Raw genomic sequence first — 72,089 nt, 5'->3', positions numbered from 1 at the left:
TGAACATGCGATCAAGACGGTGAGATATAATGACACTATTTCTGTTAAATATTCAGATTGAATCCATTAGTCAAACGGACCAGGAGCCAAATGGATGCTTAGCTTAGGTCTTTATGAATATGGTTACGTTGTCTGTTGAGTCTTAGTGAACCTATTGTGCTACTCAAGAATGATAATCATGTACCAACCTACTATCTGCCTGTCGTATATAAGATAATACAGATGTGCTAGGAAAGAAGCATGCACGCTTTCAGGGTGGGACAGCTGCCACAAAGGAGGACATGAGCCTGAGAATGAGAAGGAAGCTCAGGAAAAAAGCCAAGAGCAAGAAAAGAAAAAAGGGGGGGGGGCAGAGCAGAAACAAATTATTCCAAATAATTTGAGCTTCTGGATTAAATTGTGTCTAAAGTACTACTCCTGGGCTTTTCAGTTTTACGAGTCAATAAGTCCAGTTTGGCAAAGGTCAGTTTACATTGATTTATTGTCATTTGCACAAGAAAGGAGTCCAGATTGATACCATATGCTTTAAAGCAATTTTGTCTGATGAAATCTCATTCCGGTCACGTTGGACAGCAAGGAACGGCAGCACGGAGCCCAGGCTTTCGGGATGCTGTCCTGCCCCGAGTGGAAGCAGAAAATAGAGAGTCAGATCTTCAGCTGATTGTTAGATTGCGTGGTATACGCACCCAAAGCAAACTCAGTTTTTCTGGGGTTGAATGGATTGAACTGACTTTTTTTTTTTTTTAATTGTGGTAAAAACACATTACACGAAGCCTACCTTCCAACAAAAGTTTAAGTGAACAGTGCAATATTATTTTTACGCACATTGCTGCAGGACACATATCCAGAACTTTTTCATCTTGCACGACTGATACTCCACACCTGGCCAGCAGTCACTCCCCGTTTGCATTCCCCCAGCCCCTGACGTCTCCAGTTATCCTTTCTGCTTCTATGGCAGTGACTGTTCTAGGAGCCTCATGTCGATGAAATTACGCAGTATTTGTCCGTCTCTGGTTTATTTCATTCAGCATAATGTCTTCAAAATTACCTATGTTAGCACATATGAGCAGGATGTATCTCGTTTTTAAGGCTGCCTAATATTCCATTGTGCATATAAATCCCGTTTTTTTTTTTTTTTCATCCACTTATCTATTGATGGACACCCAGGTTGCTTTCAATACTTAGTTATTGCAGATAATGTTGCAGTGAACGTGGGGGTGCAAGTATTTCTTCAAAATCTTGACCTCCGTTCTTTTGGGTAAATATCCAGAAGTTAAATGGCTGGATCACTTCTTAATTTTGTAAGGAAACTCTATCCTGTCTTTCACAGGGGCTGCACAGTTTTCTATTCCCACCAACACTGTTCAGAAGTTCCAGGTTATACCCTCATCCTTACCACACTTCTTATTTTCTAGTTTTTGTTTGTTTGCTTCTTTGATGGTGGCCAGCCTACCAGGTGTGAGGTGATAGCTCATTGTGGTTTGAATTTACGTTTCCCTGATGAGTGACGTTGAGCATCTTTCCATATATCTGTCGGCCACGTGCACGTTTTCTTTGGAGAACTGTCAACTCAAGTTTTTTGCCCATTTGAATCAGATTATTTGCTTGGCCGTGGGTTCTGCTGTGGTCGTTGTTTATTTCTCTGTTGTTACGTGTAGGAATTTCATACGTATTGTACATCTTAACCCCTTATCCGGTATGTAGTTTGCAAATATTTTCTAGGTCACGCGTCTGCCTTTTCACTCTGCTGACGGTTTCCTGCACAATGCACAAGCTTTGTTGTTTGATGTAATTGCCCTTGTCTATTTTTGCTTTTGATGCCTGTGCCTTTCAATCATACAGAAACAATTAAATATTGCAATTATGAAACCAGGGTGTCTTTTCCTTCAGTACTATTTTTATTTGCACTTAACTAAATAATAATTATTCTTGAGAAATTATTGGGAGCCATGCAGTCTCCTAAGAAATTTGCATATGGTAATTTATATAAAAAGGATAACCCCATGAGGTATGTGCATTTTATTCATTTTTTCCAGATAGCAAAACTAAGGCACAGTGAGATTGAATTATATACCAAGGAGTGGATTCAAGCATGGGCGGTTTTGCTGCAGAATCCATACATTTAAACACTAGATCCTGTGGCTTCTGCACTATGTTACGACTTGTGTAATTGAATAACTAAATATTAGTGTGTAAATGAAATAATGGCTAAGTTAATGAACAGAGTATTGACATGATAAGAAATTACTAGAGTTGCCATTTAGAAATATTTTGAGAGTGAGACCTAAGTTTGGAGATTTGAATGAATAAAAATATTCTTTATATGAGAAAGAATTTCTATATTTATTTGCTTATTTTATTTTATTTTATTTTATTTTATTACTTTATCTTATTTTATTTTATTTACTTTGTGTTTATTATTTAGAGAGAGAGAGAGAGAGAGTGCGGGAGGGGCAGAGGATCTGAAGCGGGCTCTCAGCTAATATAGCAGAGAGCCAGGTGCGGGGCTCGAACTCATAAACCACAAGATAATGGTGACCTGAGCCGAAGTCGGATGCTTAACCTAGTGAGCCACCCAGGCGCCCCATATTACTTGTTTATTTTAAGAGCTAAAACGTCATCTCTGTATCTTAGTTGGCTCTTGATAAATACTGTTTTATAGGACCCAATACTGAACAATAAGATACGATAACCTATTGTTTTTTAACTTATTATACCAGCCTAGAGGCAAACTCACAGCAAGTGTGAGCTTTCTCATATAAATCTTTTACAAGGATGCCTCCTGGGACGTGTAAAGACATGGCCACGTGGCCACTTTGACCAGGAGGGGACAAGCTTAAGGCTAATGTCAATATACTAAAGTTGGTGGTATAGAAAGAACCTCTTTGATGGTATCTCTGGGCTGTTGAAATTACCTCCAGAATTTCTAGTAAGTGAGTAATCTATACCGATATTGTTTAAGTCATTTTACTTTTCAGTTAAAATGCACAATGATTTTCTCTAACACACACTAAAATTTTGATTCTGATTCTGCAGCTTTTAAAATCGTGTCTCAATTTGTTTGTACTAAAATTCAATCTGTGTGATGAAACATCGGTTCAAATATACTGGTACTTTTAGAAGCACCCCATGACATTTATAGAAAAAAGGACCGGCTAGCAGAAAAACAAAGTGCCGAGTGCATAGTTTGCAGCTAGAAATTCCGGAAGTCACGCCATTCTTCACCCATAACCCTTTCCCTAAGTCAGTTTCAAGAATTATCAAATAGCAAAACTACCCCTGAATAAAGTCATTGGCACAGGTCGGGGGTGGTAGAGACTTGGTGGGGGAGGAAACAGGTGCCCGGAGAAGCAGAGCAGGTGGAGGGGGAGAAGGATCCCACCAGGAAGGACTAAGACAGGCTGCGGTACTCACAGAGGTACTCACAGACGGGTGCTCGCCAGAAACAGGTGGGGCATCAGCAGGACGCAAGACACTCCCCCTCTCTCTCCCGTCTTTTATATTCCCCCACAAGCCATATGCTTCTTTCTGCGAAGTAACACATCCCTACTTTCTCATTCAAGGTTGCTGGTTTTGTTCATGTAAAGCTATTCAAATTGTAGGCAAACGAGCAGCTAAACTAAGTGTGACCTTTTTTTTGTTTTCTTTTTCTGTCACCGTTGTCTAAAGACAATTCCTTGTATCTGGGGGGAAGGTGAATGGCAAGACTGGGTATGTCATTTTGTAGCCGAGAGAAGAAGCCACCAGGGACCGCATGGATATGATGCTCACACCCCCCAGTTATCCACCTTATTTCCTATGCTCAGCTGTTGATCTATGACATCCAAACTTGGGCCGTACAAACTTTGGGCCAGTGACAATACCAACCCGTGGGAAGAAGTTGGTGTTAGTGGAATGCAAGAAAGAAAAAGGCTGTTGTGTTTCCAAATTGGCTCTTGGCTGTATTTTGTTCAGAAAAGTAAATCTAAGGAAACACACAAATGTACAGATTATTGAAGACTTGAAATAACAGTGAATAATTCTTAACTTAGAAGAGTCTGTGATTCTGGAGTTGGCATTGGACAAATAGAGACGCCTTGAACTTCTCTTCACAAAGCTAATTTTTCCCAAATAACATATGGATAGGGACAAAAAAAAAAAAACCCCATAATCTTGAAAGACTTTTACTGAAAAACAACTCCCTCCTCTTTTCCTTTTTCCCTCTTTCCCTCCCTGGCAACTGAGTTTTCATCCTTTACCTTTTCATTCGGGTGGTAACACCCATATCTGTGAAGTTACATAGTCTATTGTATCTTGAGTTCTCAAAGGGAGACGCAATCTATTTACTTCTTGTTACGGCAGCTAAAGATTTATCTATAATCTTCACCCTGCTTCATCCTTGGGTGAGCTTTGTAGTATATTTACTGAAATAAAAATGAATATCCACTGTGTAGACGATCCAATGATCGTGTAAATGCTGTTCACTCCAAAGTCAAAAGGTGAGCCGTGATTATATTCCTCTCCCTTAGAAATTTTGTTTTTCACTGGAGTTTTTGACTTTTTCTTACTGTAATGTCCTCTTCCTGACAAAATTGTTTTTAAAACGTTTAACCTAGCGAGTGTTCTAGCGGAATTACGTTTTGTTCCCTGGTAATCTCTAACCTAAATGTTCTCTCTGCCAGCTCCCGACTGATGCTTGGTAATCTCTAATCTAAACGCTCCCTCTTCCAGCCCTCACTCATTTGTTCTTCAACGCACTATTTCTTGTCTCTTCAGTGTAGTGGGTATTCGGTATCTGTCGCTCTGTCAGCATCCATAAAATCTTTTGGGGGAATCGCCTTATCCCGCTCTCAGAAAATGTGATTTCGCTGAAAATGACTTTCAGAACAAGAGATGGATTCTGAACAGGTTAAACTGTTTAACTAATTCTTCTTAATGCAGTTTTGCTGGAGTAACCACTTTGGGCCAAGAAGGGTGATGAGGCTTTATATTATTATTATTGTGTTGGCGGGGGCGGGGGGGGAAGCTCTCTTTTCTCCTCTGAACATCAGACTAGGGGATGTGTCTGGATCTGTCACATTCTCTTGCAGTCAAAGGAAGAGACAATTGAGACAACAGGTAGAGGAGTGGCCTAAAAGATGGAGGCAACCACTTCTGGAAAGCATTGTTTGAGACCAACACCACCCTGGACCCTAAATTGTTATGCAAATGAGTAAAGAAGACCCGTTCCATTATTATTATTGTTATCGTTATTGCTGCTGCTGCTGTTGCTATTGTCATTTGCTTGTGGTAGTTTATTATTGGTGTTCAGATATTTAAAATGAAAAGTGACCTTGGGCTGCCTGGGTGACTCAGTTGACTGAGCGTCCAACTCTTGGTTTCAGCTCAGGTTATGATCTCACGGTTTGCGGGTTTGAGCTTTGCACGAGGCTCTGCGCTGACAGCGTGAGCTGCTTGGGATTCTCTCTCTCCCCATCCTGTCCTTGCTCTCTGTCTCTGTCTCTCTCTCTCTCCCTCTCTCTCTGTTTCTTTCAAAATAAATAATATAAATAATAATTAAATAATAATATAATTATTACTAATTATATATTATATATTATTTATATATTAAAAAATAATATAAATAAATAAATAAATAGTACTTTTTTAGAAGGTGAAAAGTGACCTAATTGATACAGCAGATCCAACACTTTTTAGTTTAATACTTTGCTTGGCTGACAAATTAGGCAAAGAGCCCAAATGTCCGTCAACTGATGAATGGAGAAAGAAGATGTGGTTTATGCATACAATGGAATACTACTTGGCAATGAGAAAAAATGAAATCCTGCCATTTGCAACACATGGATGGAACTGGAGTGCATTGTACTGTGTGAAATAAGTCAGTCAGAGAAACACAGATGTCATATGTTTTCACTCACATGCGGAATTGAGAAACTTAACAGAAGACCACGGGGGAAGGGAGGGGGAAAAATAGTTTCAAACAGAGAGGGAGGCCAACCGTAAGAGACTCTCAAATACACAGAACAAACTGAGTGTGGATGGGGGTGGCGGGGAGAGGGGAAGGGTGACGGGCATTGAGGAGGCACCTGTTGCATTAAGCGCTGGGTGTTGCAATGAATCATGGGTATCTATCCCCAAAACCAAGGGCATACTGTATATATAATGTATGTTAGCCAACTTGACAACAAATTACATTAAAAAATGATAATAATAATATTTTGTTTGGCTGAAATGTTTTGTCATATAATTTCCTGAGAAAAGCTTGCAAGGGGAAGAAATTGTTCAGTTCCTCCATGACTGGAAAGTCTCTTCTTTGACTTAAATTTAATTGATAGTTTTGTGAGGTATAACATTTTAGATTGAAAACATTTTTTCTTTCACATTTTGAAAGTATTTCGAGTCCGGTACTGAAAATGAGAAGTAAAAGGGAAAAAATTCTGAGACTCTTTCTTGTGTAATTTAACAGCATTTTTATTTCTGGAAGCATTCAGAATATTCTCATTATTCCTGATTATCTTAAATTTTATGAGATTGCACCTTGGTATATTTAGTTGATTTTATTTTTATTCATCTTGGTAGAAACCTCAGTGTGGACTTCAATGTGGAGCCTTTCTCAAGTATCTGTGCATATTTTGTTTTATATTTTTAAAGAGTAATGTGATTAAAAGATAGTGGGAAATTCGGGTACATTTCTAAGACTTGTCCATTGTCAGATTTGCTTACGAATGATTGGAAGCAAGCTAGATATAATTACGCTGAGCGATAACCAAATTCTAGACTACGGATTACTCTTCTATTAAGGAAACTTAATTTCTCCAGGGATGAAAGCTTGGATCTCCTTGGGGGCTAGGAAGGAAGACAGACGCCAGACATGCAAAAATCTGTGCATGAGTGCAGGGAATGAGTCTCCAATTGTATATAAAGACTTTCGGTTAATTCTCCTCTTTTCAGCCTGGATGAATGTCCACCCTTCTTTGTACTGTGCATCTCCGGCCCTAAGTGAAGTCGAAATGCTAGAATCACATAGCAGACACTGGCCAACGAATGGAAAGGCTGAGGTATACGGGCACGACGGCGTGAGTGTACTGTGTGTGACCCGCAGGGGGGCCCTATCCACAACATAGTCCGAAGGGCCTGCCATTAACTATCAGCTCAGCCCCATCACGAGGAATGAGCTGGTGACAAGGGCGCCAGCACCTGCAAATGTTTATTTGTAGCCCTCCTCCTTACGCCAGGGCACGTGGCAAGAGAGGGCACTGCGGAATTATGCACACTGATAGCCACGGAGATAACGGGACAGGACCCTACAACAAAAGAAGACAAGTGGATAGCGCATCACCATCATCATGATGGAACAAGAACGGGAAAGAAGGCTAATCCACTGAAAGTTATGGAGCTAATTAACAGAACGCAGCAACGCTAAGAACACCTTGGGTGGGAAGTCAGCAGGGTACTGCTGAGTTTGTACTATCAGAGGACATCAAGGAGATATGCCCAGGATGCCGAAAGTCCCCCCAAACGCCCAAATCTGTTGCTCCATTTCTGGACCCGAGCCAGGTTTCTGAACGAACCCACTGACTGAAGGGGGGTCATGTCTCCAGAAGGAAGGACTCAACATGCCACTTGGCAATGCTTCTTCTGTCCTTCAGCCAGGGGCCCTCCAGTCATCCCCATGGGTGAATGAGTTCCCGGTGTATTAGTTTCTAAAGGCTGCTATAACGAGGCAGCTTAAACAAGATAAATGTATTCTCTCACAGCTCTGGAGGCTAGAAGTCTCAGATGAAGGTATAGGCATGGTTGACTCCTTTTTGTTTGTTTGTTTGTTTGTTTGTTTGTTTTGTTTTGTTTTGTTTTAATTATTTGAGAGTGAGAGTGCACATGTGAGCAGAGGAGGGGCAGAGAGAGAGAGAGAGGGAGAGAGAGAGAATCCCAAGCAGGCTCTGAGCTATTAGTGTAAAGCCTGACGGAGGGCTCGAACCCACCCACCACCCACAAGACCATGACCTGAGCCAAAATCAGAGTCTGATGCTTAACCAACTAGCTGCCCAGATGACCCCGGATTGGCTCCTTCTGAGTCATGAGGGAGAATCTGCTCCAGGCCCCTCCCTCAGCTTCTGGGAGCTTGCTGGCAAGTTTTAGTGTTCTTCAGCTTATAGAAACAGCACCCCAAATGCTTCCTTCATGTTCACATGACTCGTTCTGGGTTTTTGTCTGGGTCTAAATCTTGTTTTATACGGACACCAGTCAGATTAAAGCCCACCCTTTCCAGGATAGCCTCATCTTAATGACTGCGTTGGCAATGACCGGTTTCCAATTAAGGTCACATCTGAAATACTGGGAGCTAGTATTTCAACTTATAAATACTGGGAGGACACAGTTCAACCCATAACACTGAGAAAAGAGTACTTCAAACCATTGTGAGGACTGTTGGACACAGGTTCCAGGTTGAGGTTATTATCTGAAGACCCCAGGTATGGTCATGACCCCTGTTAGAATGGGGCACATGAGAGCCAGGTAACAAATGTCACTCATCATGGGAGGGCCAAGAAGAAGCCTGTGATACTGTCCCTTCGCCCTCAGCCAAGGTAGTGACTCAAAACTGTGCCGCACCGGGGGGAGTGGAGGGTGAAAGAAATCAGAGCCACCTTTAAAAAAATAGGGGCACTTGGGTGACTCAGTCAGTTGAGCTTATGACTCTTGAATTCATCTCAGGTCATTATGTCAGAGTCATGAGATCGAGCCCTACTTGGGCCCCATGCTGACTGTGGAGCTTGCTTATGATTCTCCCGCTCTCTCTGTCCCTCTCCCTGCTCACACACACTCTCTCTCTCTTTAAAGTAAAATAAAAAAATAAATTAAAAAAAAAAAAAAGAATATCAATCAGAGGCAAGCAAACTACAGCCTGGGGGCCAAATCCAAACTACAACTTATCATCGTATGGCTTATACGCTAAAAATAATTTTTATGATTTCAGAGGATCCTGGAACCAAACGACAAGAAGAATATGTCACAGAAATCAGAGTTGGCTGAAAAATCCCCAAATAGGTGTGCCTGGGTGGCTCAGTCATTTAAGCATTGGACTCTTGATTTCGGCTGTGGTCATGATCTCACAGTTCATGAGATCAAGCCCCCTGTGGGGCTCTACGCTGACAGCGCTGAGCCTGTTTAAGATTCTCTCTCTCCCTCTCTCTCTGGCCCTCCCCCACTCACACCTGCACTCTCACTCTCTCTCAAAATGAATAAATAGACTTTAAAAAGAAAGCCTAAAATATTTACTATGTGATCCTTTAGAGAAACCCTTTGCCATCCTGAGCTCGATGATTCAGAGCTCCAATATATTGCCGTTTAACTACTACTGACCATCCTGGTCCCTAGAGACAAAGGGCAGGTGCTGGAGAATCACGAAACACTATTACAGCCATGACCCCAATCGCTAGGGCCTCCGTTACATGCCATCTGTCAAATCTATGATTTTCTGTTCCATTGGGAGACAGGACGCCATCAGCAGATAATATCCAGATGTCAGCTCCTTCAGGATTTGTCTCAGTACCTCACTAGCTGCTTCACCCGGGTGTACTGCAACGAATTAAACCTTCGGGCCAACTCTGGCCGGCGGGTTATGCTCCACAACGTCCTATGGGCTTGGCTGAGGTTTTATGGGATCTACACAGTACTGTGCCTTTCCCCTCTAAGCCGCCTTGCTTACCATTTCCTCTCTGGTACCCACAGTTATCAACCCCTAATAAATAGCCCTCGTTCCACAGGGCATCTCGCCTCTGCTTCCAGAAAAGGCGACTTACGACAGTCACCAGTTGGACTTTACGTGGGCGATAGTTACCCTTTTGCTCTGGTTTGGGCTATAGCAGCTGGTATCACCTGAATAGAGAAGCTTATAATGTATTAATCCAACTGAAAAAATAATGGAAATAAATCCAACAGGAAGCAAATAAACATCTTGCCCGGTTAAGGCAAAGCAGTGAACATTCCTTCAGCCTGTGGGTGTCTACGTGTCTTGCCCTCCCTTTGACCCAGGTCAAGCCATGAGCTTCGTTGAGCCGCGTTCTCTTGTCCTGTAAAATGCCTGGATTCACCAGATTGCCTGTGGTTCAGATCAAGCACTCACTTGAAGTCTCCAGATCGAAAATATATGCCTCTATTCTTCTCGCTATAGTTTGCACAACATCAAAAGAAGCATTTTACCCCCCAAATCAGGATTTTATGAGCACGAAACGTTTCCTAATGCAAATTTATAAATATTAATCTATGACTACAAACGTGGAATGCCCCAGCTGACTTCAGGACATTCTATTCCCATATGTTTTGTCACGAATGTGATTTGCATGGAAAGAAGCATGCTTTCAACCGGGGATGATCTTCTGACATGACTGTTGTCCACATCCTTGAAAATAATTACCAGGACCTTAAAGAGAAATGCAGATGACAGACCTTGATCACAGAGTTTTCCCAAAGGCACATTTTATTGTCTTTCTTTTTAAAGACTGGGGTAGAATCTCGTTGCTGTGTTACTGAACGCTAGTAGAAATTATTTTGTCTTTTTGACCTGAAGAAAAGAAAATTGATAAATCACATGATTTACATGCTGGCTTTTTGTTTTCCAAGTCTGTGCCATGAAAACGCCTGGTAACACGGGTTTGCACCGGGCACAGACACAAAACCGCCTCGTGGCTTGAGCCACAGCCACTCTGTGTCGGCTTTAGGTGGCCGCATGCCGGAGTCCTGGAAATGCGTTCTTGACAAACTACCCAAGAAGGTGAGGCTTTTTCCCTTTGTTGTGTCAGCCAGAGGAGAACTTAATTTGGAATGAAGCACATTTTATTCTACTGATATCCATTACTTTTTAAATGTTCTCTTTATTTTGACCAAACCCCAACTTCTTTGATTACAAAAAGGTACACAAGCAAATCCGCTCCATATTATATAGTTCTAATTAAACGCAGTTAATTGAAAAACCTAACTAAGTTTTTATTTGGCAAATTTTATGACTCGAGCATTTTAATTAAGTAGAATTTCCAAGGAATATTGATAACAGAATTCGGTTTTAAATTGAGAACAAAGTCTCCTCACCTCAGGAAAATGAAAGGGGTAACTGGAGACCATATTTCTTTTTTCATTAATGAAAAATCATACTGAACCGGTTCATAGGACATCACAGTGCCACAGATGACCAGTGTATTTAAGCCATCAGACGCTGAAGCAGGGAGATGACTTCAGGCAGGCACGGGTAGCAGGTGGTTTAGGAAGAGTTGGCTGATTCGGTTACTCGTCAAAGTCGTAACCGCTGCCAATGCGTCCATCTTGTTCTGAAACTGCACGTGCAACCTGGAAATCAAAAAGTCCAAGAACAATAATTCTCAGCCACTGGTGTTTGGGGAAAGGTGCTTCTTGGCTTGCTAATTTCTATACGTGTCTCTCTAAGGCAGGCATTCATTAAAATAAACAGATGGCTGCCAAGGTTCTAGAATCATACTTTTGTAAAGCTCACACTTCTCTGTGCACGTGCAGCTTTGCTCACTGCCCGAGCTCCTGTCTTGCTCACTTGCCCATTGGGCTGGGAGAGGTCAATCCTTCTCTGTCACCTTTGCCCTCTCAGTGCTCAAAGAAAGGGCTGAAGACATAAGTGACGTGAGCATGATGAACAGAATTAGGTGATGGAGGGAGAGTGGATGGTTCATCTCGACCCAGAGACTTGTGAGGTAGAAATGGGAGGAGAGAGGACCTCCATTCCAGAAGCTTCTGTCAAATGTTTACTGTTTCGAAGTCACAATGGGTCTCCATTGGTGTAGGAAATTGCAACTTCATTCTAATTTTCAAGCACTGATTTGGATAAACAAATGGGTGACTTTGAGTGCCATGAGTGAAAATGAAATTGCATAATTGTAGTAATAGAACAAAATCAAGTAAGCTAAGAGTTATTTTATGTCTCTCCCCTTCCTTTCACTTGTTTTGATGAGAACCCCGAACATATTAAGCATTATTCATTTTCAGTGCCAAAAATTCCTGCTTATAATTTCACGTGTGATATAGTGTGGCCTGACAGTAAAATAAAACCTGTATTTATATGATAGCTTGTTCAGTGAATGTTGCATTCTATGAGCGTATTGTAAAGTTATCCTTTAGCACTTTACAGAGAAAAAAGGGGTTTTGAGCTTCTTGCTGTAACTATGGAAACAGTATAGTCTTAAAAACAGTAACAAACATTATCAGAATATAAAGCAAATCTATTCTATATTCTTTGTGTCTAAACACAATAGACACTTTACAACTCTGAGCATTTGTCAAAAATGCTACTATCTACATACTAACAATTACATTCAATAGCCTCCTTAAGTTTATGACACTATATCGTCTAGCAGGTGGGACTGTGAGATGCATTCATGAAAGTCACAATGTGAATTTTGACAGGAACCATCATCATTGAAATTAATGTAGTTATTTTTAATATTTTTAAGTGTATCAAGTATATGTAATAGCTGCTTCCCTGAAGAGACGTTCAGTTCTAAATATGTTTATTCTATCTATTAATAAGACTTTTAGTAGCCTACAGGGCAGGATTCTAATTAAATTACTTATTCGACATAAGGTTGAGCATTGAGAAAGAGCAAGTGTGTCAGTGAAAACATTCAGAATTCAGTCAAAGATACGTGTTCACAGATGAAAGGCTCTTTACTCCAGGGGAGGAGGCTTGCAATAGAGAATTACGGATATTTTAAAGTCCTGGTCAGGATAAAATTCAGCGTCATTAAATTGTTAATGTTAAGTGAGGTCAGATATCTTTCTACCCATACTTTCTCCTTTCTACGCCATTTTTATTTTAGACTCAAGTACACAAATGTAGATGTTATGATTTTTATGTTCGAGTGCACAGTATGCCCTTGTACCTAACAATTACAATCCAATCTACTCAATATATTCTGCATAAGTAATCCAACATAAATAGCATTTTGTCTTATGCATTCTTTTCCTATGGACCAAACAGTATGTTAGTAAAATTAAGAAGCAGTCCAACAAATAATTACTTCTGAGATTCAGAATAAATTGCCGTCTCAATTAAAACAATTATAAATGCTAATGGATTGCTCTTCACTACTATGCACTTACTAAGAGTTCCCTGGTCATGAGAAAGGCATTTAAAAATATATTATTATTGGGGCACCTGGGTGGCGCAGTCGGTTAAGCGTCCGACTTCAGCCAGGTCACGATCTCGCGGTCCGTGAGTTCGAGCCCCGCGTCAGGCTCTGGGCTGATGGCTCGGAGCCTGGAGCCTGTTTCCGATTCTGTGTCTCCCTCTCTCTCTGCTCCTCCCCCGTTCATGCTCTGTCTCTCTCTGTCCCCAAAAAAATAAATAAACGTTGAAAAAAAATATTATTATTTTAAATTAATATGCCCAATAAACCTAGAGAATCAGCTTCTTGATAAGCCTGGTTTCCATTAAACAATAAAGGCAGGGATTCTATTCTTTGTATTTCCTCTGCTTTGGAGTCTGTCTGACAGATTTCAAGTTGAACTGAACATCTTTCTCCCCCATCCCAAACCCAGTTCTCTGTTTTGTTAGAGATCTCACTATTCTCTGCTTTTTCATGGCAGCTTGAATGTTCATAATAACGGCCTAGTTCTATTGTATGAATACACAATAATTTGTTTACTCATTGACATGTTGATGTACATTTGGGTTGTTTCCAGTTCAGGGTCGTCATTAATTAATTTGTTATTAACATTCTTACACAAGTTTTTGTTTTTGTTTTTGTGTTTTTAACAAAATGCCCTAGTTCCTCAAACTCTCAGTCCATATCTGATTACTACCTAGTCCTGATCTGGAGTAAATATCTGGCAATTATCCTTCAGATTCGGGAAATATTGTCTGGAAAAGCAGACGTGTCCCTTGTGTTTTGGCTGTAAAGTCACTGAACTTTCAAATCTGTGTCTATTTCCTGCCAGACAGTGCGTTGAATAGAAGATGGCCATTATGAATTCAAAATCTGCTGAGTGGATTTATCTCTTTAGCATCTGGTGAATAGAGTGCATTATCTGTGACAAATGTTGCTAATTTTTTATTTGTCTGGTGGGTGGATGTAGCCCATAAACCATTCTGTGGTAGCAACGTGTGATCTAAGGGAACAATCTTCGCGATAACTTCATGTAGCCGCGAAGCATCCAAATCAATGATCCTGACGCTCGTATTTGAAGTATGGGGTTGTCTATTTTCTTAGAGAATAACATTTTTTCACTTATTGGCCTTTAATGGATCACTGTCGTAAGGATCCAAAAACGTATTCTAAAAGGCATTAAATAGAAAATGCAATCCTCTAAACAAATGAAAGCATGAACATGACTCATCATTATTAATAAACTCATCTTCATTACCGCCACCACGATGGCACAGTTTACCAGGATGAGAAAATAAAACCTAATTTTTACCACTATTTTTCAAGGAAATATTATAAGCAGATTTTAATTGTAATTAATATTCGGTCTCCTACAAATTATAAAAAAGGGCAGGTTATTAACACAATAACTGCAGTTTCCATTATAGAGGATAGAAATATGTGGTTGAGGGGTTATAATTTTAAAATACAAAATTTACATGGCACCTGGGTGGCTCAGTCTGTTGAGAGTCCGACTTCGGCTCAGGTCACGATCTCACGGTCCGGTCCGTGAGTTCGAGCCCCGTGTCCGGCTCTATGCTGACAGCTCGGAGCCTGGAGCCTGCTTCGGATTCTGTGTCTTCCTCTCTCTCTGCCCCTCCCCTACTTGTGTTCTGTCTCTGTCTCTCAAAAATAAACATTAAGATTTTTTTAAATAAATAAAATAAAAAAATTTACTCGGGAATAATTTTAGATTTACAGAAAAGCTGCAAAAGTAATACAGAGAGTCGTTATCAGCCCCTAGTCCAGTGTCTCCTGATGTTGACAGTAGCAGTTACACTCGTCACAACAGGAAACCAACAAGTCTCACTATTGCCAACTCTAGGCCATGCTGAATTTGCATTTCAGGACCTCCCCCCCATTAGCGCCTTTTATTTTTCCTTCCAGGACTCAGTCCAGGATGCCACGTTGCATTTAGACCATTTTGATTCTTGATAAATCCCTATAATCAAGCTTAAAATGTGTGTGCATTCACAAAATGGACTACAAACATGATGATGTTATATAGATATTTAAATAAAACAAAACAGAATGGGAAATATTAAACTGTCTACATTTAAAATAGTAAGGAGTAATTCTTCAAGTTATTTTGAAAACTGTTTAGAATCTCTTCAATAGGTTTATTTTTATCATTTCCCTTATTATGTCTTTCACATTTCCCTTTTGTCATATAATTTTTGGCCAGATTGGTTTCCGTACAATACCCAGTGCTCATCCCAACAAGTGCCCTCCTCAATCCCCGTCACCCACTTTCCCCTCTCCCCCCACCCCTCATCAACCCTCAGTTTGTTCTCAGGATTTAAGAGTCTCTTATGGTTTGCCTCCCTCCCTCTCTGTAACGTTTTTTTCCCCCTTCCCCTCCCGCATGGTCTTCTGCTAAGTTTCTCAAGATCCATTTCCTTTTTAATACGTTTTCTTCTTACTATAAATATTTTGCTATAAAATCTAAGAAATGGTTTGGGAAGGTCTGTGAAATACAGAAGAAAATTCAGTTGTTTAGCCTACAAAATAACAACTAATTTTTAAAAACTAGAACACTTTTCCCACATAGCACTTCCGACTGCAGAAAAGGAAGTCACAGCTGTAATGGTCAGAGAGGGAACAGTCATCCGAAAATGACGTATTCATGTTGCACGCTATAAAACTCGCGTGTATTGGAAGCAAAATCATTTTACTTTTGAAAAACCTAGATGGAAGCTTTGTCTCTACTTGGAAAAACCTGGGGCGGAAGCTGTATTTCGATGAATCGGTCTTTCGCATGTGATACAAGAGGAGAAATTATGTTTTCATCATTCAATCTGACGCTGGAATCCCATCTAAATTTAGAACAGATTTCCTAAGATCGTGTCAATGGGAAAGAATGTCTCATCAGAGTGTATCCACTTTGGATGATGAAAGAGGTAAATTCTAAGTACTGAGACAGAAGCATAACATCTATTTGTCCGGGCAAAGTCACTGTGACCTTTCTCAGGACCAGTGACCCAGCATTCAGGCACTTACGGGCCCTGCGCACATCTTCTGTGTTTCAGGTCTATACCTACAAGCTAAGTGAGCAAGCACCAAATACAAATTAATCTCTTAGACCGGAATGAATGCCGTCTCAAAGTGTGACAATTTCAAACTGCAGTAAAATAAGAAAGGCAGTTGTATCTACGGATTCTTTTCCCATATTTTTAGTGACATCCTCGCTCTGTATACAGCAGTATATTTAAGGGTGACTTATCTTGATATTCAAGGTGTTGTTCTCATTCTCTTCAAAGAATGTTCGGGACCTTTCAACCAGTCAGTCGCTGCTACTTTGCTGTTCCTTTACAACATGGGAAGTGGACAGAAGTAGCATCGTTTCCATTGTTCTGAACTCCCACCTCATGTATCCGGCCCCACCAGATTTTCCTGAGAGGGCATTATAGGAAATGTGGCCTACCTAAGTCGTCTTCGTACTTCCAAAGGTATTCTGAAACCTGGACGTCAGGAGACTTTCTATTTTCGTCGTTCGCTGGTCCTGGAGAGCTCCGTCACTCCCTTTCTTAGGTATTTCTTCTAAAGTGAGTGTCAGCGCTCCGCAGCATGGGCCTCCCTGCATTAACGCCACCACGTGAGGATTCGAGGAGGCTAACGGGTGTTTAAAGTGTGCATCCCTACCTTCACTGAGTCCTGGGATATATTCCGTGATGAGCCTGGGTTCACAGCGAAGTTCTCCGACCACTGCTCCCCCTGTGCAGTCACAAGCTTTTCGAGCCACTAAAGAAAGCTGGGACAACCCTCAGTGATTCACCTGACTCCAGCGTGATGAGCCATGAAGGGAAGGGAACAGTACGAATTTGTCCACTGCCTTGTATCAAATTACAAAGCAAGGCACACACAAGGCAGAAGACCAACCTACTCCGGTCAGCAGGAAGTTCGTAAGGTCGTATTTCGTGTGCAGTTATTGCCTCTTAAATGCCGTATTCTCCAAGGGCCTCAGTATGATCCAGAATTGGAAGATTCCATTATAGTTTTTAAAAATATTTATTTTGTTTATTTTGAGAGAGAGAGAGAGAGAGAGAGAGAGAGAGCATGAGCAGGATCAGGGGAGGGGCAGAGAGAGAAGAAAAGAGAGAATCCCAAGCAGGCTCTGCGCTGTCAGTGACAACATCGAGGGGGCAATCTAGCATGTGACAATACTACGAAGACAAGGATGCCCAGTATATGTCACAGTTCATGGGCTCTGAGCACTATTTTTAGAATTGTTTTCGTAGATAATTAAAGCATCACTGCTTAATTTGATATCTGATGGAAAAATTAAAATTTAACATAATTGTTCTCTTTTATTTCTAACCTCTCATGCACGGAATGATGCCCACACATTTTAGGCTCTTCAAATGCTTCCCCCTTCATATTCTTCCTGTGTTTTTTGTTTTTTGGGTTTTGTTTTTTGCCACAGTTTTTGGAAAGAGAGAATGCTGACTATGGGCAAAGATTCTTGTTGTCTCTGCCACTCGCCCACGTCGAACTCTGAATAATGCTGGCAACGTTGAAACATTTTAAGAAAATCAAACTCAACACAGACACACACACGCGCACGCACGCACGCGCACTTGGATCCCCATTTTTTAAATGAATTACATAATTCGGTAACTTCGACGAAGCAAATACTATTATTAGTGCTACTTGCAATCTATTTAATACTGATTCTGGCAGGGAAACAGAAAACCAATATGAAAACGAGGCAGCAGCATAATAAGCCAACAATTTTGAAATTTGCTGTTTCATTCAGAACAATTTAAAAGAACGAGGGGTTATCAGATGGCCATTTGTTCATAATCCACTGCTTGTAGTTATAGTTATTTATTTTGTAGATTTAGAACTACTACTAATTATAAGAATGAAAACAGCTAATATTATTTTGGGAATAAAGCACGACAAATTATTCTGAGAAATGAAATAACTATGATCCAGAATGTGGCCACCTGGGTAGCTCAGTTGGTTAAGCATTTGACTCTTGACTTTGGCTCAGGTCATGATCTCATGGTTCGTGGGTTCAAGCCCCACATCAGGCTCTTCGCTGGTAGCTGAGGCTGCTTGGGATGCTCTCTCTCCTTCACTGCTGCCCTTCCCCTGCTCCTGTGCTCTCTCTCTCTCTCTCTCTCTCTGTCTCAAAATAAATAAATAAATGTAAAAAAAAGAACTTGACTGTACATCTGACTCTTAGAAGCTTAATGGATTTTTTTCAGTTTAGTTCACTGATACAAAATTTAATGTATGTTGTATCTTTGCTTTTCTAGAATATTCAGTTTATCTCTTACAGTAGCTAGTTTCATAAATCAGTTTTTATTTGCTTATGCTTTATTTATTATATCATAAGTAGATATTTATATATATACTTGTGTATACACTTGTGTGAATTTTCAAATGCAGACTATTTTATGGAATTTCCAGGGAAAACCAATGATATATATATCATAGACTGTTTAATGAATATTTAAAATTAACTTTAGACCTTTATTTTTTCACTAATTTTATCTTTTTTTCTTTACTTCTCTCTTCCTTCCTCCCTCCCTCCCTCCCTTCTTTCTTTCTTTCTTTCTTTCTTTCTTTCTTTCTTTCTTTCTTTTTTCATTCTTTTTTTCTTTCATTCTTTCTCTCTTTCCCAAAGTCCATATTTTTAAATTTAAATCCAAGTGGGTTAACATATAGTTAATGGTTTCAGGAATAGAATTTAGTGATTCATCAATTATGTATAACACCCAGCGCTCATCCCAACTAGAGCCCTCCTTAATGCCCATCCCCCACTTAGCCCATCCCCCCACCCGACACCCCACCAGCAGCCCTCAGTTTGTTCTCTGTATTTAAGAATCTCTTATGGTTTGTCTCTGTCTTTGTTTTTATCTTGTTTTTTCTTCCCTTCCTGTATATTCATGTTTTGTTTCTTAAATTCCACATATGAATGAAATAATATATTTGTCTTTCTCTGACTGACTTATTTTGCTTAGCATATTACACTCTAGTTCCATCCACATTGTTACAAATGGCAAGATTTCATTCTTTTTGAACACCGAGTAATATTCCATTGTGTGTGTGTGTGTGTGTGTGTGTGTGTGTGTGTGTGTATTTATACACCACATCTTCTTTATCCATTTGTCAGTTGATGGACATTGGGCTCTTTCCATACTTTGACTATTGCTGATAGTGCTATAAAATACACTTTAGACCTTTAGCTTCCTAGATGACATTAGCAAAATGGAGCATATAATTAATCAATTTTGGCACTTTCATGTGTGACATTTGCGAAGTAGCATAATTTCGTATTTTAAAGTCCCTGCAAGTTTCCTATTCCTCAAAAATGTGGGAGATGGGGGAAAAACACTTAAAAATTTTTTTAATGTTTATTTATTTTTGAGGGAGAGAGACAGAGTGTGAGTGGGAGAGGGGAGAGAGAGAGGGAGACACAACGTCCAAAGCAGGCTCCAGGCTCTGAGCTGTCAGCACAGAGCCAGACGTGGGCCTCGAACCCACAAACTGTGAGATCGTGACCTGAGCCGAAGTCGGATGCTTAACCAACTGAGCCACTCAGGTGCCCCAGGAAAAAGCACTTTTTAAAGAAGATTTAATAAGTTATTTGTAATGCTTTTCACGTAATTTAAGGAAAATTAACTTCTAGGCTGTTACAGCCAGTGCCTTCGATTACTTCTGTAATACGAACCCGTTCCTAATCTTTCATTTTCTTCATCACTTTCCTAGAAAGAATATCCTCAAAAGAGTATCATTTTTCCTCAAATTTGGCAATTAGAGTGAAACATACGCTCCAGACCAGTTCTTGCTAATGTCCCCAGCCAGCAGCGTCAACACCCGCTAAGAAGTTGGCATGTAGAGTCTCAGACTTCTTCACCCAGGTCTATGCAAGCGTCTGATGTGCTCCGATTCCCAGGTGATTCATGTGCACATCCAGGTTCGAGAAGCACCAGCCATGAGCTAACAGAGGTTGTTTACCAGCCTTGAGGTAGCTATATTTTTTCTGATACTTAGCGTACAACTGACTTACCTCTATCGGCAGCTCGTATTATGCTTGCGATTAACTATTAATCCAGCCTTTGTTTAATGAATTGATTTTAATTTCATTCTCGCCCATACAATGATAATGGTGACGGTGATAATAGCCACCAATATCTCTGCAGTGATTACTTCGTGTTATGCTCTACGCTAAGCACTTTATGCATATCATCTTGTTTAATCTTCACATTTCCATTTAGGAAACAGGAAACTGCGTCTTAGGAAATAAATAATTGACCAAACTCATGAGAGAAATAGTGATTATTTCACTGATGTGATCCCAGTTCTATTTAACTTCAGAATCCACTGTCCTCAATCCTGCAATGCTTCTTCCTTAAACACACACGTACGCACACACTTATACACAAGATTGGACTTTTTTCCCCTCTTCCATTTTGTATTTCTTGTTTCGGTCTTTCATCACAGTTTTTCAAAGTCCATTGTAAATACTTCTGTAGCCATTCTTCATGACAGCCTCCTCGCTTTGCACTATTGATATATTTCTTTAACCGGCGTTTTATATCCTAGCAAGTAAATGATAAAATATTATAATAAACAGTCAAGGGCAGAACCCATCTGGCTGTCACCCACACATATCAAGCAGCAATCTATGGAATGCTTGTTGGTCTAGTAAACTCTACTATCTGCTATTACTCAATCTATACAGTTATTATATTTCAAGTTGAAGACCTAGAGACCTTAAAACTTAGAAATCTGTAGGGGAGTCTGGGTGGCTCAGTCAGTTAAGTGTCCGACTTCGGCTCAGGTCATGATCTCACAGTCTGTGAGTTCGAGCCTTGCTTCAGGCTCTGTGCTGACAGCTCAGAGCCTGGAACCTGCTTCGGATTCTGTGTCTCCTTCTCTCTCTCTCTACCCCTCCCCTGCTTATGCTCTGTCTCTCTCTGTCTCAAAAATAAATAAAAACATTTAAAAATATATAAAAAAAAGTTTAGAAACCTACTGCAGAGAAGAAGCAGGGAAACGGACTAAATTTGGATTTGACAAGAGGCTGTAGGAAAGCTGGGAAGAGACTATCAGAGTAGGGCAATGAATATGATCAGGAGAAATTTCCAAAGACTGTAGCAAAGTCCATTCAGTTCAGAAATTGATGGTGCCTGGTTTTTGAAAAGAACAACAGAATGTCCCATTTAATAAGCAAAGTGGTGGAATGAGTAGGAGTCTATTCTCAAATAAAAATCCTACTCAGTCTGAGAAAGGATGTGTCCAGCCTGCCTAAATCTGTACCACAATTTCTGTGCTGCCATCCAAGGGACAGGTCCCTGGGTCATCAGGCTCTGATAGTCAGTGGGGCTTGTGTTCATGGGTCCCCTCAGTTTTATTTGGATACCAGGAAGACAGAAGTTTCAGGATATAAGATTTATTTTATAATAAACATTATTTTGAGCTAGAAAAAATATTTTACCTAATTTATAGTGAATACATGTGCTAAATAGCATATAGGCACGCCCGGGTGGCTCAGTCATTTGAGCGTCTGACTCTTGATTTTGGCTCAGGTCATGATCCCAGGGTTGTGGGATTGAGTCCCATGTCAGGATCTGAACTGAGTGTGGAACCTACTTGAGATTCTCTCTCTCTCTCTCTCTCTCTCTCTCTCTCTCTCTCTCTCTTTCTCTCCCCTGCTCTCCCCAGCACACACACTCTCTCCCTCTCACTAAAATAAAAAAATAGCACAGAAAATATATCAATTAAATGTTAACCCAAATCTGTATCACCAATATCTAAACAAATGGATCATAAAATTTTATAGAATACATAGAACACATTAGTAAAATTACATACATATTATAATTATTACCACACTCAAACTCAAGTATTGGAAAACTTAAGCAAAAATGAGTTTAACCTATTGTGATTGGCTTAATCCTGTGACAACTAATTTCAAACACAAGAGCATTTGCGACTGAATCAACTATCAAACTAAAGATATGACCTACATAATATCCTTTATTTCATCAAGTTTTATGTTAGTGCTTAGCTTTTAGATGCTAAATGTGTGTTGATTAATAAGTCTTAGAAAATAAAAATGGAATGGAATAAACTTAAATAGTTATGCCAATAATAAATAATCAAATAATACAATTTTACTCACCTTTTCCCTAAAGAGTGCATGTGCCTAGACATAATCTTGAGAGTGTTTGTTATTAAATTATACCATGACAGTCACCTGTAATAATGTGAAGGACTGTGAGATTCAAGTGGACATTTTTCTTTTGGTTGCAGGTTAAAAACACTCCATTCTTTAACCCTTAGTAGAGACAGTCATTCTTTATTCTGTGAATTATCTCAAAATAGGAGTTATACTCACCTTCTTCTAACGTTTCCCTGTCCGCTTCACCTGTTACCATACCCTACCAGTGGGCTCTTTTATTCTTGAAAGTTGCCAACATCACAAGTTCTTTTCAGTGGATGCTAGTGTAGAAATAAACAAGATGTCACTTATTTCCAGAAATATTTTTATAGCTGATCAAAGTTTAATTTTTTTAATGATAGAAATTATGCTTTAAGATAGTGTTCTTAAGTAAGAAGCATCGTTCTGTCTAAAGCTATTGAAATATGATTTTCTAGCATTTCATTTTCTATAACTTAAAATAATTGTATTTCTCTCCAATATTCTTTTTGTTGCATTTCAACAGAAAGACACCCAGTACCTATTCCAACTATGCAAATTCACTCTTGGTTACAAAACAATTATTATTGCTGGAATTAATAATCATCTAATGTCTTGTCACCTGTATGAATGACTATAAGCAATGTCACTGTAGTACACAATATATTTTACTCATTTTTAATAATCAGAAAATGCTGATTTGACACGGAAAGGTATATGGGTATCTTCAAGTACTTTGCAGTTTTGGTCTCATATTGAGAAAATATGAAGTATTATAAAAGCGTGTTGGATACACTCCTGAGAAGTTAAAGGACCCAATAATATTAAGGGTAAAGGACCCTCCTGAAGTATGGGTGTAAGATGCTGACATTTTCCAATGGAAAATATTGTTAAATTTACAAATATGGAAAACCTTTCAATATCAAACTAAAGCCAACTGGTATTATGTACAAAGTTATAGTCTTAAGAAGAAATTACCCAGCACTCTACCGCAAAGAGTTCACTTACAGAAAAGGACAGAAACCTATGGGAATCACATTCAATTTAGAAGTGTACAGTGAAATTTCAATAAAGAGGCAAATGAATGTTTTTTATATCAAGAGGAATGGCCATGATATAAATATCACCAAGAAATTTATCTGAGAGTTTAGTAAAATGATAAGGTCATAAAATAGCCACTCATGACACCCCCTAGGTACCCAACATATTCACAGAATCAATAAAGTATTCTACAGAGGGTTATACAAATCTTGATCTGGATTTTAGAGTCCAAGAACTATATAGATAAGAAAGAAGCAATCATTTGTTTATCTTCTTGAAAACAGGAGATGCAAATCAAACTTTGAATGGCACCAGCTGTAGTCAATACTCACCCTAAGTAGGTCATTTTTCCACTGCTTTATCAATCCAGAATCTGTTTAGATTCAGAGACAAGAATTCCCGGTTCTGAGAAAAGCTGCATATCTAAGTAATCATGCTTCCAATGAAGCATTTAGATGCATGTGAAAGTCATGTCCCTTAGAGTTTTTCTTTTGTACTAATGACTAAATTCTCAAGGCACAATTAATTCACGGTGTTAACAATTTAACTCATCAGTCGATGAGTAGCATTAGCCGTGCATCCTATCAATAACAACTGGTAATAAATAATTGGGGAATAAAAAAGTAAAAATGTGCATAGCATAATATAGGTAGTAATGTGTAGTTTTCTTGTCAACAATATTTTAATTGTGTTCTATATTGACGAAAAAAAAGACAAAGCAGAGAAATTTAGAAGGTAGGGGATTCTGTAGGATAAGCAATGTGAACTTCATAAAGATGTTATTCTCACAAAAGCCAAAAAAAAAAAAAAATCAGAGACTTCTAGAGAGTGGGTAAAATAAAGAGACATGAAAACAAAATGTCATGTGTGGATCATGAGGAACAGAGTATTGTAGGGGGTATTTTTGAGACAATTGACAATATTTAGATATGGACATCTGAGATGGAAAAGATTAAGCAGCAATTCTGTGCTTTATTGTCTGCCATTACCAATGGGAAGCCCCCAAGAAAGAAAAAAGGTGAGTGAACTATTTGCTTGTCAACATCCTATTATTAGATATTCCAGCAAGAAGATAACAAGTGTTTGCTATTATGACCGCTTATCTTTGAAGCACTGTAAGCAGGATATACCTGGTTGTCTAGAATTACTTGCGATAAACCCTCTACATTCTGAGGGTCGAGGGAGCATAGTTCCTTGGGAAATACCGCATGAGTTTACAGCAGTTGTGTAACTGAGTAGAAAATGTTTTCATAACAAAATAACTCTCACCCATATAAGTAATAGAAAATGCACAACTTGCTTAGGGACCTTTCGTGTTCTTCAAGACCAAAGGATGTCAAGGTGGTGAGAAAGGACCTTGGAGAGCTCAGTTGATGGTTTCAGATCTTTCCTTCGTGTCTTGTGAATTCAGGCTTTGAAACCATTAGTTAATGTTGCCCTCAGCAAAATGTCAGATTCCTGTGAGTCTAATTTGATAAACTGATTCTGGTCACGTAGCAGCTGGTCATCAGGACCTGACGGTACACGGGCCCAAGCAGCTCGAGGCTATGCTGCCTTATCGTTCCCAGGTCAAACCCAAGTGTAGGAGAGGAAAGACTCATCACACTTACTCACTATCTTACCTTCTGCTTGTGGTCAAGGGGTCCAGACATATTCCCGTGGAAACAAGTGTTTCACTACATTCAGCGAATCCCTGGGACTACCTGTCATCAATTTGGTTCTCTAATGACTATCTTTTTCCTCCTATCAGGCACAAAGTGGGTAAAGTCCTGGGTAGGGACTGGAAGGGAATCGTGAACCCTACAACTTGCCTCTCTCTCCCCCATTCTATCAGAATGCAGAAAGAGCGACAATCCATCTTACATTATACAGAGATGGATGGATGAATGTCTTCCCAGGGGATGGCTGAGCAATTCTATGGAATAAACCTGGGTCTCTTAATGACTTCATGGAGGGGAGCTGCACAAAGACCCTGAGATGGGTGGGCATTGCCAAAATAGAGAAATAAACATCGATCTTTTTAACTCCACTGCATTTTGTGGTTTTCTTGGTTGGTTGTTTTCTTAATTATCTCTTAATAACTAATATGGAATATGAGAATGCCTCTTTCCTCACATTTCGCCAATAGTTACCAAACTTTTTGATCTCTTTTAACTGCTAGAAAAAATATTATCTTATTGTGCTTTTCAGCTTCTTTTTCCTTACGATCAATGAGATTAATAATATTTTGTGTTGGTTAAAAGTCATTCCTGTTTGAAGACACCTCTGACAGTTCCTTTCCTCATTTTCCTATTGGTTTATTTATCTTTAATTATTATTATTGATATTTAGGAATACAAAGTTTATGGTGCCATGATAGACACAAGTGATTTTCATCATTATCATCTTTACTTTCTTTTATATTTGTGATAGCGTTTTGCCATGCGGAATATCACAATATTTTAGGTAACCACCTCTATGTGTCTTGTGTGTGTGTGTGTGTGTGTGTGTGTGTGTGTGTGTGATTCTTGATTTCTGTTTCATGCTTACAAAGATCTTCCATATGCCAAATTTTGCATAATCTATATTTTCTTTTAGTGCTTTATGATTTATTTTGTTTTTCTTCCACATAATTAATCCCTTTGGAATTTATTTTGGTACAAGTTGTAAACTTCTGATCCATCGCTATTCTTCTCTAACTGGCTTCCTTATTATCACAATATTTATTGAATAACCCATCTTTTCCCCACAGATTTAAATGACCATATTATGGTATGAATACTGAAACTTAATATTCAAATAAATATGACCTTGAAGACCAAATATGGGAATCAAATATCATTTGCAATAATGTTGTAGGATGCCAGTTTAGGTTTATTCCCTTAGGAGATACTTCTCATTGTTAGCTCAAACGTTATTGGGAGTTGATATTAAGATGCTGTTGAAGGAGGGGCTCCTGGGGGCCTCAGTCAGTTAAGCGTCCAACTTCAACTCCAGTCATGATCTCACAGTCTGTGAGTTCAAGCCCCATGTCAGGCTCTGTGCTGACAGCTCAGAGCCTGGAGCCTGTTTCTGATTCTATGTCTCCCTCTCTCTGCCGCTACCCCACTCGTACTCCGTCTCTCTCTCAAAAATAAACATTAAAAAAATTTTTTTTAAAAAGATGGTGTTGAAGGAGAGAGATAGAGAACTAAGTCAACATTAAATATCTAAACCAAATACAATTTTATTTTAGAAGATATTTTGTGTTCTCACTTTTCTCCTCCCTTTGAGAAAATATTTCTACAATATCTAAGTTTTCTTTGAATTTCCATTTTACTGACAAAGGTCTAGATGGTTATTTCTTGAGTACTAATTCTACAATGTGAGTTGTCCACGTGTGCATATAACCGTAGTTTTTGCTTAATATATATTTCGCTACTTTCATACAAATTTAACAAATTCAAACGGAAATAAATTATGATTGATGGGTGTTTACGTGTTGGTTTCTATTGATTTTGCCCAGAGGCTCCGTGGACGACTGGCTCATACATGCCAATCTGCCCAAAATACCTTCACAAGTTTTTAGATATTGTGTGACTTTTTCTTGTACGCATCTACTTTATTCAGCAGGGGTTTTCTTGCTACTTCCTTATGAATGAAAGGATGGAATAACACGTTCAAAATATTCCTTTTCAGTTGAATGAAGATCCTCAAACCAGAAGACACTGAGGATAAACAGTATTGGTAATTAAGCTTGTGGCATTCAAGGCATCTGCCAATCTAAACACTGTTTAAATTCAATTGAAGGAATTGTCAATGAAAAGGATGCATAAAAGCTCCATCATAAAATACCATCCGTGCACAGGAGTGTGTGTCCTAGGGCTCTCGCAGGCTAGAGGTCACACTGTGGAAACCCAGATTGTACCTTCTAAGGGAGGGCATGATTTAGAGTAATACCCTGTTCACACTGTAATCAAACCCAAGATTTTGTCCATGAGAAGTGATGCGAAAGGTCTCCCTAATTAAGACCTTTTAGATCATAACACATAATGTATAATCTTGCCTATAAATCTACTGGCTCAGGCAATGGGTGGGATATTCCAGCTCGGGAGGCCCCTCCTCCTGACCCCTGACCTGATGACCTCACCTGTCCTCCCAATTCCACCACAGAATTGTTGGTGACACCGGAATCTGTGGGCAATGGCCCAGAGTTATCGCCCCCACGCCTTTGATTCCCCATTCCGATCGTCCTGCACATACGGCCTATTGACAGTATTCTTGAAAAAATACAGCAGAAACTGGGAAGAAGATCAGTGACAAATTCTACAGAACTACTTGAAAAAGAAATGAGAGCTAGTCTCCCTTCGGTCGTTTGTTGACGTAAAATCAGAAAGCTCGTGTCTTTATTTCCTCCCAGATTTTGTTCCTTTAAAATCGTTTCAACTTTTCTCAGGCTGCAGAACCATAAATATAATCCTTGATAGTTTCTTCTTTCCTGAGCTGCTTGAGAGCAGTGATAGGCTGTGGTTGCTTTTTTAAAGAAATACCACATGAATACGTTTCTGAAGGAGGCCCAAGATTTCTGTTCACTCTGGGGTGGCTGGGGGGGGGGGCAGATCCCCGCCCCCCACCCCCCACCTCCTGCAGGAGCTTCTAGTTGCAGGGCAGTTTTCTGTCGCTCTCTGGGTTCCTCCTTGTTTGCTCTTGGCATTCCTGACTGTCCTGTCACAGAGGTTGCAAAAGCAAATTGATGCCTTACTCTACTCTCTGCACTTCCTCTCAATCATTTTTCCCTTGCAAGCTCTGTGGATTGCTGACTGTCTTTTGTTTTTCTTATTCCAAATCGAAATTTACCGTAGCAAGCTAAACAATCTTCTTCTCCTGTATTTTCAAGTGTCGTCGCGTACTTTCATTCGCTATGTTTTAAATGTCGAACATGAAAAGAAAAGAATGACATGGAAACAGAGGCCTAAGTCTTAAGTTGCGGTTTTGTAGTGCTTCCGATAGAAAGGAAAATGGGGCCCTGGGTGTCTCAGTCACTGAAGCGTCTGACTTGGGCTCGGGTCACAATCTCATGGTTCGTGGATTCCGGTCCCGCATCGGACCCTGTGCTGACAGCTCAGAGCCTGGAGCCTGCTTCGGAATATGTGTCTCTTCTCTCTGTCTCTCCCCTGCTCACTCGCTCTCTGTCTCTCTCTCAAAAGTAAATAAACGTTAGGGCGCCTGGGTGGCGCAGTCGGTTGAGCGTCCGACTTCAGCCAGGTCACGATCTCGCGGTCCGTGAGTTCGAGCCCCGCATCAGGCTCTGGGCTGATGGCTCAGAGCCTGGAGCCTGTTTCCGATTCTGTGTCTCCCTCTCTCTCTGCCCCTCCCCCGTTCATGCTCTGTCTCTCTCTGTCCCAAAAATAAATAAAAACGTTGAAAAAAAAATATTAAAAAAAAAAGTAAATAAACGTTAAAAACATTTTTTAAAAACAGAAAGGAAAATGGCCTGCAGTGTTAAATTCTAGCTAAGAAGGGATACTTAACTCTTCATCGCATAGGGACGATAGTCTTCTGATAATGTAGTTATTGGAATCGTTGCTGTTCAAAATAGAACTTAAGGGGCAAGGACATTTAGCTTCTGATGAAAAACTATATTGAAAATGTGTGTTGATGATCATATAGTGATGAAAATAGCAAAGAGAATAATTCATTCACCCAACAAATATTTGTTTATTGAGCAGCCACTATATTGAGGCATGTTTCTAAGTGTGGAGGATACAGCAGTGAACAAACACGCAGAATCCTTTCTTTGTAGAACTCGCGTATCTGGCAATGCATATTTCAAAGGTCAGATATCGATCGATCGATGCTATAAGGAAAAATAAAGGAGGGAAAGGGAGGGTGAGAGCAGGCAGGTCAAATATTAGCTAGAGTCATAAGGAAGCTTCTCTGATGGGTTCTCTGCGTGCATTCCTGAAGGACACCAGGTTGATTTGGGAAGCTCTCCCTTCAGGACAGAAGAGACATCCCATCTCCTCAACGTCTTGTCTCTGAAAACATCATGTGTTTGTTCCAAAAAGGGGACATTTTCTCTTAAAATTAACAGTCACTAACAGAGAATAGCTGTTAGACTCCCACACTGACTCACCACTCCAAAATAGTCACTAATGTAACTGATTCAGTGTTCTTTACGACGAGCACATGGGATGAGCAGTGAATGTTAAATGCTCACAACACGTTGAAGCTCCATTCATCTCCATGTGGTTTTCAGGGGACGCACCTGACAGGTTGGGAAAACTCGCCAGGCTCGATTTTGGGAAACTTACCACTCCTTTAGCATGGGTGGGTGGGTTGCTGGCGATCTGTGAAAAACAGCCAGCAGGAGCAACTCTCTTTCTCACGATGCGTATGTCAGCCCAAATCTGGCTCTGCTAACAGTGTCTGCTGTCCTAAGGCTCCAAATATTTTCCATTTTCCCCCCTCCCATCGTGTGGCACTTCGGTTTCTGGGACTGAGAAGCAAACGGTACCTTCTAAGAGGTGTTTTGCCCCTTCTTCTCTGTAAGAATGCCATCTTAGTCAATATCCTGTGCAATGTATGGGTATCAAACTGAGACTGAGAGGAGAAAAGTAAATGAGCAGATGCCCTGTGTACAGTGAGTGCCGGGGCTGGGATTCAAACCAGGCTTTGATCTCTCAGACGAGCCAGGGCATTACTCCAGCCCAGCAGTTCCCAAAATTCAGTGTGTATCTGATTCGCGTGGAGAGCTGGCGAAAACACCCACTTCTGGGCCCCACCCCAGGGAATTTTTTTTTAACTTTCTTTATTTATTTTGAGAGAGACAGAGATAGCAGGAGCGGGGAAGGGGCAGAGAGGAAGAGAGAGAGAATCCCAAGCAGGCTCCACACTGGCTGCGCAGAGCCCCACGTGGGGCTCGAACTCACAAAACCTCAAGATCAGATCGTGACCTCAGCTGAAACCAAGAGTCCCACACTTAATCGACCGAGCCACCCAGGCGCCCCTCCAGAGACTTTAACTCAGTCATTCTGGGCCCTAGAATTTGTGTTGCGAACATGGTCCAGGTGACCCGGATGCTGCTGTCTGCTTCTCAGAGCATCCTTTGTCCATCCCACGCCAGGCGGAGGCTCACTTTTGCTTTCAGAAAGTTTGAAATCTGAACTTTCAAGTTTTTACCTTTCTTTTTTTGGTCTAGTTTTGTTTCCACCTAAGGTACACGTGGGAAAACATAAAAAGACAGTGGCTTGGAGAAGCGTTTCCATTCTCTGGGGATTAGTCCCTCTCTCCGCCACGAGGCGGGGTGAACGGAACAAACACAGACAAAGTTTTGCACGGTTGGAAAGCAACAATAACTTCTAGAATTATGGCATAAAGCAAATTGACAGATGTGTCACCCTGACAGGGGCTTGTAGAGTGTACTTAACTCTCCGGAGCCCCCAATTTGACATAATTAGCATTCCCAAGTCACCCTGGGTTAGCGCCTCCTACATAACTCGTTTTCATCTGAATCGGGAACACTGCCGTGGCAGCTGGCCAGACCACAGACATTCTGAAGCTCCTAACAATCTCAGAAGATACGTTTCCAGACACTTTTCCTAAGTGACTTCCACTGCTGAACTTAAGTGAAAAGGAAAGGGAGAACAGGTCTAGCCTGGGTCTTTTCTTCTGAAAACATATTTGCTAAAATGTCCCATGAGCTCGCGTGAACCATTCCTAAGAACCTGAATGTGTCCTGCAAAGATACAGGCATCCAAAACATTTCGTAATTTAACCATTTTTGAATTAATTTCTCATACCTGTAACTTCACAAGCAATTCGTTCTTCCTAACACCTGCTGGTTGGTGATTTGTGACCTTCCCTTGGATGGGGCCACATGGGAGGGCATCTCGTTTTTCTTCAGTGTGAAGGAAAGAGGCAGGAAGAACACAATTTCCACATTTTGGAGAGAAAGCACATCTTTTTGTGTGTGTGTGTGTGTGTGTGTGTGTGTGTGTGTGTATGTGTGTTTACTAAGTTCTTGAGTATCACCTCTCTCTTTTTTTTCTTTAAATGTTTATTTTTGAGAGACAGAGAGAGACAGAGCATAAGCAGGGGAGGGGCAGAGAGAGAGGGAGTCACAGATTCCAAAGCAGCTCCAGGCTCTGAGCTGTCAGCACAGATCCCGACATGGGGCTTGAACCCATGAACCACAAGGTCATGACCTGAGCCGAAGTCGGGTGCTGGACTGACTGAGCCACCCAGGTGTCCCTCACCTCTCATTTTAAATCGGCATCTTAGGTTTTCATCACGAGTTTAAATAGTTATAAAGGATGTATTTTGTAATATTGTAAAAGATGCCATTAAGAACCACAGCTACTTTGTCTCACCTAAATATATGCTATAGATTATAAACACCAATGTCATTCAATGCCCACCAGAGTCCACTTAAAAAAAAAAAAGAATAAAATACCCTCATTAACAGCTATGAATTTTACTTTGTTGCATTCTCCTCTCTGAACTTCTGAATGTATTTCACCTCCCCCACAGTATCCCATCCTAATATAGTATGCTTTGATTTCTAAAAATACTTCACTCAACATCCATAGTATCTTTCCACTTATGTGTGTATATATACATATACATATGTATATATACACACAATTTAAAATCTTCTTGTGACCCTAAATTATTAATTTTTTCTTCTGAACTGTTGTATCATAATTATTTTTGGTATACAGATAATAAAAACAACATAAATATATGAAACGTTTGAAACTAGCATAAAAAGCAAGATTTTATTGGAAATGTGCCTTCTCATGACAAAGGAAGGATATATATGTGTCTTTTTTAAAACCCTTTTATGTTTTTTATTATTTATTTTTGGGAGACAGAGCACAAGCGGGGGAGGGCCAGAGAGAGAGAGAGAGAGAGAGAGACAAATCCGAAGCAGGCTCCAGGCTCCGAGCTGTCAGCGCAGAGCCCCACGCGGGGCTCGGCCCCACAAAGCATGAGATCGTCACCTGCGCCGAAGTCGGACGCTTAACCGACTGAGCCACCCAGGTACCCCAACAGGTGTCATGATTAAAGGTTTTTTGACACTCCAGAAAGGTTTCTGCTTTAAGACAATGGCCATAGTAAGACTCAGTAAGACTCCTGGCTCCACCAAATATTAGCTGTGTGATTTGTGGAGGTTAATTAACATCTCTGGGCTTTAGCTTCCTTATCCACAATATGGATGCAGTAATAGTACCTTCCTTCATAAAGTTTCGTGAGCACTAGGTAAGATAACTTAAGAAAAGTACTTAAAAAACACCCAGTATATATTGTAGGTGGTACGTAAGTTTTAGCTATTATCATTATGACTAATGCTATTATAAAACTTGTACCAGAGCCTCAGTTGGTTCCCGTCCCACTGTTACCCTCTTCCCTCGGCTAATTATTACTCTTCACTAATAATCTGTCTTAAAGTTAACCTTCTTTAGGGAACATTCTTTTATTTATGTCTTCCGAAGCCTGGAATTTCTATTCTATTCTATGATTGAAAATTGTCCTCTTTTATAGGAGCTGTCTTGATCACACGTGTCTCCCCTCTACCTACAGGTAGGAGGCCCTCTGTATAAATATCTGCCATGTATTTAAATGACATGCGCTCCATTCATTGCACTTGATCTTGGTCTTGGTTGATACGTTCTTAGCATTTTCATCAATATGCTCCTTCTTTCGGTGTCGTGATGAGTTGAACAGAGTCATCATTATAACATAACTTGATAATTTTATGGCATTCTTATAAAAAATGACAGATCCATGGCTTTGAATATACAGACCTGTACAAGGTGATGTTGTTCCTGGAAAAGAAGAAGAAGAAGAAGAAGAAGAAGAAGAAGAAGAAGAAGAAGAAGAAGAAAAGAAAGCATATGTTAGCTTTTTGCTCTGTTTTTATTCAGTAGGGCTGCAAAATGAATTGTGGCCAGTAGCAGGTGATCTGGACTGAAAGAGTTCTCATGTTCCAACTGCGTAAGAGATGATAAAAACTCAAAAGACCATTTCCAATGACAGCCACCATTTTGTCATCATTCTGTAGCTACATGAGCTTTACCATCAACAAAGAAGCCAGAGAAACTCATTAAACGAATGACGAAGAGACCTGCAGACTGATTCTAAGTTGGGTTCTGTGCTATATATAGCATCTGAATCATTCCAAATATAACTCTTTAATGACTGATTAAAATCTACATCTCACTTCTTTTCCGCTCTTCTTCAATTTCAGTTTCAAATACCACAACTTGGAAAATAATCCTGTTATCTTTTTGTAAGTAGGACCATGTGTCACATCCTTGTTATAATTGACCATGAGTCATTTCGCATGGTTGTCCGCCATATGGCTATATATTTCCTATTAAAGTGTAGCAGTTTTAATTTGCTCAGAGTTGCCCCCAAAATAATTTCAGCCCCCCCAAAAAACATTAATAAATAAGTATAAATGTAAAATTGACTGCAAAAAAACACTGCAATTAGATATTTATAAGCCAATGAGCATCACATTAATGGTCTCTGTTCTTTCAAAGACTAAACAAATAATATTGAGTTCTTCTCTTAAGTCTATAGGAAACAACAAAAAATATGCTTGTATGTAGTGGAAAATAAAAAGTATCAAAGCAATAACAGATTCTCACTAATTTTATGATTAAAGAAAGGTGTACAAATAATTTCTGTGGGCTTTTTTTTTTATCATGAGTTCTTACAGCCTAGGGTCCCCAGATATACTGGAGGTGCCCACACAGAACTTTGAGAAGCCGTGCTTGTATATGTTAACTCGTCTCAAATTAATTTCAGTGTGTATAGAAAATATACGACATCTCTCTTTTTTCCCTTTGTATGAATCACACCACACTCAACACTCACATGCAGACTACTTTTTACAGAGAATGTGAACTCTTTAAACAAAGGAATGAGGCATTAGTCTATAGGAATATCCAAGAAAAAGAAAGAAGGTAAAATATTATTGCTTAATAAGGTCGCTAAAATCATACAAGATGTGTTACCACCTATTCTATGTAATAAATAAGCAAAGAAAGAATTGCCGCCCTTATTTTGGCAGTGTGGAAATGCATTTCTACCATGTTCTGCAAAAACTTCTGGAAAGTTCAGTTTATGTCACTGAACAATAATCAAAGCATATCTTTGGGAGGAGAGCCTTTTATTTGATTGGGCCAAGTCAAGTGCTGATTCATGTTTCTCTCTCATGTTTGTTTCTTTCAATGCCTAGCAAAAGAAATTGATAATATATCAATATATCAACGGAGAACAGCATTTTATTCATAAGCAAAGTAACAGACAATGAAGTGACACCACCACTCACTGAAATCACTGAATATCTATTAAAAATTGGTTATGAGCATTCTGGGCATGAAAAATCTGTTAACATCTTAAAATTAACAGCATTTTTATCATTATTTTCTTTATGAATCACTATTTTCAGTGGGTAGAATATTTAATACTTGAAATTATAATTTGAAAAGTATGTTTCAAACCTATAGGCCTCTAAAAAGCCATAGTTTATGTGCCAACTACAAAACTAGCTATCCAGATTCAGAAGCACGAGACTGCATAAGTCCCGTGACGGAAGAGAGGAGGTCAAGGTCTGAAGTCAGGCAAGTCCGGATGGGCCACAGGGGCGAGGTCTTGACAGCCCAAGACCCCTGCCTGGAGCACAGTGTGGCACTAAAATCTGTGCAATGAGGAACAAGAGACACCAGGAGGGCGTGTCCATATTCTCTTACTATCGTCTTCGGTAAACGTTACTGATTTACAATTTGCATAACAGTTCATAACTTTCTGACTGAAATCTTTCTAGCATGAAAATAAATCATCCTTGGGGCACCTGGGTGGCTCAGTCGGTTAAGCGTCTGACTTCGGCTCAGGTCATGATCTCGCGGTTCGTGAGCTCAAGCCCCGCGTCGGGCTCTGTGCTGATGGCTCAGAGCCTGGAGCCTGTTTCAGATTCTGTGTCTCCCTCTCTCTCTGACCCTCCCCCGTTCATGCTCTGTCTCTCTCTGTCTCAAAAATAAATAAAGGTTAAAAAAAAATTAAAAAAAAAGAAAATAAATCATTCTTGACAAGGTTTAATGAACATAGCCACCCCACTAAGTAACTTTTAAAAATCTCTCAAAACCTCCCTATAATTGAAAATGTAGACACAATACAGAAATTGCTTTTAATTTTATTATCTTTAATATTAGTTATTTTTATATACTAGAAACAATAGTGGCAGAGAGTCTACATCCTACAGAAAGCATTGCTATGTTATTAAAATGACGGCATAATGAAAATTTCTGCGCAGAGTCACAACTATAGAATGGAAGGAGAAATGATATGAACTTCATCGATTTTAATTTTTTTCAAATTGTTTCATTAGTTGACAGTCACTGAAACGGATGAATGATTCTTTTCCTGTAGTATTAGATTAGATGTAGTCAAAAGGTTAAACTGTAGTTTAGTACAATTACACAAAATTCCATTTTAGGGGCGCCTGGGTGGCTCAGTCGGTTGGGCGGCCGACTTCCACTCAGGTCACGATCTCGCAGTCCCTGAGTTCGAGCCCCGCGTCAGGCTCTGGGCTGACAGCTCAGAGCCTGGAGCCTGCTTCCGATTCTGTGTCTCCCTCTCTCTCTGCCCCTCCCCCGTTCATGCGCTGTCTCTCTCTGTCTCAAAAACAAATTAAAAAAAAAGTTAAAAAAAATTTTAAAGTTGATGAGTCACTTGCTCTGATACCTTTAATTTCAGGTGGCTATATTACTAGATGCAAACACATTTAGACTTCTTACCTGGTTCTGATGTATTGATCCTTTCATATTTTGAACTGTCTCGATCTCAATAATATCTCTCTTCTTAAAGAATACTGAATTTGTAGACACCTGGGTGGTTCAGTCTGTAAAAGCATCTGACTTCAGCTCAGCTCATGATCTCCTGGTTGGTGGGTTTGAGCTCCGTGTCAGGCTCTGTGTTGACAGCTCAGAGCCTGGAGCCTGCTTCAGATTCTGTGTCTCCCTCTCTCTCTGCCCCTCCCGCACTTGTGCTCGGTTTCTCTCTGTCTCTCAAAACTAAATATATGTTAAAGAAATTAAAGAATACTGAATTTGTTGTTTGCATAGTGTTCCCAGCTTTCCTTTGGTTCATATTTGCAACTTACATCTTTTGCAATATGTTTATTTTCACCTTCTATCTTTATAGCACTGAGCCCAACATGGGGCTAGATCCCACGACCCTGAGATCATGACCTGAGATGAAATCAAGAGACAGATGCTTGACTGACTGAGCCACCCAAGTGTCCCTGTATTCTTTGTTTCATATCCATACCTCCATCTGGGATCATTTTTCTTCTTTCTGAAGAACTCTTTTTTTCTTTTAAGGCAAGTCTGCTGTTCATTAAACCTCATTTTTACTTCCTTTTTTGAGGACAGTTTTGCCACGTATAGAATTTTGAATTGACAATGTTTTCGTCTTTGAGGTACTTTGATCTATCCATTTCCTTCAGTTTCCTCTATCTGTTGAGAAGTAGCCTGTTCTTTGAAGGCAGTCTTTCTGTAGGTGCTTTTAGGATTCTTTGTTTTCTTTATATTTACAGTGCTTGGGGTTATAGAGCTTCATGTGGAGTTTTTAATATTTGGGAGGAAAAATTTCATTCATTACGTCTCCAAATATTGCTTTGATCTCATTTTTTTCTCTCTCCTCTTTCTTCAAATTCCAAACACAGTTGTTTGAGATCTTTTTTGTTATACTCAATTTTTACCTTCCGTTTCTTTCTGTGTATTTCAGGCTTTTATCTCTATTCCTCGATGTGCGTGTTTTCTTCTGACTTATCTCTTGTTTACTATTCCTCTCTCCGAGGGTGTCTAAACTAGCATTAAAACTACTGATGGACTTAACTTATGTTTTTATGTTTTTTCACTTATAGAATTTCTCTTGATCATTTTTCATAGTGTTTTATTCTCTCCTGACATTCTAGATTACTCATGATTAAGTTATTGGTAATTGCAATATTGTGATGTCCTATGGGTCTTTTTATACCGTTACCTTTATTTTTGATTTTAGCCAACTCTTGAATTTCTTGTGCATTGCTATTTCCCAATGAATAATGGTTGTGTCTGAAAAATTATAAAGATCATTTAAGAATCTAGGTGTGGTTATTTTCGCTCAGAGAAGGAATTATACATCTGTAGCAAACAGTCAGAATAAGGGCAGATCATCATGTACCAAGTAAGAATTCGGCTAATTAAAAGTAGCTTTGAGTTTTTATGAGAACTGGCTTACCAGGTTTGCTTTTATTCTTACATTGCAGTCATTACTGGATCCAAACTAAAAGTGTAGTATGCTTATTGAGGTACATGCTCCTCGCGGATTCCTGAATTCCATCTTTCTGTGCTCCCAACACTGCTTCTTGAGATTACTAAACGCTCTACTCAGTGTCAACCGTTACTTAACATCAGCAAATACCCCAAAGGCAAAAGTGTTGCCTAAGTTGGGACCCTTTCCCTCTATGACATTAACCTTAATATCAGCACTGCCTTGGTCAGGCTCAGATGCCTTTAAACAGATTCTTAAGGTCACCTTCACAGTTCTAGTTGTTATTGGTGGGAATGCTGGTATTCTAGAGCCGGAGATAATGTTTTAAAATATTTTTCTTATAAAAACAATCTAAAATAGGTCAATGAGCCACTCTTCTTATTTGTTGTTAGTTTACTACCCATAATAATCTTACTTTTGCATTAGGAAATATAAGCAAGTAGTAACATAGAAAAATAATATCCATTATTGTGTTCAATTCCCATGTGACTGATGAATTTTAGGTCTTTCTGGAAAGGGATTTTGACCAATATGTCCAGGGGTATCACTGCTTTCAACTGCTGAGTACTGATGAATGAAAAAGATGCTGAGGATTGTCAACACTGTGCTCAGTTAGCATCCAGAAAATAGGAACTGGGAATCATTTCCAGAACAATTTATCCCGAGGCATACGATGAGTGTTAGTCTGGGAATCTTTCATAGACCATTATACAATGCAAATTAGATATTACATAATGACATACGAGAAACGAAAAATAATATGTGTTTAGGAACTCAAATACATGAGAGACACTATACACTTTATTGAAATTGTGAGCACATAAGGAAAAATAAAAATTTAGAAAACTTAAATTTACTAAGCAGATTTCTTATGAGTGGTTGCTTTAATCATAAATTATTTTTCTTATTAAAAGACACGTCCCTTTTCTATATAAAACTGCTTGGTACAGGTGAATGATTGCTTAAATATTGCTAATTGCTTGACCAATTAAATATGAAAAGGAAGCTTAAACTACTGGCCTTATCATAATAAATGGCTGATATTTACTCACTGTTTTCTGAACTCATTAAACGATTTATTTATTGGAAGACACTTCACAGAACAAGGTCAGTTCTCACACTTTACAAATATGTACACTGATGTTCACAAAAGCAACTGCTTTTAAAAGGTGTTGATATAAAGGCACCTGGGTGGCTCAGTCGGTCGAGTGACCGACTTTGGCTCAGGTCATGATCTCGCAGTTGGTGAGTTCGAGCCCCGCGTCGGGCTCTGTGCTGACAGATCGGAGTCTGGCACCTGCTTCAGATTCTGTGTCTCCCTCCCTCACTGCTCCTCCCCAACTACACTCTGTCTGTCTCTATCTCAAAAATAAATAAACACGTAAGACATTTGGTTTAAAAATAAGTAAACGGTGTTGACATTTATCTTTGAAAGAAGCAAGATTTAAATCCAGTTCTTAGGGGTACTATGCCATGTTCCTCACCCTTCCACTAGCCTTTACTGAATTTTAAGATGCTGACAATCATTGGTAATTGATTAATAATCAAAATATTAATTTCATTAAAGAGGAAATTCTAGTTGTTCAGTGATTTTTCCTTTCTTAACGGATAGGATGTGTTAGTATATGGCCATTGCTTTTTTAAATTTATGCAAAAAATGGTAATTTCTGTAATAATTACAAGGTGAATAGGTAAGCATATATTTGTTTACTTTGAAATAAAATGACATATTTTGAAGCTTTGTGAGATGGACTGAGCTGGACAAAAATGAAAAGAATATGATACAAAAACTATATTTCCAAAGATAATCATTTTTCTTAGAAAATATGGGGGGGTGGTTATCATATCTGAAGAGAATAAGTATCATTTTTCCACAAATCGAGAATTGTGCGTGCCATTCATTCATACGGGTCATATACACATGTCAACATCCCTTTTCGTATTGTTGAAATATGTTTTGTGTATTAATATCATTAGCACACATCTTATTTATTATTCATTCTCTTACCACACGTTTTAAAAGATAATTTGTATCAGGTTACCTGAGGTTTATGGTTTTAGGTAAAATTACATTAAATTTTTGCACAATAGGAAACGAAATACAACGTCTGCAGGCATATCCACAATTTTCCCCCACAGGACATGGAGCTCCGACTTAGCTCAGGTTTCCTTCCCAGACTAAAGGAGCTCACAGTTACAAGCATTCAGCATCATGCTAACGTTCTGTGAATTTCGCCACACTGTATTCAGATAGAGGAATGGCATTACTCTTTCCAATTTGACGAGCACTAAATCTTAAATAAAGGAACAGCGCGGAAAAATAGTTACTTTGATTCTTACAGTTTTTATTCCTCAACATCGCGAAAATAATCTTGGATTTTAGGGCGTTGGGCTTTAAGCTGTCGATAATCATGACACTGTCGGAAGCTATATTATAGGCTATGTCATGGGCACATACAAGTAACAAGGACAGCTTCCTCACCCAGCCGGTAGCAGGTGAGGGGTTCGGTAATAAACACTCAGCATGCATATCTCAGGTCTTATTCATAGGACACCTGTGATACCCGTTTGCAGAAAGAATGAAATTTAGGTAGGCTGAGGTACACGCTTAAAATCTCACAGCTCTGCAACAGGCCGAGGACGCAGACTCTAGTCCTCTGAACGCAGATACTGAGTTAGAGCATTACGTTACATCTATACTCATTCCTAACCGATGTTTGGCGTAAACACTGATTATTTTACAGACTAATACTCACGCTTATTGATCTCTTTTAACTCTTACAACAAACCTGAGAGGAAAGTAGTATTACCCTCGCTTGATGGGTAGATGTGGGACCTGAAGTCTGAGGATCCCACAGCCAGTGAGGCCAAAGTTCGTCGAGAGCCATGCACCTGCCCAGCATGCCTGCGCCCTTCACTGCTGCGCGGATCATTTAATCTCCCAGTTCCCCACTGGCTACTGTGTGCTCGGAGATCTGCCTTTCTGTCACTTCTTCTCCTAAGCCTTAAGCTGCTTTACCACGCACACACTTTTCAAACAGTTGCTAGAGAAAGCTGATCAGAGCAGCAAGCTTTGTGATCACCCTGTCTATCAAGGCTCCTTCTGGTTATACATCCCCAGAACCTGGAGAGGCTTTACAAATGCCTGTCCTCAACCAGGCCTTGGAATTAAATCAGAGTGCCTGGAGATGGGGCCGGCTGTCGTCCTTAACTCAAATCTCCAGTGCACTAGAACTGCTGACTGTAGTCCCTGAGGCTCGCTGGGCGGTGGGTAAGTCCGGAGAAATCCAACTTCACCCGCTCTGGGGCCTCGGTGATGTTTCAAAGCTCCAGCACGTTGGTTCTGCTTGGGCCCAAGGCCCTGCCGAGATAGAGTAGGATGGTAGTTGCTAAATTCAAGAAATGGTCCAGAGTCACGACCATGGATGGATCGCTCATGGATGAACCAGAAAATGCAGTAGCAAAGTAACGTGAGAACCAAAAAGAAGGTACAGGAAATTTTCAGGAGTCTTGCAAATTGAGTCTAATAACTACAACCATCAGTTTTCCTTCTACCAACCCACCCCCTGTCCACCCACATTATCGCCCTTACGAGAGAGTGTCCTACTCTGCAAGGTTGTACTCTTGCTCTCAGGATGGACTGTTCTACGATAGTCCCTTCTGTCTAATTTCTCATGGTCGACAGCTCTGATGTCCCTCGGAACATGTGATATGAAGTTACTACTAGAGTAACAACCTAAAATATTATTTGAGTACTTCTAATTTAATTCCGGGTGATATTCATAAAAAATACTTCAAAATTCTTCACTTAAGGAACTTGCCAGCTGAAATGCAAATAAAATCTCCATAACGTACAATTAAAAATAACCAACCAGCCATAAAAACGTGACAGTGTGGAATAGGTTTAGAGCAATCATATCAGTCAGCATCTCGTAACTTTCTCCTGAAAATGTGGTGATAGAAACGGATGATGAGTAACACATTTTTGCTAATTCTTTTACGTCTTTGAATCACTCAAAAGTCAAAGTTCAAATTTGTAGATTATAGTTAAACAAAGCCAAAAAGGACACCAAGCATTTGAAGTCAAAATAGCAGTTCCTTTGATTTAAAGAAATTTGTAATACAATTAATAAGTTGACTATGGAACCTGTAAGCTACGAGATGAAGTGGGCAAAATAAAAGCTTGGAAATTGCCCACGCACATGAGGATATTTTGAAAATGAATTATAAACCAATCCTTGTTCTTTTGATATTTATAAAACATTTTTTTCCAGCAGAGTAATTGCTTGTAGAATTATAAAACCACAAGTTGATATATGAAATAAGACCTTTATGTTTATTTTATTTTTAAAAAAATTTTTTTTCAACGTTTTTTATTTATTTTTGGGACAGAGAGAGACAGAGCATGAATGGGGGAGGGGCAGAGAGAGAGGGAGACATGGAATCGGAAACAGGCTCCAGGCTCCGAGCCATCAGCCCAGAGCCCGACGCGGGGCTCGAACTCACGGACCGCGAGATCGTGACCTGGCCGAAGTCGGACGCTCAACGGACTGCGCCACCCAGGCGCCCCGTTTTATGTTTATTTTAAAGACAAATGTGTAGCTTGAACCCTAACTGTGACTTCTATTTATTGTTTTGTACATACCTTATTTTTCAGAAGCCATATGAATTATGTCTTATTTTTCTGTGAACGTTTCATTCTTTATTCACAGAACTTCCATCTATTTCCAGCTGAGTAAGTACACAAGAACTAACCGAAATAAGCACACAGACAGATGCACGAGTTTAGCAATTTCTGTCACTGTGTTGGGGGGTCCCTCCGAGGAGTCGTAGTGCTCCACATATCCTCATATTCATGGTTATGATTTATTACAGTGAAAAGACACAAAGAAGAATCAAGAAAGGGAAAAGGCACGTGGGACAAAATCCGAGAGAAAACAGGTGCAAGTCGCCGAGAGTCCTCCCTGCGGAATGCTCTGAACCTCAGCCACGAGAGGAGACAACACAGGTAACGTCTACACAGGAAGCTCCTTGGAGGTTCACACCTGGGGTGGTTCCTGGGGGCCCATCACGTAGACGCCCTCTGCTGGCAAGGGCCAAAATCCCCTACTCTCAGAAGGAAAACAGTTTCAACATAAGACGTATTATTTGTATAAAAAGTTTCGGTCCAGTGAACCACCCTCATTGAGGAATGGTGGGGGGAGCTTTCCTGAAATCCACATCCCCCGACAGCATCCGAGGGCCAAGCAGGAGGAGACCTCTGGAGGGTCCTGCTGGGCCTGCTGCGTTAACGTTTTCTGCACAGCCCTTTGGATCTTACAGCCTTGTTCTACTTGCGATTTACGGTAAAGTCACATGGGAATCATGTTTTACGATTACAGCTATACCAATTAGCATAATGGTGGAGAAACGATAGTAATTTCCTCGTATGATTTTTAGAGAATTTCTTAATGTACTCCAGAGAACATGTTTTTTGGGGTCTGGTTGGGTTTCTTGCCAGTGGCAGGGTGGAGAGGGGGACCTGGTTGCTTGTTTTGTTTTGATTAGTAAACTCTGGCATGAATAGTTTTCTTCGCACGGCGCTGATGACCCAGTTTTTCTCAAAAGCAAACCTTTTACTCGAAAGTAATGCAGCTACGTTGGAAAAACACGTCAGGTTTATAAAACAATTCCTCCTCCGGGCGCCTGGGTGGCTCAGTCGGTGAAGCATCTGACTCTTGCTTTTCAGCTCAGGTCACGATATGGCGGCTCGTGAGATCCAGCCCTGCGCTGGGCTCTGTGCTGGGCGTGAAGCCTGCTTGAGATTCTCTCTCTCCCTCTCCCCTGACCCTCCCCTCCTTGCACTCTCTCTGTCTCTCTAAAAATAAATAAATAAATAAATAACCCAAACAAACAAACAAAAACCAATTTCTTCTCTGCATGTACTTGCCAGAACTATGTAAAGAATCCCATTCAGAGGAGGACACTTGTTGGGATGCGAACTGGGTGTTAGGCAGACAGGACGGGTCACCGGAATCTACTCCTGAAATCATGATTGCGCTGAATGCTAACGAACTTGGATGTAAATTAAAAAAGAAATCGAACACGAGAGAATCCAATTCCAACGCGATAGCCGTATTCAAGGGCTTTTGTGGAAAAAAAAAAAGTAGTGATCTACACTGTGGATAATGGCTACATTTACATCAAAAAATATTTTGAACACGCATAGAACAAATCAACAAGAATTGCTGCATAGTGAATTATTGAAGGGCTGATTTATTTGTCGTTTACTTATGTGACACGTGCAGAGCATTAGAAGTTCAAGATCTCAGTTTACTCGTATGATATTGGCTGCATGATCTTCATGTAAATGTCTCCTCCGATGGGTTTATTTTCGGCCTTGACCTTTAAATTTAGGTTCCCTTTGATTATAATTATTCTCTTTGTGCAACTGATGGCGAGGTGGTACTTAACAACTAAATGTTAATTTCTCCAGCAACTTTACATTTCAGCAAACCTTCATTTTGGCCCTAAACAAGACTCGAAATATTCTTCAGAATGAAGCCTGAGAAACCAGCATTAAACCGGTTAGGAACCTATGCATGTCCTTCAGAATAATTAATGCCGCAACACTCAACCCACAAAATCTCATTGGTTAAACTCAACAGTGATTATTTCTCACCCTTACACACTCCCTCGTGGGTTCGGCAACGTTCACAGATGTGTGGGTTATTTCTATCTTAAGACTCATCGTCTCCTTGTCCCAAGACCTCTTACAGGCACTGTTGGAAGAGAAGAGAAACAGGAGGAAAACACTGGATTTTTAATCCCTTGGCCCCAAAATGATGGCATCACCAGGCACAACCCATTTCCGAACTGGCGACAGGGTGAAAACCCACCTTCCAGGAAGGCTGGGAGGAAGTGAAGGAGCATTCGGAGTCTTTGATAAGCAGGGTCTTTTCTACCGTTCGTGTCTTTGTTCTTCTTTTCGGATGTGGAGCGAAAACTCCCTTTTCTCCTTTTCACATCACTTACATTGTGTGGTTTTCATGCGATAGACATCCAGGAAGAAACACAGACCGGGAAAAGGACATTGACCCAGCACATTGGGATGAGTGTCATGAAGGAAGTTTCAAAAGCCGGCGTAGACAGAAAGGCATCTGGTTACCAACAGATACCCAGAGCAAATGTCATTTAGACTAAAGTATCACAAAAATATCTTCTCTCTTCTGGCATCGATTCGTAAACTTGAGAGACATTTTCTCATCTTCCCACACCCTAGCCCAGTCGTGTTTCTATGGCTGTTCCTTCCGCTGCAGCCTGTGCTCTGTTACCCAGGAAGAAATGAGTGAAAAGGAGACACTGAGTGGCCCCAGGACAAAGCGTTTTCACGTTAGCTTCCCAAACGGCCTTGCAACCATGCAGAGAAATAGGCCGTTTTGTATGATGCTAGAAGAATCTTATTGTAATTAAAAACAAGAGCATATAACATAACTTTTCAACTTTATTCCTCTCTATGCTCCCAAGTGAAATCCGTTCTCTGGCCAAAAAGGCTGCCCAAAGGTGCCAGGCACAGGGTACGGTCTCTTGTTTCCATATTTGGTGCAAACCATTCCACTCCCCTAGATTTTGCTCTCTCTTCCATCCAAATTTTAGGTTTCTTGAAGATGCAGCTTGAGTCCATCACGCTCACATGTGGTTTCCTGACTGCGCGATTTTTCTTCCCTCTCATGACTCCTAGATATCACTTTTAAAGTGGTTTTTTTCCCAGGCTCTGGGCTGATGGCTCAGAGCCTGGAGCCTGTTTCCCATTCTGTGTCTCCCTCTCTCTCTGCCCCTCCCCCGTTCATGCTCTGTCTCTCTCTATCCCAAAAATAAATAAACGTTGAAAAAAAAAATAAAGTGGTTTTTTCCCAGGCTAACCTGTTTTCTCCATATAGCATCACTTACTTTTTTTTTCAAGTTTATTTCTTTGAGAGAGAGAGAGAGAATGAGTGAGCATGAGTGGGGAAGGGGCAGAGAGAGAGAGGGAGAGAGAGAATTCCCAGCAGCTTCCACACTGTCAGCCCAGAGCCCAACGTGGGGTTTGAACTCATGAACAGTGAGATCATGGCCTGAGCCAAAATCAAGAGCAGACACTTAACGAACCGTGCCACGGAGGAACCTCTAAAATCACTTACTTTTTGAAAAGTTCAGCTGTGTGGCGACACACTGATAATTTATTTATTTTTAATGTTTAGTTTTGAGAGACAGGGAGAGATCGAGTGCGAGTGGGGGAGGGACAGAGAGAGATGGAGGGAGGGGGGCAGCTCCAGGATCCGAGCTGTAGCACAGAGCCCGACGCGGGTCTCGAACCCGCAACCTGCGAGATCATGACCCGAGCTGAAGTCAGATGTTTATGTGACTGAGCCATCCAGGTGCCCCAACACACTGTCTAATTTAGATCAAAGTTGAATTTTGTGGCGTTCAGTATTTATATTGCCCGTTTCTGTGTGTTCATATAGAAAATCTTGAAAAAAATAACCAGTTCTATAATTCAGCATTTTAGTGTTAATATTTTAATACAAGGCTATAAATGTTACTTTACTGAAATATTAATTAGTCTTTGAAGAGTACCATGTATTTATCAATAAATTATTGGGTTTTGCAACTGTGAGCATTACCCATCACACGCAGTTATAAGTCTGAGGGAGAAATATTAAAATCAATATTGTCAGTGTAATAGACTTTTCAGTAATACAAAACACTGAAAAAAATTACAACCTGTGGAAATCAAGAAGAAATTAAAAAAATTTTTTTGCTGTTTATTTATTTTTTTGAAAGAGAGAGAGAGGCAGAGTGCGAGCAGGGGAGGGGCAGAGAGGAGAGGTTGACACAGAATCCGAAGCAGGCTCCAGGCTCTGAGCTGTCAACACAGAGCCTGACGCGGGGCTCGAACTCAGGAACTGTGAGATCGCGGCCTGAGCCGAAGTCAGATGCTCAGCTGACTGAGCCACCCAGGGGGCCTGGAAATCAAGAAAAAATGTAATTGAAACACAAAGAAAGCTGACATTTCCATTTATAGATGAAATTTTTGGCAACGGTGACTAATTAACTCAAGGACAAATAACCCTTCAATCTCCATACTTTTAAATGATTTGATTGCTATTTCAAACTCCCTTTTATTCACGCTTTTTAAGACCAAACATGATGTTTAACTTGTCACATAATTCAGAATGGAAGTGGAGATTAGGGAATAGGAAAGAAAAAAGCAATTCTTGTTTAATTTCTGCTCGATATTTACAATATGTGGTAGATTTATATTAAATTTCCTACATTTATATGGTGCTCTGTCATTTTGAAAATTTTTAATCTTTATTTTTTTATCAGTTTATTCATTTTTTGAGAGAGAGAGAGAGAGAGAGGCCAGGGAAGGGTAAGAGAGACAGGGAGAGAACCCCAAGCAGGCTTCACACGGTCAGCACAGAGCCCAATGCGGGGCTCAAACTCACGAACCATGAGATCATGACCTGAGTCAAAACCGACAGTCAGATTGTTAACTGACTAAGCCACCCAGGGACCGCTAATCTTTATTATTTTAACTGAATTTGTTTTATAGAGAATAGCTTTTCCTTCCTTACGTTAGTGAAGAATGAATGTGGGTCAACTGTCCCCATAACCCATTTCAAAGGAACATGGTGATGGGTGTGCATTCCAGGCAGCAGAGACTTTCAGCCTTCCATTTGGTTCCATTTCCAGGCAGAGTCATGGTGGGCAGGCAGCAATGGTAGTTTTCAATGAACAGATACATCCCTTCCCTGATCTCAGTATCTCTCTCATTCTGAGTTGTAATTCGAATCCAATATCTTGCTCAGCCTGAGATAATGTAAATAAAGGGGGAGGGGGGGTTGAAAGTAGGCAGCAAATCATTTAACAGGATGAGGATCGAAGGGTTATTTGTCCTTGAGTTACCGCTTCATCATGGCCTAAGCTTCACCCATGGACCAGAATCCTGGCTCCCCTTGCATACCGTTCCCCTCAGAGAGCTAGACGCGCGTGGCAGTGATTTTCAGGCTTTTCTTTTCCTGGGGGTAAGATCAGAGTGAGGAGGTGAAAGCAACTTGACTCAAGTGAGTGTAAACCACTCAGAGATGCGGTCCATTGGAAATCCTTCTGGACCACCTGTAGAAACCAGACAACAGCAGCCCCAGGGGCATCAAAGGCTTCCGTGAGCCCGCGAGAGGGGACCTGGGAATCTCACCTCCATTATGCCTCCTGAGCACTGCCAGTAGGTTAGAGTCACTTGGTTCCACTACTGCATCATCTATCCCTGGCAGAGCAAACCCTGGCCCACAAATAGAAATTTCCTGGGGATAGCGGTTCCTCAATGTGAGGCGCCTTCTGTTCTTTTAAACTTTGGTTCCTTTTTTCTCTAACTTTTTTTCTTTTTTAATCCCAAAAGGAGAGGTAAAAGCTGAGTATATGCAGAATTCAACCGAACGAACGGAGTTAGGTTTTCAAAACCTGTCTGCTCTGTACAAAGAGCTGGGGTCGATCGGACACCTTGAAGGCTGTTTTCCTGGGATGTAAATCATCATGGATGGAGAGAGTCCACATAGCCTACAGTCTACTTATTTCTGGGAGAGATCTGCTGACTCATGTGTTTGTCAAAGAAAACGAGCTAAAAAAATATGATCCGCAGGGCGCACGGGTGCCTCAGTCACTTAAGCGTCCAACTCTTGATTTCGGCTCGGTGTCATGATCTCATGGATCATGGGTTCGAGCCCAGCATCGGGCTCTGCACTGACAGTGGGGAGCCTGCTTGGGATTCTCTCTCTTCCTCTCTCTGTGATCCCCCTACCCACAAATAAATAGATAAACTTAAAAAAAACCCACAAATTAAAAAAATATGTATGATGAGTAATGTTATTTGAAAATGTTAATGAAATACAAAAAAAGGTCAATTTTTTTACAAGAGCTTTATATTATAAAACTTTTGAGTTATTAAAGCATACTATGTTATATTTATTGAATGTCTAGTCAATCTAGTAGGTACTGGAGATACAGAGAGATAAGTCATGATTCCTTCCTTCAATCAGCAAAGTTTAGTAAAGTCACTGAAGACTGGGTGTGTGGCCTCCGGAAAAGACAGCTTGGATAGAGTTCCCCACTGTCCCCCGAAGCCTGCTGCTTACTGGCTTTGTGATGTCGGGCAAATTACTTCACATCCTAATGCCTCATTTTCCTTATCTGAAATAAAAATACCTACCTCTGGTTGTTGTCTGAAGCAAATGTTTTAATAGTTACAATATGCTCCACGCAATGCCTGACTTGAGCACAACAGTTTGCGTATATTATCACTTCAGAGGAGGTCTGATATTACTCACAGCTTGGCCAGCTGTGGAGTTAGACTACTGTGCGCCCTAACTACCTCCTTAGATGCTTTTTATTCAAAACTCAATTTAAAGTCGGTTGTCGGTTTATAAGGCAGTCCGATTACGTAGACCAGTTGCCCTTACCAGTGAATAGCTTCTTTGGTCATCTGAAAATAATAATAAACACTTAAAAATAAACAAACATAAAATCATTTAAATAATCGAAGAGGAAAGTGTAATTTTATACATTCATCCATAGCTTGTCAGCTTTAACTTTTACGACACATAACGAAATGGGTTAAAGAGCAATTCCACCTCTATAACCAAGTGGCCCAAAACAATAATGCCATAAAGAAGAAAGAGCTGCATCTACTCGAAAGAGACAAAAACTGCCATGTCCACAAAGATGTATAGTAAAAGGTTCACAGTAGCCTTCTGCGTAATAGCTCAAAACTGGAAACGACGCCGATATCCATCAGTACTTGAATAGACAAACAACCCGTACAACTGAATACGAAAATCCTGGTACCAAGTCGTATTTATGAGGGTGTTTTTCCTACACCATCAAGCAATTCCGGGACACCAACTGGGTGTCTTACCATTCTACTCAATGCCGACACTCCCCACAGACAGCATCAGATCCCACAGGTTGAGGGCTTAGCTCCAGAACACTACCCTCGGTTCAGATGCCAATCACAAGCCCAGGTTGTCACCAGGGGATCTGATGAAGTGGCTGTAGATTGAAGGTTCCGATGACCCCTCCTTGGGTTTGGTGAGTTTGCTAGAGTGGCTCACAGAATTCAGAGAAACATTTTACTTACGAGATGACCAGTTTATTAAAGGATGTAAGTCAGGCATAGCCAGGCGGAGAGGCTCAGGGGCAGGTATGTGGGAAGGAACAGAAGCTGGCCGGAAGCACCACTCTGTCTGAATCTCCCTGTGTTCACCAGCTCAGAAACTCTCTGAACCTTGCCCTTTGGGATTCATTACACAGACACGATTGATTAAATTGGCCATCGCCAATTGATCCAACCCCTGGCCCCTGGCCCTTCCCCACAGGTCAGAGTAGAACTGAGAACTGCAATCCACTAATCACAGGGTTGACTTCTCTGGGAACCAGCCCCCATTCAAAAGTCACCCCGTTAACAGAAAAAAAGACACCTTTATCGCTCTCACCACTCAGAAGATTCCAGGGTTTTTAAGAGCCCTGCGTCAGAAAGGACGAAGACCAAATGCGTATTTCTTATTATAAACTATAATATCACAAATACTACTCAGCAATCAAAAGAAACCAGCTACTGATGCCTGAAACAAAATGGACGAAACTCAAAAGCCTTTTGCTGCGTGAGAGAAACCAGTCACCAAATCAGGCACGTGTCGTGCAAACCTATGTGCATCATCTGTAACACATGATATCATTTTTATGAAACATGAACTCATCTGTAACAACGGAAAGGAAAACAGTGGTTGCCTGTGGCTGAGGACAGAGGGAGGGCAGACTGCCAAGGGACCTGGGGCATCTTTTGGGGGTGATGGAAATACTCTGCACCTTTTTTTAATGTTTAATTTTGAGAGAGAGATAGAGAGACAGAGAGAGAGCACAAGTGCACGCACAAATGGAGGAGGGACAGAGAGAGAGGGACACAGAGATTCCGAAGCGGGCTTTGCGCCCACAGCAGCGAGCTGGACGCGGGGCTCGAACTCTCGAACCACGAGGTCATGACCTGAGCCGGAGTCGGACTGATTGAACCACCCAGGCGCCCCCTGCATCTTGATCACAGTGGTGGTTTTCTGCGTGAAACAACTTTGAAGACTCGCGGAACTGATAGTCTAGGTGGCAGTTTCCTTGGCTTGGGAGAGCGTTTCTTCTGTCTTGGGAACAGGTGGGTAGTGTCCCTTCGTGGGTAGCACACGGTCCTTTTCGTTTGCATGCCTGTTTTCCTGGGGGCACTCCGAGCGAGAACACAAGCAACTGACCTTTCTTCACTACTGTGTGATTCACTGCCTCCCCACAAAACGTTTGGATTCTGCTCATTAAAACAAACTAGATATTCAGCGACCAGCAAGGCAACCCCCCGCCCCGCCGCAGAACTCAAGAGAATGTTGGGAGAGACAGCTAACGTGGTCTGAGCCAGTGCTAGTTCAGTGCTCGGCGAGGGTGGGGGAAGAGAGCACAGGCCAATGATTCTCCAAGGTCAAACTCAAATTCTACTTCTTTCTACTTCGCTGAGTCCCGTAGAGAATTTCTCTCTCTCCTTTCAGTTGTTATAACACTTACAGATTATGGCATACATTCGAGTCTCACGACATACTGTGAGTAATCTAATGTTCATGTGTGTGTGACTTACCCTCTATACAAATGTGAATTCGTGATGTGCCTGAGAGCTTCCCTATAGTCCTCTGTGTTTCCAGAAGAGTACTGTGCATTTCGGTGGAGTCCAGGAGTTACCTCTTAGGCATGGCTGTTCTGGATGACAATAATGATGATTCATCTTACTAAATAGGCTCCTATACATTTGAGAGGCTGATCTGCCAAAATGAGTTATAAATAGCATGATACATAAAAAGATATATGTGGCTTGAGGTCAGAGTAGTTACACTATGATTAAACCATCCTGTCTACTTATAAGACAACTGTGAAAATCTCCCAAAGGAGCCTGGCATTTGAACAAGCTTTTGTGGTATAATTATGCTTAAGTAAATATTTTATGTAAGTTTGCAGCAGAGGAACTATATTTAGTTGCGAGTCTATGATAAAAATACCAACAGTCCTGCACTAATTTGGGGGCGCAGGTTAAAATTAACTATCGTTTTATAAATAAAATGTAACATGCATGATGTATCAGATCAGTTATGTTCTGAATTCTTTTTGTTAAATCGTGGCATTTGGAGAACAAAATGCCTACTTACGAGCAGCTGCTGATTATGAGTTAATTTCAGTAACGGTCGCGACTCCTAGCCAGTTGCGCCCATGAGAAGAATTTCTCACAGTTGCAAAAAGGGCATCTGGGGGGGGGGCTGGAAATACAGCCTCAGTGAGTCTGTTGGTTATCAAGCTACTGTTCTCTCTGCTTCAAACCCATCCTGGTAGACTTTGCTTTGTGATTCGGCATTGGTCTCTTCAAACCACATTATTCCTTTGACGGATAGGCCGGGCTTCCTCCTGTGAGCTCCTGAGTGAGGGTCGTAGGCCGATAGAGCCATTTTTAGATATCTGTAGCCCATACAGAGGGGCCGCCTTTCAAACTTCTAAACTCTAATTTTCCCCATCCCCACTCCTTATTCTTAAACCTTCTAAGGAGTAGCTCTCTACGGCACTGCCACGTGGATGGCTTTTGTCTTCTCAGAGGTCACCACACATCTCTGTGTGGTGTCAGCATTCTACTTGGACCCTGACCGGTATAGCTAAGCAAGCATCCTGTAGGTACAATATGTGTGTTCCTTGGGCTCTACTGAAGAGTTGTGCTGGTTGCCAAGAATGGTGGTTCAATGGCAGGGAACTCAATATTCGGGTCTCTCAGGTGTGGGCTCAAATCCCCTCTCTTCCTGCCACGTGACCTGGAAAAGTCATTTAACTTCTTGGACTTCCTGCAGCCATACTTCCCTTCATGAGTAACAAATGTGTTCAGCGATAACCAGGTGCAGAATTATCACGATCAGCAAACGTGAATGGAAGCTCTCGGTTTGGCAAAGAGTAGATTGTGTAATCATCCCTTCTGCAACTAGAAATTACTACTTCTTGACTATTTATGTGTTGTCTTTGGAGTTTCTACAAGCAGTTACGATGCCTCCATGGTAATAAGTTAGGTTCATGTTTGAACTGAAGGAGAAGCCCAAGTACCTATTGGGGGACCATTCATTTCTGTGTTGCATAGCTCTTAGGAATGTTCCATGACCCTACTGTATTGTGGTCATTTCATGAATTCCTTTTACTACTAGATGTGAGGTCCTCGGGTGCGCAGTTGTAAGTCATGGGTATATCTGCCATTTTGTAATTGGACTTTATCGCATTGGTTAACATCCATCTAAATTAGCTGATGCCCCAGGGCTTAAATTAAAAGCAGGCATTTGACTGCAATAAGCCAGTTTAATTGGAGCCAAATTTTCTGTTTGAAACGAGAGTGTGGTGCTAGATTTGAGCAGCTAGATTTGAGCTGCTAGGTTGTTGTTTAGACTCTTCTCTGCCTTCAGTATCTGCCGTGTCTTCACTTGGCTGGTAAAAGCCATCGCCTTCATCATCCCCTGGGCCAAGGAACTCCTCCAATGGGTCCAGCAGGTTAAGGGCAATGAAGGGCAACATTAAAGCTGCCCTCCATATTTTTATACTTCAAAAGTCTGTTTCTCTGTGTCAATGAATACACAGAGAAAAACAAAACACTCTAGTTTGTCTAAGATCCTCATTCACTTTTTAAAATTCTCTGTTCTATAATAGGTACCATAGTTGACTCATAAAGAGTATTGGAGGAAAGACAGAATAGACAGAAAAGTAAGTGGAAGAGGGAAAAGCATAGAGAAGGCAGGAAGGAGAGGTGGGAGCTAGTCTGATAATTGTTGCTGCTGCTTTTTGTTTGTTTAGTACTTCCTGGGCTGAGTCAGTGAACTCTGTATTTCCTGTAATAAACAGCCTGATGTTTCCATTCACTTTTTTTTCTCTGTTTATATAGATTCTGATTTTTAATTTTATGTCTGAGTTTTTAAGAATTAGCCAATGATTAGACGGAATTGCACTCCAGTGTGTCCAGCCAGTAAGGCTTCTGACCTCCATGGATGGAACTGTGTCTGCATAGATAAGGCATTCAAAACAGGATGCTCTCACGTTTGCCCCACGTCTGTATTTCTTTATTATTCTTTTAAGTTTATTTATTTATTTTGAGAGAGAGAGAGAGAGAGAGAGAGAGAGAGAGGCAGCGCACGAGAGAAACCCAAGCGGGCTCCTCACTGTCAGCACAAAGCCCAAAGCGGGGCTCAAAGTCACAAACCAAGAGATCATAACCTGAGCTGAAATCAAAAGCCAGTTGCTTAATCAACTGAGCCACCCAGATGCCCCTCTTTTTTTTACTTTTTAAATAACTTTTTTAAAGAGTAGTTTCAGGTTTAAATAACGTCAAAAGGTAGGGGTACCTAGGTAGCTTAGTTGGTTAAGCGTCCAACTTCAGCGCAGCTCATGATTTTGCTGTTCGTGGGTTCAAGACCCACATCAGGCTCTGTGCTGACAGCTCAGAGCCTGGAGCCTGCTTCGGATTCTGTGGCTCCCTCTCTCTCTGCCCCTCCCCCACTCACACTCTGTGTCTCTCTCAGAAATAAATAAACCTTAAGAAAATTTTAAAAATAATAATAATGTCAAAAGTTAGAACCCCTATATACTTCCCGTCCTATTTCCTATATCATTAACACTTTACATTATAATAAAGTACGTTTTTCCTAGTTAACAGGCCAAGACTAACACATTGTTATCAAAAGGACTCACTTCATCCAAACACCCTTGATTTTTACCTGTTCCAGGATCCCATGCAGACTATGACAGTACATTGAACCACCAAGGCCCCTCATCTCCTCTAAATAGTGAGTGTCCCCGATTTTCCTTGTTTTCAATGACCTTGACAGTTTTGAGGACTACAGGTCAGCTAGTATCTATAGCAGCCTAGATCCTTTAACTGAGGCTTGCTTGGTCAAATACTGGTTATGGGTCTTGGGGACGAAGACCAGAGATGGCGCTCATCACATCATCCCCCATGAGCTCATGCTACCAACATGCCTGACCACTGCTGACGTGAGCCCTGAGAGGGTGCCTGACAGATTTCTCACCAGGAATCTGTTCTTCTTGTCCCTCCCTACACTGTGTGCTTTGAAAGGAAGTCACTGCATGCACTCAACACTTAAGAGATAAGGAGTTATGCTCCGCCCCCTTGAAGGCCTGGTGTCTACACACATAATCTGAAACCGTGCATGGAAAATTTGTCTCCCTCATTTATCTACTTATCTACCACTTTTGTATCAGTAAGGACTCATGGGTATTTATCTTATATCGTGGGTTACCATTCAAGAATATATTTCTTATTGCATTACTGTTCTAGCTTTATCCACTGAGAGCTCTGTCAGTTGGATCCATTTTCCCTTGACATACACTCATTACTGTATTATTATTATTATTATTTTTTGGAGCACTTTCTTTATTTCTGGTGTGTCCCAGGCTAATCTTGTATATTCTCTGCCCCGACGCTTGAACAAGCTATTTTGCCAAGAATTCTTGTATCTTTCTTGTAAAATGAGATGAGAAGCCAAGGTCCAGATCTCCTCTGCTCACGCAGGCTGCTCAGGTTTGGCCCGGAACGTGTAATATCTTGGTGCCTGTCTGGTCGTGGCTATGCACAGGCTCCGCCTTCACCAGGACTCTGCTAAGAGATGGCAGCCTCAGGCTAAGAGAGCCCAGCACTTGGCAACCTTTGCCCCTTGTTGACTCTAAGAAGTTACTGCCATGAACAGAGCTGCTGGGCATGGCCATCATCCGCTTCTGAAAGATGAGCCCACCCACGTTAACAGAGAAGTATCTTGCACCCACGGGATGCGCTCCTCTGACAGAAATTCGGCATCACCGAGCTGAAGGCAGGGTGTAGAATCACCCTCAGGCCAGAGTACCGCAAACTCCAGTTGCCTTTTCCTGAAATTCGGAATTTTTTCAGGCCCGAGAGATTCTTAGGTTGTCGTTTGCCTTTAGTCAATTTCCGGAGTGCTGTGTTGTTGTTACCAATTTTGTCCAATTTTGTAGTTCCTTTTAGGCAGTGGTATTTGCTGACTTTGACACTTAGCCAGAGCCAGAAATCTTGCCTTCATCACTTATTTGGACATGGAAGCCTGAAGTGGAATGTACTCTGGATGCCCTTGTGAGTCATACTCACACTAAAGACGAGGAGAGAAACCACATGAATATTCAGGGTCCACCTGCCACACCAGTGAAATTTTTAGGAGTCTGGTAGTCTGGAACGTGCTGGAGCACATCAGAATTAAATGGCAACTTATGGAATCTTATCCCAGCTACCACTAAGAAAGGAATACAGCCCTTGGCAGGCCTCCTTCGATCTTGAGACAGCATACTTTCCGCTGCCCGTTTATTGGACGACTTGGAAGGCTGCTGATTTTTTTTTAAGTTTATTTATTTCTTTTATAAGGGAGAGAGAGTAAGTGAGAGTGGGGGAGGGGCAGAGAGACCGGGAGAATCCCAAGTAGGCTCCCTGCCACCTGCACAGAGCCAGGCACGGGGCTCGATCCCAAGAACCGTGAGATCATGATCTGGGCTGAAACCACGAGTCAGACGGTCAATCGACTGAGCTACCCAGACGCCCTGGAAGGCCGCTGATTTTGAGCGGACCTGAGATAAAGAAAAGACTGAAGCAGGTTCAGGCTGCAGTTCAAAAGTATCTGCCAATTGGGTCTTTTGGTGAGGCGGCCCCAGTGGTCCTTCTTGTGTGGTGACAATGAGGCCACCATGTGGCAGTTAAGCCACAGTTGCAGACCATTAGGAGTCTGCCGCAAGACCATGCCATCTTCAGGAAAGTTCTATTTCCCATTCCCAAACCACGTCCTGGCAGCTACTAGGCCCTGATAGTGACTAAACCCCTACATGAGAAGTGACAAATGATGATCTAACCAAGGGTGTTCAGCATCACGAGATGGCTATTGCCGAATCCCCCAACAAGGCTTGATGGCCGGGAGGCTCGCCAGCAATCCACCACATAAGGGATATTATACATTTTTGCATCAACCTTGAGCAGGCCCAAGGGCACGGGAAGTTACACAAAAGAACGTTCCAAAACCCCATGTTTACCTGCTCTGGAATGATGATATTATCACACGTATGATCTTATGGGGATGGGAAGGCACGCCTCAACCAGCTGGCAGAGGAAGAAATATTTTAAGCCTGGTCCAAGGAATGGGTCTCTATATATTATTTCAGACCAAAACGCCCTGAATAGCACTAACCTTGCATTCGGGGGTGACCCTGAAATTCTCCCAGGAGGCCAACTGTAAGCAGTACACATTGCTACCCATTGGGAGAAGAGACACAGGCGAGAAAAACATCCACTCCTGCACAGAGGAATGGCTTGTCTGGCCAGTCCGGAGCCTTGAAGGGACAATAGTGAAAGATGGGAGGCAAAAAGGAAGGTTTCTGAGGTTATTATTTATTTATTTATTTTTTTGGTATCAGTTACATGCAAGAGAGCATCCAGTACCGAAGAGATGCCCAGGCAGCCAGCTAGATGGGAGAACTCGTTGATTGGAAGTCAGCCACCTTCTAAACTTCCTCACCTCTGTACTTGCATCATCTGCCCATGAATGGAGCGACCATGGGGCAGGGATGAGCCCAACAATGTGGTCACCTACTCGCCAAGGTGGATTTAGCTACTGCCACTGCTGAAAGCCTGAGCAACCAGCCGCAGAAACTGAGGCAGAGCCTAGATAAGGTACAAACCTTGGAGAAAATGAGCCAGCCATGACATGATAGCCTTTTTGTGTCAGACACTTGCCACTCTGGAGGGGAACTGTTTGTCTTTCCTGAGAATGGGCCACATTCTGGAGCTGCACAACATCACTGCGCCAGTGCTCAGACTGGTTGTTGTCGCAGGGTCTCGCCCAGAAGCACCTCAGACCAGGGAATCTGCTCTATAAGAAAAATGGGACTCCATGAGCAATTGTCTGGGAAGACGTGGTGTCTACTCCAATCTCGGGCCAGCACGACCTTTGGTAGAAGAGGCCCATTGGGTAAGTTGTGCTTCCTGTCCTGGCCACTTCAGGCTGTGCTTGTACAGGTCCTGGTTCCCACGGGAGACACGCTGTGCCAGGGGACAGAGCAAATGATCACAGCATTCCGGGTGATGGCTGCCATCCGGTCATGTTGGCTTCCTCATCCTGGTAGGCTATCAGGCACCTAGAAGTGTCAGTATGCGGCCGGGGTCATTGATCCCAATCATCCTGGGAAGAGGGGTTTGCTCTTTCATGGCAGGGACACGAAGAAAGATACCCGGAGCTCAGCAGATTCCTCAAGGTGCCGGTTTGGGCACCTTTCATATCCCAAAATAACTCTTTATGTGCAATTACTGTAACTGTGGCAAAAAATACAACAAACAGGTGCACAACCCTGGAAGGATGGAGGAGGGCTTGGTTACTCCCCTACAGGAGCAACACAAACCAGCAAAGTGCCAGCTGAGAGTTATGCTGAACAGGTGTAAGAGACAGGAGGTGATGTGTCGAAGAGGTGGCCCGGAGACAAATCAAAGCATTGGGAAATGCAGCTTGACCCACAAACCCTCTCTAGGGAGACCATTCTTTTTCCTCTGTCCAGCAGTGACCATTTGGAGGAATCAGCAGCTCAACCAAGCAAACGAACCCTGAGCCCACGTGGGTCTACCTGGTGGGAGGGGGTGGGTAGAGGCAGGTGCTGTGTTCCGTCCAACCCCACGGAAGTCTTGGTTGGCCCTGAGCTGCACGGTGAAGACTTATGGTATTGTTTAGATATTTTAAAAAATATACCATGGCTATTTCAGTATGCTTTTGGTAAATTTCCATGGAATTTTATAGTTATATTAAATGATTTTTAAGTGAGTCAAGAAGGTAAAGCTGACAAGTATCATGCACTTATGTATCTGCCTGAAGTTGGCACTATCCCTATACCCACATTGCATGCTTCCTCTTAGATTGTAAGATTATGGATAGCCTAGAATAATCCGGTTTTTAAAAGAAATAATCTTTAAATGAGCACTTGGCAAGTTGTTTTCCAGGATGACTTCTCTGAAATCAAAATGTGGCTTCTGGTATGTGATTCACATTGTGCTTTGCAACACTGAATCTTTTACGCTAGCTTATCCTAGGGTAAACACTAGAAAGTCAAATACCTTTCTGTGTCTGTAAACATCAATCAAACAACCCAAACAATTTATGTATCATCGACTACACACTTGGCTGGCAGTGCGTATGTATGACTGCAGAGATAAGATAAAGCTAGCGGCACAGAGTGAACGACAACAAGACAGCTGAGTCCAACAAGTGACGAGACACACGGGGAGGGCACATGGTGGGCCGGACGGCGAAGTAAGCACTTCTGTTCAGGAGTGGACCAGCTTTGCGGTGGATGAGGGATAAGGCGGGGTGGAGGAAGGGGAACACAGAGCATGAGGAGGGAACATGAGGGCCGTTTTGTGGGTCACGGTGCGTGAAGACTATGTCCATTCACTTCATTAATGCATATTGAACATCTTCGGCACAGGAAGTAGCAGATAGGATGGGCAAAATTCTATAGATGAGGTCCACCCGTTTGGTGCCTGTTTGCAGAGGTCCTAAGAGCCTGATTTCCTTCTTGTGCATCTTAAATTTTCTTTTATTTATGTATTTATTTATTTTGAGAGAGAGAGAGAGAGGATAAGTAGGGGAGGGGCAGAGAGAGTGAGGGAGAGAGAGAGGATCCCAAGCAGGCTCTGCATTGTCAATGCGGAGCCTGACGCGGGGCTCAAACCCACAAACAGTGAGAGCATGACCTGAGCTGAAATCAAGAGTCAGGCACTTAACCAACTGAGTCATCCAGGTGCTTCTCCCTCTTGTACATTTTTAAATGTTTTCAGTTAAGCTCAGAAGTCGTGACCATTAAGCCTTACGTTGGGTTCAACTCTTTTGGTGAATTTGACTTTTGAAAATTCAGTGACATAGCATGAATTTCAAATAATCATTTTCAATGGTGGTATATGTGTATTTTATTAAGGAATCAGTTCATTCTAAATGATTATTTCATCATATGATGTGTAAGTATTTTACTTGTATGACAAATTTATATCATGAACCTGGTGCATACATCGTAAAAGTGTTGCTTTCTTGAGACATTGCATAAAAAATAAATTTTTAAAATATTATTTACAGGGGCGCCTGGGTGGTGCAGTCGGTTAAGCGTCCGACTTCAGCCAGGTCACGATCTCGCGGTCCGTGAGTTCGAGCCCCGCGTCGGGCTCTGGGCTGATGGCTCAGAGCCTGGAGCCTGTTTCCGATTCTGTGTCTCCCTCTCTCTCTGCCCCTCCCCCGTTCATGCTCTGTCTCTCTCTGTCCCAAAAATAAATAAACGTTGAAAAAAAAATTTTTTTTTTTAAATAAAATATTATTTATAAGTATATAACTTTGAACACCTACAGGTTCCTCCTGGAAAACCTATAGACTTTTAAATTTGCTAAAAGTAATCACTTATCCTAATATAATATATATGTAATATATATATACTTTTTCAGTTATTATCTGCTTTAAAACAAACTTAGGGGCCCTAGGGTGGCTCAGTCAATTAAGTGTCCAACTCGATTTTGGTTCAGGGCATAATTTCATGGTTTGTGGGTTTGAGCCCCACGTCAGGCTCCTTGCTGTCAACCTGGAGCCTGCTTATGATTTTCTCTCTCTCTCACTCTCTCTCTCTTTCTCTCTCTCTCAAAATAAATAAACTAAAAAAAAATTACAATAAATAAATACACAAATAAACATTAAAAGAAAAAAACACAGACTTTAAAAAAATTCTCTGCTGTTCATTCAAGAAAAATTCCTGCCAGGAAAAAATACAAGTCTTTGTGGTCTAAATGACCTTTAATATCCTACTTTAAATATACTTGTTAACCATTTATAAAAATAAAGAATATATACAGAACAGTGTGTTTTGTCAATAATACATTATTTTGAAAATGATATCTTAGAAACAAAAATAATTTATGGGATTATACAATTTTACTATTGGAAGGGATCTTTGGGTTTTTAAAGTTGCCATTTCAGCACTATTGTGTATTTTCTGGAGGCACACACTTCCAAATTCTGTATGCTTTACAATAATTTTTTTTGTAGAATATCTACAACGTGTCACATTTTTAAAAAATGAAGACATGAGAGGGATGTCTGGGTGGCTCAGTTGGTTAAGGGTCTGACTCTTTGTTCCAGCTCAGGTTAGGATCTCACCATTCATGAGTTCAAGCCTTCCATTAGGCTCTGTGCTGGTGGTGTGGAGCCTGCTTGGGATTCATTCTCTCTCTCTCTCTCTCTCTCTCTCTCTCTTTTTCTCTCAAAATAAATAAATAAACTTAAAAAAGTTAAGATATGAATGTAGAGGCAACATCTGATCTGCCCTATATGAGCGTTACTTCAACCTGTGCACAGAGTAGCCCATAAGACCGCCTGCCCCAAGTGGGCCCCCAAGCAGGACGGGCTGTGAAGCATGTCAGGCCGCAGTACAAGCGGTCCTGCCCTACAACAAGGGCCAATGATGCTCCCGGCGTCCATGACAAACAGGGCCTTTGTCTGGAGTCCCCGGCAAGCACCAATTCTAGAACCACCACACAGACCTCTCAGATTCTGGAGGAAATCTGTGCCCTCTTCTGAAAGTAGCTTTTCCTTTTTGAGAAACAGCGTTTGGCCTTGTAGAAACTGAACACTCCCCCCTAGGCTATCAGGTGACCATGTGAGTTGAGCTTCCATCATGAACTGGCTGTCATCTGGCCCATCTAGCCAGACATTTGGGGGGTAAAGCAGCAATCTATTATCAAATGGACACAGTGTATAAAATATCCAGCTCAGGCTAATCCTGAAGGTACGATCATGGTCTAAGAGCAGGTGACCCAGGCTCCTTCAGCATCAGCCCTGGGGAAATTGCCTCTTCTGCTTCAATCCAGACCTGGGGCCACCGGTGGTATCTTGACCACCAATGACCAGGGAACAAACTTGTGCCCGGTTCACAGAGGGGTCTCTGGGACACATGGGCACCACCTGAATGTGGAAAGCTGTACCACTACAGAACCTTTTGGGGGTGACCCTGAAAGACACAGAAAATGGACTTGAATGTGCCTCCCCTGCCCATGATGCTTCTGTGGGCACCACGAGCTGTGGGCTCACAGAAGTTGAAACTGCCATCGTGGCCTTGCACACAACATGGTGTCCGTGCATGTAACTGACCCCATGGTAACAGAAATGTTTACTTAGAGCTGCACTGTTTCAGCTTGAATCTCAGAGACAACCTGAATAAAGTAAGAAAAAGAATAAATACTTCTGAGGGTCCCGGAGAAAAACCTTCCAGGGATAGGAGTAAGAACAGGGATGCTAAGGTTAGAATGACATTAACATGTTTCAAAAAAAAAACCCAAAAAATACCCAAGGGGCACCTGGGTGGCTCAGTCGGTTGAGCGTCCGACTTCGGCTCAGGTCACGATCTCGTGGTTCATGGGTTTGAGCCCCGCGTCGGGCTCTGTGCTGACAGCTCGGAGCCTGGAGCCTGTTTCGGATTCTGTGTCTCCCTCTCTCTCTGACCCTCCCCCGTTCATGCTCTGTCTCTCTCTGGCAAAACTAAATAAATAGTAAAAAAAAAATTTTTAATAAAATAAAAGATGGGGCGCCTGGGTGGCGCAGTCGGTTAAGCGTCCGACTTCAGCCAGGTCACGATCTCGCGGTCCGTGGGTTCGAGCCCCGCGTCGGGCTCTGGGCTGATGGCTCAGAGCCTGGAGCCTGTTTCCGATTCTGTGTCTCCCTCTCTCTCTGCCCCTCCCCCGTTCATGCTCTGTCTCTCTCGGTCCCAAAAATAAATAAACGTTGAAAAAAATAATAATAATAATAAAAGAAAAAAAGCACCCCAAATCTAAAAAGGAAACCATTGCTCTAGAGTGGACTGAGTGGATACAAGTTTGCAGAGACGCCTGGGTGGCTCAGTCAGTTCAGCATCTGACTCTTGATTTCGGCTCAGGTCATCAGCTCATGGTTCACGAGTCTGAGCCCCGCATCCGGCTCTGTGCCAACATAATGGAGCCTATTTGGGATTCTCTCTCTCTCTCTCTCTCTCTCTCTCTCTCTCTCCCCTCCACTGCTCTCTCTCTCTCTCTCTCTCTCTCTCTCAAAATAAATAAACACTTTAAATAAATAAATAAATGAGTTTGTAATGATAGGCAGGGACCCAAATCCCACAGGGATTTTTAGATCATGATAAGGGGTGTGGACTTCCTTAGTCTGAGTCATTACGGGTTTGTTTATAGGTTATCGCCACAACTTTTTCTGTGCCCGCATCCTCTCATGGGGTAAACATTTCACATGATTTACCCTAACACCAGGATAATGCTGATTGGCCCAGGCAGATTCTATTCCGGGTAGTCAGCATGAGATTCCACCCATACAGTCCTTATCCTCCTTTGTATCCCTGAGAAGAGCTCCTGCCCTTGTGTCCCCTAAAGAAAGTAAAATTTGCTATAACATCCCACTCACTCCCTAAGCTGGAGGCGGATGCTCAGAAGAGAAAAAGAGAGCAAACGTTTCTTGGGCCTCGGGTCTTCAGCTTCCAAATAGATGGCATCTGTGGGTTTTCTAGAGGGTCACGCATTTTCACCTTTCTTTGGAGACAATAAAATGGATGGGAAATTAGTTAGAGGAATATGTCTCCGTTATGCATGGAAACAGATTCCGTAGTTCAGTCACACATCACATGAGTGCTTGAATTTGCCGCCGTCCTCGCTGTCTTCCAAATAACGGCATTCCGAACAGCAGTGGGGCAATCGCTTCTCGGCCTTTTGGCTAAGATCAAGTGCAAACAGCAGTGGGGGCAACTCGATCCCCATTTGAGGCAAAACTCCTGGCTCCCTCCACCTACGCGTCTGTGTCTGCGGACCTGATCTCACGTTGATCAGCCGCCCTTCCGCAGTGGCTGCTTTTTGGTAGATGCTGTTCCGAGCATTTTACCTTTATTATCCTGGATTTCCCCGCAACCAACCATTGTGGTCATCTCCGTGAGGATCTTGCTACAGATGGGGAACCTGAGGCAATGAAGATGTTAGGTAACTAGCCCGTGGTCACACGGGTTACAAGCCGATGGGCCATGATTCAAATCTCGATTTTTCCAGATCTAGCAAAGAGGATGTAGATATACTCTTGGCGACCGTTTTCCGGTATTGCTGGGAGGCTTAAAAAAATAATGATAAGCATGGGTAGTGACTGATGGCTTTAGAATTTTAATGCGTTGGCGGTTTTATTGAAGACATAACTCAGCCTGACAAAGATGTGAGAAGCAGGAGAGTTGAAAGAGAAGTGGCCAGAGAATCTTATTCAGGAGACTTTCCTACAAAACGACAACAACAACAATAACAACTGATTGGTTATCTTCAGGAAATTACGACTCCTTATTTTCTTCTCCCAGAATGTAAACTACATTCCTCCTCACCGGCCAACGATCATCTTTTGTAGTTTTTTGTTTCTTTTTTTTTTTCTTTTTTGTCATTGGAGTATTTGCTTTGTTGGGTTTTCTTCTGGTTGATATTTAAGCTTTAATATACAGAAAACAGAAGTGTAATGTTAATCTATGCCTCATGAGGCTTATTTTTAAAATTTTATTTATTTTTGAGAGAGAAAGAGAGAGAGAGCAGGGGAGGGGCGGGGTGGGGGTGAGGGGCAGAGGATGCAAAGTAGGATCTGCACTCACAGCAGGGAGTCTGATGCCGGCCCGAACTCACCAACCCTGAGATCATGACCTGAACTCAAGTCCGAGGCTGAACCAACTGAGCCACCCAGGTGCCCCCTACACCTTCATGAGGTTTAAACTGAGAGAAGCTGTGAACGTTACTCGTCATTTGTAGTGAGTCACTGGCGACTTAGAGACCCGGGCACGCGGTTAGGGCCCCACGGAGGCATGAAGCTGGAGCTAGGCGGGGGGTGGGCACGGAGCACTGGCCGGATCCCCTGGCAGTCAGGGTGCCCCCGGCCCTTCCTCCTCCTTTCTGTGCGAGCCCCTCACAGCACTGCTGCCTCTGTGCTGCCTGTCCTCACCCCTGCACAGCCCTGGCGGCCCACGGTCCACCACACGCCTGGCAGGTGCCCAGGCCACCGGGGGGGGGGGGGGGGGGCGGCCTGCCTTCGGGCGGCACAACTCTGCCATCGCAGGACTCCAGGACAGATGGGTCTCGGGACCTTCAGGCAAACCCCTCGGGGAAATGATTTGCGGAGGCCAATGCTGTGGTGCCCTCCGAAATACACCATGTAGCAGATGACTTCCTGGCATGGACATTGGTAGAGGTCGGTCACACCAAATCAGTAACTCACACGCTGCCGGAGTGCTTCCCAGCTCCCACCTCTTGTGAGGTCTTGCCCGGGCCATTAAAGTCCTCCCAATCTCATTTTCCTTATTTACCAAAAAAGGTGTCCCTTTCCTTACTCATTTCTCCAGTGTCTTTCGAGGATAAATATATATACACACACACACACACACACACACACACATATACATATGTAATATATATACATACATGTATATATACATGTAAATATACACGCACACATATTTACACATATATACACATATACACACATATATACATATATACATATGTAATATACACATGTATATGCATGTATGTATATATTACATGTAATGTATATACACGTATGCATACGTGTGTATATTACATGTAATATATACATGTATGTATATTACATGTAATATACACATATATACATGTATGTATATATTACATATATATGTGTATATGTATGCGTGTGTATATATATGTGTCTGTATATATATATATATACACATACACACACATATACATATATAAAATAAAATATATATATATACATGTGTTTCTTTTGAGGATAAATGTGTATATATAATATATACATATACATTTAAAAGCATTTTAAAAGAAGAAAGTACTATAAAGTGTTCATTAAAAACAAACCAAAATCTTTCATATTTTAACGTAAAATAATTATTTGCACCGGTGACATTCAGAACTAGAGATCGAACATTAACACAAGTAAGACGTGGCCAAGTCAAAACGAGTTGAGTCAAGCAATTTCGAGGACAGAAACCCATCAAGTTAACTATGCTAGCTGGAATAATACAGACTTGGGATAAGCAATTCCCTTAAATAAGATGGCTATTTTTATAAGGGCTAGATCAACTAACAATTACACCCCTTCGCAGCACCGTTGTAATAACTGCCACAACTCCCTTTAGCCCCTCACACTCTTTTCTCCAGAGCCACACTATTTTGGCTTTGTTTTCTTAAACCATTAATGGTAATGATTTAATTCTTTTTAAATGTGTGTTTAGTTTTGAGAGAGAGAAGCAGAGCGAGAGCAGGGAAGGGGCAGAGAGAGGGAGACCCAGAATCGGAAGCAGGCTCCGGGCTCCAAGCTGTCGGCACAGAGCCCGACGCAGGGGCTGGACCTCACGAACCCTGAGATCATGACCTGAGCCGAAGTCAGACGCTCAAGAGACTGAGCCACCCAGGCGCCCCAGTGATAGTGAATTAATCCTGCTAGTGGATCCATCCACTTGTGACACAAATACGTTTTGAAGCCTGCATGGCACTTTGGAAGTAAGTAGCCTGAAATATCAGAACCCAGACTTGATCCTGAAAGATCTATTGGAAAGAAGCACGTTTGACTTTCACAAAAAAGTAGCACAAGGGCATCGGTACTTTCCAAGTGTCATTACAGTCTCTCTGAAGTAGGTCAGTCTGGCCCCGCGTTTCCACAAACCCTTGGAAGGTGATTTTAGAAGAGAGCGCCGGGTCCAATGGTGTGCATTAATCTTAGCTGAAGCAGAGGAAAGACGCTTCAATATGAACCCAGTGTTTTCTTCTTTTAGAAAATAACGCATTTGATAAAATAGTGAGGACAGAAATTTGAACTCTTTCACTGATGATGATTTAATGTAACAACTTTTCAAACAGAAAATTACACCGGACACTATCTTGATAATTCTGCGAACAAGCGCACAGTATTTGTCGCATTGTAACTGCCCAACCACCTGCCCCAGGATTTTTAGCTTAGTTGCTTTTTAGGGATAGAAGTCCCAGAGCCTCACCCTAGGAACTTCTGGCAGGTGTCCTAGGACTCTGAACCTTGACGATACTCGGAATCCTTTTCGTGCAATAAAATGTGACAAGATTTGACTCCACTCTGCTATCTTCAGACATGGATTCAAACAATGAACCTCAAATACTAGCTTCGCCTTTCTAGCTGTAAAACCTTAGGAAAAGATACCTGACCTTCTTCGATCTCAATTTATTCACTTGGGAAAATGAGAGAATATATCTTGTTCGTAGAACTATAGTGACGTTGACAGGCCCAGTGCTCGCAAAGCCTTTATCTTATTGGCTGCTACCTACTGCGTACTCCCTAAGTATAGCTTTTATCATTGCTAATACTTTTTAGCATTTTCGATTAAAGAGTGTTTTAAAGAAAATCAATTAATTCTTTAGAAAATCAATTAAAATATAATGAAATAGCTTCCAGTGCAAACCTCTTCGGAAAACATCAAAGGAAAGTTGACACGGTTTCGAAAGCAATTTTGTGAATTTCCGCTAGAGACACGATATGTGCACAACTGGCTACTGAGAGGCGCAAAATTATTTTAAATTTATTTTTAAAACAGTTTTAAAAATGTGTATGCATATCCCTTAAAATATGTGATAGCAATTGTTTATGCTTCTTTTTTAATATTTACCATCTGAATGTTATTGATTTGGGGCGCAAGTATGATTTCAACTATGGTGGCTCATCACGGCAGTCTGACACAATTTCATCCAGAGCATACAGAATGTTGGATTTGCGTATCCAGACAGATGGAGGATAAAATCCTGTAACGTTTTCCTAGTTTCCATTGAATTTATTTGTTTTTTTTTTAATTTTTTTTAACGTTTATTTTTTTTTGAGACAGAGAGAGACAGAGCATGAATGGGGGAGGGTCAGAGAGAGAGGGAGACACAGAATCCGAAACAGGCTCCAGGCTCTGAGCAGTCAGCACAGAGCCCGACGCGGGGCTCGAACTCACGGACCGTGAGATCATGACCTGAGCCGAACTCGGACGCTCAACCGACTGAGCCACCCAGGTGCCCCTCCATTGAATTTAAAAGCACAGTAACCTACACAGATGATCAGTGGCATCATAATGAAATAAGATATGAAACTTCTTTACAATGATAAGCGAGTCAGGGGTGCCTGGGTGACCCAGTCGGTTAAGCGTCCGTCTCTCCCTCTCTCTCCCAAAAATTTAAAAAAATAAATAAACATAAAAAAATAAAAAAAAACAATAAAAATAAAATGTGAAGCGAGTCAAATCATTGTAAAATATTATTATCGCTTTGCCTGTTCCTGTCACTTTTACTATAACAACACTGGCAGTCACATCATGTCCTTTGAATGGGAGACGGTGACAATAATACTGTCATTTATTACAAGCCCACTTTGAGCCTGGTTCACTAGTAGTTATTTTATATGCATTATGACGTTGAATATTCTCATCGGCTGAAGGAGGTTAGCCATACACCCATTTTTACGTGAAGAACCTGAAACGTAGAGTGTTTAAGTAGTGTTTCCAAAGTGCAGAGGAAGTGACAGCTGGACAGGGGCCACCTCCCCCTGTTGTATCTGCAGGGGGCCTAACCTAGGCTTGATGCATGGCAGGAGCTTAATAATAAGGAAACACAGGGTAAGGTTTCTTTCTTTAATTTGTTTAAGTTTATTTATTTACTTTGAGAGAGAGAGAGAGAGAGAGAGTGTGTGTGTGTGTGTGCAAGTGGGGGAGGTGCAGAGAGAGAGAGAGAGAGAGAGAGAGAGAATCACAAGCAGGTTCCACTCTGTCAGCACAGAGCCTGATGTGGGTCTCCAACTCACCAACCATGAGATCATGACCTGAGCCAAAACCGAGAGTCAGAATCTCAACCAACTGAGCCACCTAGGTGCCTGCCATGGCACCTTCTTAATGAGCGCTACCCTGACCTTGCCTTTGGAAGCTGGAAGCTGTCCCCACCTGGATTCGTTTTTAGTGGCTGTTTAACAAATTACCACGAACTTAGTAGCTGAAAACTGCGCTCATTTATAATCTCACAGTGTTCCGTGGGTCGGAAGCCCAGGGGGGCTCGACTGGATTCCCTGCTTAGAGTTAAACAAGCAACTCCAGGCGCATGTTTCTAGGAGGCAGGAAGCGTAGTGAACCCTTTCACGGATTTTCTGTAGACAGGACCAACGGGAGAAGAATAAGGGGCCAGGAGACTTGATTTTTAACGATGTGAGGATCCATATCATGTTTTTATGTTCATGACAAAAAGAAAATCCCCACTTACACTGCTGAAGAGAAAGGAGGCAGTTATGGGAGCAAAGGCAGAGTGGTCAGCAGCAGGTGGGGCTCGTGCACGGGAGAGGGGAGGGGGGCACGGGTGCAGGTGGGTCTTTGGAAATTCCCCTTTGCATCCTTGTTTTTTGTCAGTTGAGAGTAAAGAGGAGTTTGCAGGCTGGTGGGGGCTGTTAGGGGTTTGTAGAGAGAGGAGAAGATGTGAAATACTCTTCCAGGTAAGTAGGGAGGAGGAGTGTGTCGTGAGACTGTGGGACAGTGACAAGGGTGTCCTTGAGGTTGATGGCTGGGAATCTACAGTGCTGGCCTTTGGCTGGTTGTCCTTCGCCTCTGGCCAGAGTTGCAGGGGTGCAGGTGAGGAAGGATGGGTTTGAAGGTGATTAAGGTAGGGACTCCTGGATGGCTCAGTCGGTTAAGCATCTGGCTTCGGCTCAGGTCATGATCTCATGGTCTGTGAGCTCGAGCCCCGCGTCGGGCTCTGTGCTGACAGCTCAGAGCCTGGAGCTGCTTCAGATTCTCTGTCTCCCTCTCTCTCTCTGTCCCCCTTCCCCCCCACTCACGCTCTGTCTCTCTCTCCTCCAAAAATAAATAAACATAAAAAAAAAAAAAGCACACAGACTGAGAAGCTGGAAGTCCAGGCTCAAGGTTCCAGAAGATTCCTCGTTTGCGGATGACCACCTTCTAGCTGTGTCTTCACGTGGTGAAGACAGCTCTGGTCTCTTCTTGTAAGGGGCTTCCCTTCATGGGGTTGTACCCTCACAGCCTTATCTAAACCTCAGGACGTCAAATTTGGTCACACGGGGAATTGAGTCTTCAACATAGGAACTTTGGAGAAACACAAATCTTTGGTCCTTAGCATCCACCTTTCCTGAGCTTTAACACACAGGCTCATCCTGCCTCTTCTGAATATAAGTCTCTTTAATAATTTTCTGAACAAACATTAGAATATCTATTTATTCATTCATTCACTTTCTTATTTCTCTGTTTATTGTCAAGTCTTTTCTTGGGTAAATTTGAAAGAAATTTCCAAATCAGATTGTTTTCCTTCTTGCACAGCCATGGATATGATAATATCCTTTTAGTTCAAAAGGAGTTATTTCCAAGCAAATTGATCTAATCCTCTATGAAAAGCAAGCCCACTATTTATTTGCATATATCATTATTTATTGCATAATCATATTCGGGGGATAACGTGACTATGTCTAGCTAAACATCAAAGCCCCTGCAGGCAATTAAATGCATCTTAAAATTCCAGTTATTAGTATCAAATATGCATTTTATAATTTAGGCATTTTTAGCAGCCAACATTTATTTATTTTATGGGGTCAAAAGGAAAAAAATTACTTTTGGAAATTCTATGCATAATATATCTTCCCACAGTTTTTATGAGACCATAAAAGAAGTTTACATTAAAATGTAGGTTTTTGTAGCAGGAATGCAAACAAAAATTATTGAATTAGAGTACTCACTACAGTGGGTAGCTAGCTATAAAGAAGAAGCAATCAGTCAGGAAACAGGAAACCTGGAGCCCAATCATGGTACCTGCCAGTAACTAACAGGGAATCTTAGAAAAGCCAAGCTAAGTTGGGTCGGTTTGCTTTTAAGCCTCGATGCACTTTGTCACTTGATGAAGTGACAATACTGAGCACTGTTGCCTTTTATGCGATTTGCAAATCCCAGAGTCTATCATTTTTATCAGAAACTTAAGACAAATCAGGATTCCACAGACAGTCTAGCGAAGATCATATTACGACGGTACCTTGAGCTGATAAGGTACAAACTTCACGGAGAACTGTCGGCAGGTGAGTTCCCCTAACTTATCCTAGTAGTCACTATTTTTTAACGATTCATGAAGAAATCAATTCATATATAGCACTGAGCACATTTCCAGGCACACAGCAGTTATTCAGTATTAATAACTAGCCCTATTACTGTCGCTAATGTGATTTTGGAACGACACTTCTCAGCCCATGGAAGGCATATTTTCTGCTACAGGAACCAGGCTCTCAAGGGACTCATGTACAACAACATATGCTTGGAGTCATGGAAAATGAGTTCCATGTACTTGAGGACTTCAGCTTTCTCCAGACTTTGTTTTCTAGTAGCTTCTTCCGCTTTTGCTTCCTAAGTCACGAGTGTATGTCTCATATATTATTTTCTACATGAATTATCCTGGGGATCAGAGAGCCTAGAAATAGGATTATTTTTTAGAAATTAGTTTTGATGGTCTCACATCCATCATGTTATGGGCAATTTCTTGAATTTTCAATGGAAATTATCTTTGAATCTTTTGTGCCAAAATTTCCAGACAAGGAAAGTTTAATGAAGTAGGGTTTCGCCTCATTAAACCATCAGTCTTTCGGGCTATATGGGAAAGTTGTGATGCATACAGGACTCGCAAAAGCAAATTTCTTCTTTTTAGAGTTTTCCTTAACTATAACCTAGTATACATTTTCTGTTAAAAATCTCCCAGGGTTGTGACATGCCTCATGGTTGGAAGAAATTACAAGAATGAAAAGTAAAGGTTTTAATGATCTCATTTTTGCGGGTCTATTAGTCAGGATGGGTTGGTCATGATTCCAATTTCTTATTGACTTAACAAAAAGGTTTTATTTCTCCTTCCGTTTAGGTGATCCTCAAGAATAGCTGAGGGACCCCACTTCTTGTGATGCCACCAGCTTGGCCCAAAGTTTCCAGGGAATAGGGAGCCGGAGGGCCTCAGAGAGCTCTTGGAGCCAAGCCCGAACACGGCGAACATAGCGATTGCCACTCCTGCCCACACCCCTGTGCTCAGCACTCAGGGAGTCTGTGAAGTCTTATTTTACTACGTGCCTAGACGCAGAAGAAGAAAATGGAACTCAGTGGACCAACAGAACCCTCATTGTACAACTGTCCTGCTTTTAGAAAAAATTGCTTGTCAAAGTGTCCATTGTTTTTCATTTTCATTTTTTTTTTTTTTGAGAGAGAGTGGGAGAGATCACATGAGCAGGGGAGAGGGGCAGAGGTAGAGAGAG

Source organism: Herpailurus yagouaroundi, unplaced genomic scaffold (assembly GCF_014898765.1).
Source record: "Herpailurus yagouaroundi ecotype Mexico unplaced genomic scaffold, PumYag 142, whole genome shotgun sequence".
Lineage (NCBI taxonomy): Eukaryota > Metazoa > Chordata > Mammalia > Carnivora > Felidae > Herpailurus > Herpailurus yagouaroundi.
The sequence above is the reverse complement of the archived record's forward strand: the minus strand, read 5'-3'. Positions refer to the sequence as shown.